The sequence below is a fragment of the Fringilla coelebs genome (assembly GCF_963513975.1).
Source record: "Fringilla coelebs genome assembly, chromosome: 3".
NCBI classification, from domain to species: Eukaryota; Metazoa; Chordata; class Aves; order Passeriformes; family Fringillidae; genus Fringilla; species Fringilla coelebs.
In genome coordinates, this window is record NC_140030.1 from 48,685,824 (window position 1) to 48,747,151 (window position 61,328).

At 37.5% G+C, this 61,328-nt stretch overlaps 1 protein-coding gene across 1 annotated transcript; it reads right to left on the bottom strand.

Moving 5' to 3' along the window:
* Window positions 1-8,356: 8,356 nt before the first annotated feature.
* FRK (fyn related Src family tyrosine kinase) lies at window positions 8,357-55,244 on the bottom strand (the record flags this gene model as incomplete). Its single annotated transcript, XM_084202624.1, has 8 exons — window positions 8,357-8,550; window positions 10,418-10,583; window positions 12,484-12,665; window positions 17,630-17,788; window positions 25,271-25,439; window positions 26,069-26,229; window positions 32,662-32,783; window positions 54,814-55,244. The coding sequence occupies 8 exons, from the start codon at window positions 55,242-55,244 to the stop codon at window positions 8,357-8,359; spliced, it is 1,584 nt and encodes a 527-aa protein (XP_084058750.1).
* Window positions 55,245-61,328: the final 6,084 nt, after the last annotated feature.

Sequence of the window (61,328 nt, forward strand, 5' to 3'; positions counted from 1 at the left end):
AAGCAGAGGAGGTACCAGGGTGAGGGTCAGGCTGGAAAACCCCTACTCTGAAGGAATGAGCTTAGTTGCATTTCCACAAGTATGAGAACTAGAACTATACTGTTATTTTGTAGCTCCCTATTTATTACAGCAGAACCCAAGCAGACGGTGCAAGCTGTTAGATGCTGTGAGATGTGGGTCTGCCCCAGCTCTGCCCTGTGCCAAAGAGCCTGGAGACAGAAGTGACTGTTCTATAACTACACATCTCATTGCTGCACTCACCACAGAGACTGTGCTGAAGGCTTGCTGATCTCATGCACCACACAAAGCTTGAAAAAATCTTTTGTAAATTTTATCCCAGCACTACTACCTCCTATAACAACACAAGGAAACCAGTCAAAATGCCAAAGGAATTTGTGTCTTTGAAAAAACTCGATGGCTTTTTTTTAATAAATTTTTCCTAACCAAAATAAACAAAGGATATCTAAATCCTACTAGACTCAGTGTCATAAGGAGACCCAGCCTTTTAGCCTCATTAGCTTGGAAACACCCAAAGGAGGATCCTGGGTATTTAGCTCTCATGTTTTTGACTGCAGTGCTGGTCTTTAGACAGGAGCATTTTATCCCCATAGGCATTCTCACTCTTTGCTTGTCTTTTAATCCTACCTCCACCCACTTAAGGCAGACAAATTATTTTCAGTAGCTTTCACTGTAAATCAAAAGTAAGCCTGTGTTTTGGACAGGCCATTCTTCACCCATTAACTGAATCCAGTAGCAGCATCTGCAGTACCACAGGATAAAAACAGCATTTTTCTGGACACCTGCAGCGTACTGAGCTCCAAGTCATCTGTGATGGGTAAGAAAGATTTTGAGCTAGCTCTCAAAATGCCACTCGGGAAACTCTTAAACTTTCCTCTTCCACTTTTGAAACCAAAACACTGAGCATGGATGACCAGGTGATAAAGCCTTCACCTAAAGCCTTCATCAGCTTCTCAAAAGTACAGAGAATATATATCCTCATTGCAGTTATTGAAACTTCTGCTAACCTACTTGATATAACTTCACTAGCTAGTGCAGGCTAACAGGGAGGCCAAATCATCACAAAATTCAGAGACTAACTTGGTGATACATTTTTCCAGCTTTCTCAGTAAGGCTGGAAATATGCTCTAATTTTCTACAACTATTTGGTAATGGTACCAAGTTAGCTTGTGATGTAAATCTTTATTATAGCCACAGAGAATGAAGTTACACCTTTGACTGCAGCATGGAAATACCATAGAGAAAAATGTTATTAATTTCAAAAAGCCTCTTTGAAGTGTCAGAAGGTTTCTAAGCTGCTTTCATAGCCACAGAATTGTGTTCAGGTAGATTTTCTAAGTGTGTTCACTGTAAATTTTAATTTTAGAAGGACAGAAGTTTAATTTTGCTAATACAATATAAAAGATAATAAAGTAAGGAGTCAGATGTTTGTAGCCTTAAGAAACAGCACCATTATGATTTAGATATCAGTCATAAGTCAATGCCAGATCAATATTTGACACTTGCACTAAATTTAAATTATATTGCTCTAAAGTACATTAAGAATTCACCATTGAGACTACAATTATTCCACAGATCAGGCTAAAGAAGAACCAATGTAATAAACAACATACAATTATATGTTTCCTGCAATGATGTTCCAAAACCCATCCAAAATAAATCTTTGTAATATCTCATTATAACTCATTATTTAGTTAAATGAAGAACTAAAGAAATAAAAAATGGTTCTTCTCTAATTCTCTGGATGTTTAATCTCTGCCCTTAAGAATCATTTCACATGATAACTGATGGCTGGAGCCACATTTCTTATATTAAGGGTGATTAAGAAAAACAAAATTTTTTAGAGTTTTGGGACCTGTAAGAGGATGTGATAGGCACTTATCAGACCTCCAGAAGCCACAAGTATATGAAACCTCTTATCACTGTATGAGGCAGGGATTAGCAAATACCCTTCATTTATTAGCATAACAACTGATTAGAGGAAATCACAACTACATTGCAGAGGGTAAGTGTTTTTAGGAGACAGACATGCAAAGATAGAATAATGTACCACTGCAGTGCCAGGATGGGGAGAGCTGTTGGATCACCTTGCAGCTGTTTCATCTTACCAGTGACCCCACCCCAGGATCTGTAACAGTACTGGGCCATACAGGGCTAAAGCTACAAGCTGGATGGGAAATGAGTTTGGCATGGGAGTGCCTCCAACTTTTATCTAATTTGGTCAGTTTGACACTAAAAAGTTTCACTTGCCAAAACTAAAATAAAATTAGCTGGAAATTCTGCACAATAGAATGTTTGGTTAGGACTTGCATTTCCTGGGGGGGGGGGGGGGGACCCAAAAAACTTTAAAAACTTCCAAGTTTAAAGGGTAAAATAAATAATCCATACAAACCTGTGCACCTCCATCAATGAATTTCCATCACCCCTTTTTCCTAAAGAAGGAAGCCTGTATATCTCTTTCAGGGAAGGCTGCTGTGAAGTTTGTAAAGTAGCAGATCTCATACCTCATCTCTTCCAAATTTGAGTGCATTATTAATCTGACTATAGTAAAGTTATTCACTCATAGTTGAGGGTTCCCAAAGCTTTGCCTGGAGTAATTTCTCATCAGCTCCAAAGGCAGTCTGTCAGCTGCAATAGGAATCTACGTTATTATTGTAATCCAGTGTTTGTGTGCATGGCAGAAGGACAGTTAAATAAATCAGGGATGACTTCTGGATTTCTTACTCGTTACTGCATGTCTCTCTTTCCATAACTGATCTGGTGTCTGGAAGAGATGATAGCATGGATGAGAGCCAGCTTGCTAAAGAGATAGCCAATGCTGATGGTAGGAGACAGTTATTACCAAACTGTTGTGGTAAGAGTGTGGCTTCAGGTGACACTGCTGACTTTGGAGGACTGGTGTTTATGTTTGGAAGATGAGGTAAAAGGAATGATGAAATGTACATTTTTCCAACCTCTTTATCTCTCAGCATAACTAAAGAGTCTTTACTCAGTGGCAATTCTAATCTTCCTTTAATGATATTGGTAAATAAATGGGGGAAGGAGAAAGAAATTAAGACATTGTATCTGTCTTCTCCATCTGCTTAATTTATGAGAATTTATTTTGTTGAAAATAGTGGTGGGATCCAAAGTACAATTTCTATCACAGTTTTCTAGTGATGCTGAGATCCAGAAATTGGCTAAAATTCACTTCTGGGCTACTGAATGCTTCAAACATACATTTTAATTTTCCCTATACCAAAGTAAGGCCAGACTGACTCCTTCAGCCTAATATAGCCGTGAAGATTAAAATGCCAAAGTACTTTTCAGTGATTTCCCCAGCTTGCTCATACATGCCATTGACTTTTTTTTTTTCTTTCGCATTAGTCTTTCCTGAGAAGCCTGAGACTAAAAAATAAATTACACAGGCCTGCTAATAGTAAGCATGGATAGAATTAAGTCTTTTTTCATAGGCCCCAGTTCAGTATTTTGTTCAAGCCTAGACAGTTCTTCTGAGCAAACTTTTGCAGCAGTGGCTGAGGCACACGCTGGCCCAAATCTTGTTGGAACAGGATGAAAGCCACACAGCTTTCCATAAAAATATACCAGAAACTTATACCCCTTCATGCACAGTGGAGCAGCTCCTACATGCAGCCTTTTTATTTGCTCCAAGATCCATGTACTACAGGTAGCTGACCAGTCACAATGGCTGGGGGGCACTGAGTGGATGTGTTGCTACAGCAATTTTTAAAGTCATGAAACAGAAGCATGTGGGAGAGAGAGCACAAGGAGCAATCACTTGAATAAGTCATGTCCTCCATTTCTCTGTGCTGATAATTTTTTGAATCTAAACCACCACAAAAATAATGTACTCGACTGGTTCAGTTCCTTGTTTGCTGTTAGTTACAAAAATGCACAAAGAAAATTTATGCTCATAGTCAAGTAATTTGGAGAGCAAGTATGGCATAAAATGGACAGTAAAAGAAAGCAGTATAAGAGACACAAGGTTCCCTGCTACCCTATCATGTTTAATACCCCTGCATATGTTGTTGACTGCAGATGAAGTGAAATGAGTTCTCCAATAGAAGTAAAAAATAAACATCAGGGACTCTCTAATACTTGCTTCTCAACTGCATTGTTCCATAACTTTCTGAGGAATGGAGAGTTTAAGAAAAATAGAGGTTCTTTCTTTATGGCTGGACATTTTTGAATTATCATTTGTAAAACCACATAAAATGATTTAGTTGTCAAAGAATAACTGAATTACATAAATAAAACATTACATAAAAGACATCTCAGTACAATTTATGTGAAGTGAATTTCACAAGAACCAGTCTATTGTAGAAAATTCAACTTATCTCTTCCTGATCCTTTTATTCTATCTAAACATAGAAATTTATGTCAGTTCAAAAAAAAAATCTATTACTGTTTCTCATAACTGAATCCATTATTTTCCCTCCATGATCCATCAGGTAAAAACAAGTGCAATAGACAGTTCTAGCAGAGCCTTGAACATAAAAGGCCTCAAGAATAGAATGAGATCTGTTAAACCTATCTTGCTGTGCACTATAACTGGAAATGATAACCTTGAGGTTTAATTTAAAACAAGTCATAGAAAAGACTTCTGACTGTAATTGTTATCTGTCACATAAATAAAATTATTATAAAATGGAAATGGGCTTGAAAAGATACAGTTTTGCTTGTTGCATTGCCTGTAAGCAAATTGAACTCCGTAAAGGTTTATCACTCTCTGCTGCCTTCTTCCTCCAGTCTTTCTTAATAATGGATCCATTCAACTGCAAAAATATGGAAAGAGCTGAAAACCAATTATTAATTTTCCCTATTACTATTTCCAGAGCTTTAGTGATTCTGTTGCATTTAACGATTTTTTCTCCTTTGTTCCCCTGCTAGCCCAAGAAAAAACAAAAGTCCAAAATTAGACCTCATATTAGAGTGGCAGTATTTCCCTCGTATGGCAGCAGTTGCCAGACAGACAAAATGAGGGAGTGAGTACAAGTGCATGGATTAAGCCAGAAAAAGAAACCAGTGGATCTCAGACCAGCACCTGTGCTTCCCACATTTGGCCTCTACTGGATTGTTCATAGTGGCAAAGGAACTCTACCAGGCACCAAATTTAGTGTAATTAGAGGAAGAGAAAAATGAACAGCCTACTTTCCTGCTTTTCCTTGCTTTTCAATTTGTTGTGAAAAGAAAGTGCACTGGTCTCAGGACACATAGCAGTGAGATGGAAACAGAGCTCAGGCTTGGAAGTCAAAGACTCACCACACCTTTTCACCTACAGTACATTCTGGGGAGGCCAGACATGCACAGGCTGCCGCAAAGATGAACGCAAAATTCATTTACTTGTTGTAGTGCCTAAAATGAGACACACCATTGTGAACCTACCTGCTGCTTTCCAGACAGCACTGCAGGTCTCCCACCTTGGGCCAGCACGCAGGAGAGGCAGCTGGCAGAACCAAACTCCTTTAAGCAGCTGTGGCTGTGCGAGTACGCAAAGAGAAAGAGTGGCAGGACGCAAGAGCAAGGAAAGGTGCCTGCCAGCAGCAGCCCAGTGTGCCAGGCTGCATCACCTGGAGGCAATCACATGCAGGTGCCTGCTCCTCACACAGCTCAGCAGGGTGCAGCTCACTTGCAGCTTCTGCTCCTTTCAGCCTAAGGTGGTTCCTGAAGCCGCGCTTGGTAGAGGGAGCTTGAAAGAGCTGACTGCAGTTTGCAGCAGGTGGATTATTACACACCCTCCTCAGTGAAGGCTCTCATCTCTTCCAGGTTCCTTCACGGCAGCAACCACAGAGAGAGAACCCTGCCAAGGGTGCTTCAGAGGAAAAATGAAGTTTTGGGCAATGATTCGTCATCTCAAGGAGCCTCTCTCTCCTTTGACTATAGGAGAAATTAAGGAGGCAAAGAAGTCACTTTAGCTGGACAAATAGACTTTCTACTCCTTTAATGTTGGTTTTGGAATATGTTCATTGTACAGGTGGGATTTCTTCAGAATTACTGATGTCACTTCAGTGGAGTTCTGCAATAACCTGTTAACTTCCACCCAAGGGCACAGGCCAACATAGAGCAGCTTGAAACAAATTAGTGTAATTTGGAATTCTGAAAACTTTCCTTTTTCCCAGCTCAATCATCGTTTTTTTTCTTGGCAGCTTATCTCCTGTGAAATGCACATATCTATGCTGATCTTTTAGCAGCAGTTTTTGGGTTTGGTTTGTTGATTTTTGTTGTTGTTGTTGTTTGTTTGGTGGGGTTTTTTTTGGGGGGGTGAGTTTTGATTGGACAAACTCAACTTTTACTTGCAACATTCTTAATGTCCTAAGTCTGAAAAATCATGTTAGAAATACTGCTTAAACAGGAAGATCACAATTTTGATGCAGAGATCTTTCCACATAACAGCATTCCTATTATTATTACATAAACCCACTCTGTGGGATTGGTTAACCTCATACTGCAACAGTGTTAAACACAGCTCCTAGCTAGACAGAGATGTATGGATTGATGGAAGTTTGATAATCATAATTAACATCTTGTTGAGCCCATGAGCCAGAAGCTAGCACAAGTCTCAAAACAAGCTTGGATGGAAGACAGCAGGAAACTTTGCTTGGGAATCTTCCAGGTCCTTCCATGCCAATTCTTATCAGATGGGTTTGGCAGAGCCATTCAACCTCTTCTTCTTTCAGAGTGGATGATTACTTTCCAAAATCACATGGATGCTACGACAGCTAATTAATTATAGCTGTATTATGCTTTACAAATTTAATTAGTATAAAGGGGGTTGGTAGAGAGAAACACTGCACAGAAAATTAAGTTGAACATAGACACAGTGGTGGAAAGCCACTGTAGTGAGATAGAAAGAGGAGAAAAATGATAAATAAGGAAAGGGGTTTTGAATAATGAGTACTTAAGAGGTGTGTATGAAAGAAATGAGCAGTGTGCTGCCTTCCAAAGGCAGAGGAGGGGGAAAGGAAATTAAAAATTAGAAGCAAGGCAAGCAAACAAGATGAATAGATTTGAAATATAAAGTGAAGATAATTATATGGAAAAGATGTAATAAAAGCCACCCAGATCCAGTAATGGATCTTACTGATATCAGAGGAAAATGGTAGCACACTTGTGTTGACCTCACACTATGTTAACATAATACAGCTCTTAATTCCTGAATTATATTGTTAAATAATTAACTGATGAATCATAAGTAAATAATTAAAACTTGGTTCTGTAAGCCTTACAACTGAGAAAATAAAACTGTCACAGTGATACCAGATTTTAGCAGAACTGATAACATAGTTAGGGAAAGGGCAAAAAAAATTAATATCTATAGTTAGCTATATAGACTGCTAGCAGAAGCATTTGGGCTCCATTTCTCCATGGAACAAAATTAAATGGATCATCTATTACTTAAATCTCCTGTATAAAAGTTGAACCTGAAGAAGGTAGAAGAAAGGATTGCTAGTTACTCTACAAAATACCTAGACCTACCCTGTTGGTGAGGGTTCGTGATCTGGGGAAGCAGGATTGAAAAGACTGTTACTCTAAAACACTGAGACAGTCTTGAGTTTATGTTAAAATATCTTTTCCTCCAATATCACGAAAATTAAGAACCATAAAATAAACCCTCGCAGTTCAATGGACAATAACTCATAGATATTTAACAATCTTAAGAACAAACAGCTTCTAATAAGAATTCAAAATAATAATTTTGTTTATTCTTGTAAAAGGAGTACAGTAGACAAAATACAAAAAGATCAGCTTGTGCATCTAGAAAACAAAATAATTCCTTTTTTCCCATAAATATCTCCCATTATTTTCAGATATAGCAAAAGCACATGTACTTCAATTCTAAGCAAGGCAATTAATTTGGATTCTGACAAATCAGAGCCATCAGTCACAGGATTACTTTTATTATTTTTTACAATGAAAGGACTCTGGGAGCACAGATCCCGCTGTGTAGAGCCATCACATTCCTTCCAGAGAACAAACTGATAGGAATGAAAAGTCTAACAGTAAGTAACTATTCCAATAAAGAAATTTTAAAAAGCTACAAATTACTTAGCTAGACTCATTTCAATTGTTTGTTCTTTCAACATATCATTTTAAAATAAATAGAAGACTATTTTTTAGAAACACCCACCCTCCAGCTTCCTGATGCTTTGTCTTGCAAAACACTTGCCAGCAGCAAAAAATTTAAGATCAGGGAGGGGATGAAGTGTACCAGGATTCTTCAGCACCCCCAAATAACCCCACACTTGGAGTTAAGCTGACTGCACAGCCTCTGTTAGCCATGTTGGCTGGGGCATGTCCTTCAGGAGCATCCTGAGGGGTCATGTCCCATTGCCTGGGGCTAGGCAAAGGAATAGAGCTCGTTGTTGAAGTAGTTCTCCAGCTGGTCACTGAGGGACTCAAAGGTGGGCCGCTCAGCGGGCTCCGCGCTCCAGCACTGCTCCATCATCCTGTAGAGTGGCGCTGGGCACGTCTCCGGCTGAGGGAGTCTGTACCCATTGTCCAGCAGCTGGATCACCTGGTGTCCCGGCATACCTGCAAGCCAAAATGAGTTCATCACCCAGGATCTGCTTCTGGGTGCCATGTGTTCCTCTCTCTTTAACACAGAATCACCACAGAACGGGTTGGGTTGGAAAGGACCCTAAAGATCGCCGGGTTCAAAGCCCCTGCCCTGAGCAGGGACACCTTCCACTAGACCAGGTTGCTCAAAGCCCTTCCAGCCGGGCTTTGAACAATTCCAGGGACAGGGCCTCATCTCTTATTGTTTACCATCAATTAAAAACCACCTCCAACATTTCCCCACCACCTCACCCTGACTGTGCCAGCTGCAAGGAATCGCAAATAGGTTTGTCTCCGTGGAGGCTTTTCTTCCACCATTCGGGGTTTGTCAAAATTTTTCTGACATCAATTTAGCTTAGATAGTTCTTAAACGCCTCTAGTCTCGGTGACTACAAAATCTCCTAAGAAAACCTGACCTGCTGCTGAATTTTCCTCACATTTAGAAACTTTGTCCTAAAGTCAGTCCTCTTTCCTCAAGGGCAGCTGGGCAATGGTATCCGCCCTGCTCCATCACCACCAGTCATGGAGAAGAAACCATTCCCCTATCTTTGCTATACCTTTATATATAAGACTATTGTCCTGTTCTCTTCCAATTTTTTACTCTTTAAATCTTGAATTGTGTTAACTTCTTTTCCCTAGATCTCTGATGGTGCTTCCTCTGCACATTATCCACTGCCACCACAAATCATCATAAACTCTTCTAACTGATTACTGAGAACAAACTCCTGAAAGTAATACCAAGTAAGCAAATAGTAAAATGACATTTTCTACTTTTAAGATACAGATGCCTTTGCAAGGGGGTAATACTGAATGAGTTTTCAGACAATATCCAGAGCCATGGTGTTACGTATTTTTTATACTAAAATGATTTATTTATGTGTGTGTGTCCATATGTACACAACAACAGTTTATATAAGTCTTCAGGATATTTTGCTTTGCTTTTTTTTCTTCAGAACAATTTCACAGAAGGTGAGGGTGGGAATCAAAAAGCAAAATCAATTTTTCCTTTTACAGAAAATATCAGTTTGGGACCCTGTGAAATGTAGTTTATGGCAAACGCACCACCCCTCAGGCCTGTACAGACACAACATAACTTTTTTTTGCTTTACTTCTTCCCTTGTGTTCTACTCACTGGCACAAAATGAGCCTCAGTCAATCATCTCACTGATATCTTGTGTTATTGGAGCCACAGTTCCTTGAGCATTTTTCACAGTACTAGAAATAGTAGCTGCTCTCAGACTACTATATCTACTTTTGAGGTTGGTGACATTTTATTTTTTAATTATTTAATTCTTGTGATCCTTTCCTTTATGAAAACTTTTCACTGCAACAATCATACATGAGGGAGGGGGGTAAAAGCACCCTGATTTGTTTTTCAGATGCCTTCTTTCTGAAGTGCTTGTTCAGCACTTCACACATAATCTATTCTTCCATGAGATATACTAAAAAATAAAATTCAAAAACGGAGAGTTTGGGGAACAAAAAACCCTTCCTTTATTTCTTCCCTTTTTCACATTCCAAGAATTGACATCTTTGATCTGATGATGAAGGAAAATAGCCAGCTGGCTTAGGTGCCTGTGCAGCGCAGATTGACTCAATCAAGAGGAAGCTTGAATGTATGCTTACCACAGCCTTTGCAAAGCTGCCAGGAGGCCTGGGGAAGCCAGAAGGTCTGCCCCACTAAATGGACCTCATCTGAACAACCTTCTTCTTCTCTTTAAAATTTTAACCCTTTAACATGCCCGTAATACAGGAATTCAACTTTCTTCTTTTTTTTTTTTTTTTGTGTTATTCTGAAATCAAGAAAAAAATTAGACATCATTCTTTAGGTAAAAGTACTTACCATGATAAGGCATCTGCCCGTAGGTGATTATTTCAAACAGAAGTATCCCAAAGGACCAGACATCTGATTTAATGCTGAATCTGTTGTAGCGGATTGCCTCTGGGGCTGTCCATTTCACTGGGAGTTTTGTTTCAGTCCTAGCTTCATATATTTTTTCATTTTCTACCTACCATGGGTAAAACAAAAAAAGCCTGGTTTCAGACCTGCTTCAGCAAAGCACTTAAGCATCTGACTAAGCTCAGCATGTGCCTAATTTTATCTTTTAACCAAACTTTTGTTTTTCATACATGTACCCATGTTCTGAAGTCTACCACTGGATTCAGCTTTGCAGTTGAAAAGTGTGGAGGCTTCATCAGAGGCTTTTCTAAAGCATTTATCATTTCAAGCAAGCACACAACACTGTGGTGGCTCCTGATTAATTATGACTTGTTGCTGTGAATTCTGGACCCAGCATGCAAGATTTCAGAAGTCTTTCAGGAGTGGCTGTGTAAGCATCCTGCTAACACTAGAGACGAAATGTCTCCACGTCTGGTCTACAGTAGAGAGAAGGCAAGAGCAAGAGCTAATGAACTTCAGAAGATTTCTTCTGTGATTTATTTTGATGTTGAAGGATCATTGACTTTGATAACAGTGGCTTAAGCAGGTTTTTGGGAAAGAAAGAAAAAACTGACTGATTCAAATTAGTTTCCCATGAGCTGATTCATGTAAAGTGTCCGTGAAAGACACAAAAAAATTGTGGAGTTTATAGAATGATGTCCTTAAAGGTTTATCACAAGGACATCTAAATTTTGTGAACATTTCTTCTCTCTTTAATTCATACACGTAATTTACTGTACACAAGTCATACCTAAGCCCCAGTCAAGTTTTTCACATGCAAATCCAGATGGATGTGTACCAGAGTTTGCTTTTTTGATTGTTTAAATACAGAATGTATATTTCCCAGCTGCAATGCTCAACAGTTTTGAAAATACTGGTTGTTATTGGTTTATATCTCTATACTTACACAGTTGGCATCTTGACCATAACACTAATCTTTAAAAACAAGAAACATATCCATTATGAGCATTGTTCATTTAAAAAGATATATTTTTATGTTAAAGAAGTTTTAATATTAATTTATGCATAATTAGAACAATCAAAATTAAATTTAAAAATTTTTCAAAGTCCCTTGATGACTTTGTTAAGCCATTATTCTGTACTTCAGTATGTAATAAATCCAGTTCTGTTATGAACTTCAAGTTCTGCTGTTTGAATGGAAAAACTAAATGAGAAGCAGAAGACTTTTTTCTCTGTTTTTCCTTCTCAGTGCAAGAACATAAATAAATAATAAAATCCAAGCACAGCCTCAGAAATTATGGATTTCATATTGAAATCCATAAAATATAGCAAAATAAATCTTTCCAACACTGATTAAATAATTTTCAGAGATAGGAAATCTCATTTCTAAACCACAGCTCTTCCAGAGCGATACTTTGGCCAGTGAACCTTGGCATTCTCTGCCTTCAAGGACTAGAGAAAAAAAAACCAAAACCGTGCAGTGGCAAAGAATTTGCATCAGACTTAAAGCTCTGAGAGCTCACTTTAAAAATGTTGCTGTTAGCTGTGGAGAGGAATAAGGTCCTTTTATGATTACTACCTGCGATCACAAGCACCATGGAAGCGGTGGGGAAGTGAACAAGGAGAGGATATATGTCAATACATTTTTATTTGCCTTCCCTTACAGGCCCAGGTGTACAATCTTTCCATCATTCCTCTCCATGTTGCAAACACTGTGGATAAAGCTTGTCCAGCAAAGGGTATTGCTTGCCAGGATCCTTCCTGGGTGGTTGGGTGGGAAGCAGACACCAAGATTCTTCAGACTGACACAAAGGCACAGGACAACTTCTGACCTTGCGTGGGATAATGCAGGTAGAAGGTACAACAAAACATGTTAAGGGTCCTTTTCTCCCTGGGCTTGCCTTTGTCTCAATCCATCAGTTCAGGGCTACAGATCATTCTTTAGCTGGCCTCTTCCACCTTGTTCTCGAGGGTTAAAAGCAGGGACAATTATCCCTCTCACAACCTACCTTAAAAACTCTTGCAAGTCCAAAGTCTGCCACTTTGCAAACATTGTGCTCACCAACAAGAACATTCCTGGCTGCCAGATCCCGATGGATATAGTTCTGAGATTCAAGGTATGCCATCCCAGAAGCCACCTGAGCAGCCATGTCTATTTGATATGTCAGGGAGATTTTAGAGCCTCCATCTTCTGTTTGAAAAGGAGATGACAAGAACAACATAACAAGAAGATGTTGATTTCAGACATAAATAACTGAAAACATGCCTGGTTCAAAAAGCCCACACAAATAAACCAAACCATGCAATAGAATAAAGTAAAAGCCCAGACAAATTACAGGGATTACTGAATGACATTACTTATTTCCCAATAACTGAGTAACAATGCTTGTCCTATCTTCTGTAAAAGAATAGATACTACATGCAGGAGTTAATATAGGCCAGGAAAGAGCTGCTGACACAGTCCAAAGAAAAAATCTTTTATCTACTAATAGTAACATAGTATGCACCTTTCTGACATAAAGGGTTCATAAAACTGTTCCAAACTGTGAGTAAGAGTTAATGTCTGTACCCAGTAGTTGCAGCTAGAGCTGACTAAAGATGGAAAACCACAAAATTATCCTTGTTCCCTGTTCTCCAATGATTCTGACTAGGAAAAGTACCATCTTCTGTCAAGTATAACTCATTTTCACTTTCCAGTCCGCTTGACTGCTTCACGCTGTTATCTCTGTTGTCGCTACTCAAGAGTAGGACTCCTTGAGATGCTTTCAAGCTGCCTCCTTCTCCACTAGAACTTTTTGAAGCAATGTCCCCCACTAAGATAAGCAAATTCCAGAAAGTGAGATTTGGCAATCAAAGATGATTGTTCAAGTAATGCAGTAGAAGAAATTTGAGCTGAGCAACTTGCCTCTACAAATGGAGGAATGTCTCAGGCCATGAAAAAGTGCAGCCAAAAATTGTAAGACAGGTAACCAAAAAATAAAAAATTCATTGGGCTATAACTCATTAGAGTTATATATAACTCATTACAAATTCAGGACCTTTGTGGCATTTTGGGGACAGATAACCAACCTTCTCAATGCGAAGAATTTAAACCAGGAAGTAATTGATTGTAAACCAAATCAGTATTACATTCAAGGACCACTTCACCCAATCCCAAATGCTGCAGCACTGAAGCATGACTTTCTGCTTCTGTAGCCTCTAACACTCAAAACAATTTCAACTTTGTTTCAGAACCTTAATATCAAAAAGCTGAATCCTTGCTGCTAGGTTTACTGGCAGTTCTTTGTCATCAGCTTGGTGACTTTTACTTACTGCCTCTGTGTTAGAGGAATAAAAGTTTTGTAGCTGGCAGTTATCTCTCACTTATTTTTAATTGATTTGCAATGACAGCGTGTCTTAGCATTGTTTTAAATAGCCTCCTCCAGTTCTGGCATTTTATTTGATGCCATTTTTTTTTTATTTTATGTCATCCCACCTTATGAGGAGTGTGAAATGCCATTATTTACTAATGTATTCTGCAATCTCCAGGCCTTGAATTTCCTGCTTATCTGGATGCTCTGAGATAATTGGAAAAAAAAAAATTGGCCTGTATGTGTCTTACTTCACATCCTTTTTGAGGCCAAAAACTCCAACACTGAGATTATTTACTTCTATTGTTGACTCAGAATGTCTTTTCCTCTCCTACACATATGTTTCATACTGCCTAGACTTTTCAAAGAGAGAGGTACAAAAATCGGGCTGTGAAAATCCATTCAGCCCACAGAATAATACAACACTTTGAAGATTTTCAGTTCTGATAACTGTCAGGCATCAACATTTGTTATTCATCTTGTTAGACAAAGATATAAATCCGCAAATTATGCTCATCTTGCGTTTAACTGGAAAATAATTAAATGTTTTCAAGCACCTTGCATTGGTACTTGGGTTTTGGAAGTTAGCCTATGTCAGTCAGCTTTAAATATTCCCTTTCACACGACTTCGTCTGCATGCGTTGTGAACTACCTGCTGATGAGAGCAGACAAGGATGCCAACAAAGCTGAGCACAGGTTTGTCACTGGTCTGCTGATGCTCCAGGACAGCCTGACTTAAGCTTGCTCCAAGAGGCAAAATAAGGCAATGTCACAGGAAAAAGGGGTGACTCATCATCCTTGTGTTTAATGAGCTGCTTCAGTGCAGAATAGGAGTTAGAACTGCTAAATCCCCTTGTTTTATTCCCTGCAGACACTCAGGTGCACCGTGCTAAAGGACAAGGATAAGATACGCCTCTAACACTGGAGTGGCAGCTGAAAGACCATTTCTTTCATTAGGGCCTGTTTGGAATACCAGACTGGGCTGAGGTTCTGCCTTTAGCCTGTGGGCTGAGGGAGGGGAAGAGGCCACAGCTGCCCTCGCTGCTGCAGTTTTTTTTTGATGATCTCTCTGTAAGCTGGTTCTGCACTGCAACTTTTCTGGAGCTAAAGAAGGGAAAGCTTTAATGAAGAGCCTCAGCTAACCAGGAGCTACAACGTGTGCACAGAGGATGAAATCACAAGTCTCTTTGGGATCTGAGGTGTAAATCTCTTATGTATGTCTCATAAAGATTTCTGACTACACCTCCAAAACTCCAGGCTGGGCCAGAGAGAGCACACAAGCACAACTTCTCTGGACAAAGTATCCCAGTACCTCACTACCCTCACAGTGAAGCATTTCTAAGAATTACCTAATATAAACCTACCATCTTTCCATTTAAAACCATTCCCCCTTGCCCTATTGCTACCTGGCCTTGTAAATGGTCCCTCTCCAGTTCTCTTATAGGCTCCCATTAGGTAGTGGAAGGTTACTCTAAGTTTATGTCTAGCTAGCTAGCTATAGATATAGATATGTTTAGATAACTTCCACACTCAAAATCAGGCGCTACTGCTGAATTTATAAATTTATAAATAATCCCATGGATTATTCTTTAACGGATTGATAAAATGCAGCACCTCCATGTCCTTTTTTACTAATATTTTTTGACAAAACCCTCAACCTCATATGAAAAATTTATTAGAGAAAATATTAAAGAAGTCTTGGGGTCTGCACCCTGTTCTAAGCAATCTATCATAATTGCTCATATAGAAAAGACAGGAAAATATTCTCATTGACAGATATCTGACGATAAAAAAAGAGAAAAATAAATAAGCGGCACTTTCTCCAGTGAGGGCATTGCCTCCACAATAATTCACTGAATTTCAAGACTGCACACCTGCCAGAACAAGCCCCAGGCCTATCAGAATTGATAAAAGCACTCATACATTTATGACAATTTCATTCACTTCCAATAACAAAGAAAAGTTTTCAGGTGCATTTTTCTCATACTGGTGGCAGCTCAATAACTCTGCATAGTAGTGCTCATCAAGAACTCTCCCAAAGTACATTTACAGTGTGCACAGGGAATTCCCATGTCCATCATTATTAAGTAGCTGTCATTATGGGAAAATGTGATAGTAACTGTGAATAAAATATTAGGGACTTTTAAAGCTGGAAAAGCATACCATACAGTTCCAGGAAAGGAATAGGAACAAAGGATATCTCTGGACTTTCCTCCACTCTAGTTTGCTTTATTTACCCATAGTGCACGCAGAGACAGAAGCCTTCTGGAAATATCCTGCTTCCTGCAGAAGCTGAATCTCAAGAAAATTTACCAGGAGCTGTGCACTCCAGCTGATATAGATCACTTCCAGTCACAGAGCTCTACACAAGCTTCAAATCTCTTTCCTTATTAGTCTCACTGAGAGCAACAACTTTTCTCTGACCACAATGCCTGTGAAAACCCTTGGATCTCTGCCTCCACCTCTCAGATCTGTGCACCTCCCTGTGCATCGGTCATCAGACAAGGAGGGATACCACTAGACTGGGTTTCAACTGGACATTTTTATGGATATCTTGATGGCTGCCTGGACACCAGCTGACTTTCCACAGCCTCTGATGAAGACCCACAGGAGTGAGCACTTAGGCAAGGAGCAGGGTGCCGTGCATATGCTGGCAATGGATCCACACACTGGCTGCAGCACTGATGTGCTCTGGTCATGTGTACTCTATGCACACTAACAGGCCAGTTTTCACCTCTGCAATAGCTGTGACTCATCCTGGCTTTCTCAGAGCTGTTTCTCCAGTGCAATAAATGTGTCCATGCACAGCAATCATTTCCTGATGTGCCAGGCTCTTTCAACCAGATAAGCTTCAATCTGCACACAAAGGCACCAAAGATGAGAATTTGAAGGAAATTTGTGCTTTGCTACCTCTGGCCAGCAAATGGATGATCTGGCCCAAGGTCATGGCAGACCCAATCTGGGCAGTTCCTGGTAGGGCTGTCTCTGTGTCAGAGATTTCTTTAGCTGTTATTGTGCATGGACAGACCCTCATTTAAAAATGGTTCTGCAGAGAAGATGGGGGAAGGCATGTGTCATGGTAAATGCTATCTGTGGTATTACACAGGGCTTTGTTTTATGGGCTGTAAAGAGAGAAGAAATTCAGCATGACAACCGTGGCAAACACTTTGTCTTCAAGAAATCATTACAGCTTTGAAGACATTTAGCATCTCACAAACATCTGCTAAGCTGAAAATGGGTAGCAACATTAGAATCAAGAATTTCCCAATAACAGGAGTGAACTTAAAAGTGCAATCATTATGCTAGTCTGTTCCAGGCTGTACAATTTTATTTTTAATTATTATTTGCCTTCAAAAGAGCAATTTGAAGTGCTACTGAGATAAAAGCTCAGATGAGATAGGCAGGGGACAAATTTGTAGTGAAAAGCTATCCCTGAGTAGTAATAGTTTTCAAAGCTGTTAAGTATATTTTGTGGAAGTGCTTCTATTTCATGTCAAATATGATGACCTATCCTTCTGGATACTTATATTTTTATTCCTTTGTGTATGTTCCCATCTACTCCTGGAACTGGATGAAAAAATATGAGCCATTATAAGGCAAGAATCAGACTGTGGATGTGATTCTTTCCTAATTTTTAAATATTTTGGTTGTCAAGAATTCGTAAACCTTTCTGCTTTTCTCACCCCCACACATGACAAATAATGCAGCTTTTACATTAAACCAGGGTGTTGTACTTCTATCTTTTAGGTTAGTGTATTTACTAAACTGCAGCACCCTTAAAATGAGTTTAGAGTAATTTGCTTACTTTTAAGGTATTCTAGAAGACTTCCATATCTCATCAGCTCAGTAATAATATAAATTGGGTCCTCCAAAGTGCAGACAGCATAAAGCTGTATAAGCTTTGGATGTCTCAAGTTCTTCATTATTTGTGCTTCCCTCAGAAAGTCTTTTGGATCCATTGAACCTGAAACAACAGCATATAACAAAACCGAGGTTATTAAAGGGCTTTCTACCAGCAATCTTAAGGGAGTAAATGATATTGTTTTCTGTCTTTGAAAGTACATTAACTACTCAAATCTTCACAATTCCCACAGAAAACAGACAGTGCAGCTGAAACAAATGAGTGAAATATGCCAGTTGTGTAGCGACAGAGAACATATGTGTCCCAGCCACCAGAAATATAAAGGCTAAAATCAACCACCCCCAGGACTCCCCCAAACAGGAAAAAAAAAGCATGTTAAAGATACATTTTAAACAAACAACTGATTAATGAAAGGATCAGAAACTGAGGTGAGAGTGTCTAGGTAATGAACATAAAATTTCTGAGAGAAAACTAGTGCTGCAATAAAAATTTGTTGCACTATATTTTCAGCTTCACCAATTAAAGCCTGAAAGCACTGAAATCAGTTTAGCATCTGCAGAGATGATGTGTGCATTTTATATATACAAAAACAAATAGCTATTTATAATGATCATGCAATAGCAACCCTATCAGAAATACCAATGTATGCAGAGATGTAACATTAATTTTACAATCCCTTAAATACCAAAGTGTCTTAACAGCAAATGATGCCAACTTTTTAAGTGTTACATAAGATCATAACACCTCTAGTTCTGTTCATATATATAATGAACCAGTGCAGAAACTATGTCAAAGAAGCAGTCAGAAATAACACAGGAAGCTAAAGTCATGGCAAATGTAGGATTAAAGGTCGTATGTCCTGAATAGGGGATTCATTAGAAAAACATGAACAAATAAAGCTTTCTAGATGAATGATCCAGTAGTGATCAGATATTGTCAGATGTTTGAGGAAGTTGGTGAATAATATCTCCTTCAAAATGTTTGTACATGCAAATGTGAAATTATTTAACTACTCAACGTCTCCTTCCTCCCAAACCAAAATAATTTAATTAAGAAAATATTACAGTTAAGACTGGGGAGGAAAATATCTAGTTATCCAACTTATTCTGCCCTATGCCATGTTTAAAATTAAACTCATCTTACTCAGTAAGCAGAATAAGTAATTTGAAAAGCCAAGGCTGCAAAAGTAAGAGTCTTTATGTTTTGGTTTTTTTTTAATATTAGGTAATCAATAAGGTTCATTTGGGAGTTTGATTGTGTTCCAAACATGGATGTTTAAATTAAGTGAAACTCTTGGAGGATGTTAAATGCTCAGCAAAAAAACTCCAACAGAAAAGCTGTTCTGCAAAAAGGACTAGAAAATCAGCCTGTTCACCCAACATCTACCTTAAATGCCACCTCCTGAAAAATGCTCCAACCTATTTCCCAAAACATAGGAATGATGTTTGATTTCTCGTCCTCGCATCAGTACAAGAGGAATGATTCAGAAATGCCCCCAACATAGACACTGTGAAAAAAGAGCCACTTGACATTGCTGCTTGGGAGAGCAAAGATTGCAGTGCAAGGAACAGGTACTCCTCACTTCCATTTCCTCATACTTCCCTTTGCAATCCCATATTGTCCAATTTGGTGACACTTTATAGGATGTCATTAGGAGGAGTGGTCAAAGTATTTGCATTTCCATCACTAAATGGCAAGCTGCCAATAATACATCTCCTCAACAGGTACAGGCTATACTCATTTTCTTTACTCACTGTCAGAGGAAAATAGGGGCCAAGAGTAAATGATCACACCTGGTCTGGATAAAGCAGAGATTATGACAGGGAGAAAACCCAAAATATCTGTGATGCTTACTGTATATCCTTTTCTTGTTTAGAACAGCACAATCTTTACAGATTTACTCAAACTTTCCACCAATTCTAGATTTAAAAAAAATAAAAGTCTAGGCTTGTCTTTATAGGGTTTGGACTCACTTTGATATTGATTTAAAATTTTGCCCCATTTGCTTACTTGTTTCAAGATATATGTATGCATTGTCTTGAAAATAACCTAAAATCTACAGAGAAGCTGCATGGTGTGAAGCATTCTGCCTCCAAAAGCAAATGCATCAGCGTGACTACTGATTTAGCATCAGTGCCAAAATTTGACAAGTTGATCCTAAAAAGGATGAACTACTTGCTCACTTAGGGTCTACCAAATCATGGACCCTCTATGGGTCATTATACAGGATTTTTTCACACCATAGAATTTGACAGTCTGATTTGTTCCCACCATCAAAGTTTGCCTACAAAGAATTTCTCAGTTTAATCATGCTATAAACTTCTCCCAGTAAACTGAAACCAAGCAACATGTTTTTCAGATATGACAACTTTCAATAAATTGATCAAGAAGGAAGTATTCCATTAACTGAATAGCTGCAAATCTTTTTCAACACTGTAAATGCAAATAGCAATGACAATAATAATAACAAACCAGAAAAAGATCAATAAGTATTTCCTTCATGTTTTACAGAGCATGTGTAACCTTCAGTTTTACTTAATTTATGTCTTTAAATAGTACAAGTAGCAGACAGTGCCCCAATCTCCCACAGCCCTGTAGATCTTATATTGTACTTCATAAGAAGACTGGATGCCAAATTAAAAAAATTAAAAGTGTCTTTATGAGTGTTCTGCCTAATATTATGCTTCAGCAACTGAATAAGCAAATTAAAAACTGCCTCTAAAAGCAACCAAACATGCTTCTTACAAACTAGTAGGATAAAGCCTGTCACAATAGTGGCAAAGAATTTACAGTACATCCCTTTGAGGCAGGAAACACATGCCAAATGGAGTTTCAAACAACTGAAGGGGGTTTAACTTGTAGTTGAACATGTATGTTTTTAATGAAATATACATTTTCACCTGTAAGTGGTAAACACAAGATAAAAAGCAGGTTACTGTAAGTAGAAACAACTTGGTCATTAACAATTAGTTAACATAAGCCTTTATTGAAACAAGTGGAGGTTTCTTTTGTGTAAGATACCAATTTGGGAGTAAATTTATCAGGACCTGAAGAAAATACGGTCTTGATAATCTGTTTTTTGAATGAAAAATGTTTTTCTAAATATCAATCTCATTCTTCAGAATAAAAAGTTGGGATCTCTTTCTTTGAGATGTTCTATGCTGTGCTGCTTTGCCAGGAATCACCTCTAACTTAAGCCTACTTAAAACAAGTATATCAGTTCTGATTAACTTCTCTTTGAAAATATTTTGTTCTAGATCGGAGAAAGCTTCACATTCTAAGGTAAACACTGATAACCTGGAAATGAGTTAGAGAGGAAGGTTAGTTATTTCCCAGATTCTACTGGCCTAAATGTAAATGGCCCTTAAATATTTGATAAACCCATCACAAGACCCTTTGTTTGCAACTTTTCAATGAACCTCCCCAAATTGCTTCAAAGTACCCTTGTACTTCAGAGGAAACTAGCCCTCTAAGTAAAGTTCATAGAAAATTAATTTATGTGGAGACTGCACTAAGCATATAACTATGATCTTCTGAAGAATTTTATGAGTAATAAAGAAATAAAATTTAAAAAACTAAGTATTTGGCAACACAAGAAACTAAAATAGCCTGTTCATATTAACCGATGAATAATATATGTTTCTGAAATGTTCTCAAGGAGCTTTGCCACCATACAGAAGTAAACTTGCATATCAGCGTAAGGCCACATACTGAATTAAATGGAAAAAATCTCCTTTTTTTCAGGGAAACTGGGGCATTCCCTGAGTGCAAAGATTTTTACACTGCATATGTATTAAAGAGATGACAAATCGGAGAAATGAAAATGTTATGAAAAACTCCACTGACAGTACCAACCCAGACACTATTTTGGAAAAGCCTCCTGAAAAAAAAAAATCATGCTTGGACAGTTTCCATGCAGAGAGAAGCTTGGGAGATGCTTTACAACGTGATAATGACAAATGTATGCGTCAGCTTCAACAGGCATAAGGAACTTTATCAGATACAATTAATTGGTGATGATAGATGTCTGCTTCACATGCTGACAGCTGGAGAAGCAAGCTAGCCCAGACAATAGCTTCTAGAAAATCCATCACACTCAACATAGGACAAAGTGCAAATCCCTGCTGCAATGATTTCCACTTAAATAGAAAAATCCAGTGTCTCAGTGAGGAAATAAAAACAGAAATGTGAAATGACATGTTCAGGGACCTGCATCAAGACAGTGATGTGCAGAGCCAAAGCCAGAAATAGCAACTGCTGGTTTCTAGACTGTTTTCCCATCTGTTGATCCCTGCACCTCTTTGAAAACTCTGGGTCAACAGCTCAAAAGTCAGAGATGTTCCTTAAGGCAAAGATCTTCTTATGTTTTGTTTTTTCATCCACACATTTGTGGCTATGGTTGGGGCTGGCAAAATGTCACAGATGTCTCCAAAGCAGAGAAAAGTGAACCAGTGAACAAATAAGAGAATTATCTAAACAAAAGCATCACATTACTGCTGCTTTCCGTTTACAGTCACACTGATCAACAGATTGTGAAAGGAATAAGGAGAGGTAATGGGCAAGACATTGACAATGATGTTTGAGAGCAAAGAGTGGAATGATATCAGGGAATTTCAGTTGTTGTAATTGTGCTGGAGGGACAAGGGGTGGATTGTGTGCAAATTGTTGACTTTGGTTTTGTGATTATGGTGTTTTGCTTTTGTTGTGGAGAATTCTTTTTCTGGACACAGGATTTGAGGTGTAGCCTCACCAGCACTGAGCAGAGAGGGACAATGGTCTCTGCCCTGGTCTCGCTGGCCACACTATTGCTGATACAGAGCAGGATGCCATTGGCATAATTGATTTTAAGCCTTTTAGTAGCAATAGCTAGAGATTAGTTTAAGTCCAGAAAAAAATTGCTTGAGAAATGAGAAGGACATTATATAGCAAGAAACTGCATTTAGCCTTTCTAAAAACAACTGAAAATTGATTAAATCAGAATGGAAAGAAAAATTAATACATTCAAATAGGCTTATATTTTATTACAAGAAGACATAGCAAGGGTTAAGGAGAAGACATCAGGCAAATTCAAATTTGAAATTAGGTGCAGATTCTTACAGTGCCTTCATCTTAGGACTAGAGGACTTCTCATTATTGTGTAGTCAAGAACAAGCTGTGTTTTGATTAAATATAAATGCTAATCATAGCGGAGGGATGATGTGTAACGGCATATAACAGCAAAGTATTCCAACTATATATGGTCTAGAACAGATGTACACTGCAAAATAATCCTCAACAGAAAAACCCAAAGTAACAGAAATTCTTTCTAGCCTTAAGGCTTGTAAATCTATGGCATTCTGATTGCATTATGCTCTTCTCTATTGTTCACCATGTGATTACCTTGATCAACCTGCTCCTGCTTGGTAATAAGAGCATTGTTCCATTTCACAATTTCTCTGGTGGTAAAGCCTTTTTAGCAGAACCCTTTCCATCTCAGCCCCTTATATTTGCCAGATCACTTTAATACGCTCCTGTTTTTCTGATGACTTGCTTGTCCAGAGAGTCTACACTGTAAAACAGCTTAGTGAAAAGTCTGTAGTTTAAAATACACCCCCTCCTGCCCCAGTATAAAGACAAGTGATTTAAATCTTTGAGCCAAACAACATGAGAGGAGTATTTTGCAGTGTGTTACACTTGAAGCCTGAAACATTGCTTATGTGAATATTAGAAGTTTCAGTCATCAATGCAATGTATTTCTTGATTACTCATTAACTATTTTATTTTCCATTCATTTATCAACTTTATGTTTTGGTGAATGAAATTACCAACCCTACCCTTTGCGGAAATTTTATTAGTACCAAGATAAACATTTATTACTCAGATTAGGGTGAGGGTATTGTGGTTTTATCTTTAATTAGTGAAGTGTTATTCCTCATGAGTAACAGTGAGAACAAGCTATGGAAAACCAATGTGCTGATTACTGTAAGGCACTCCAAATGCCTTTCACTATACAGTGAACAACAATGTATAGAAGAGGATAATTCCCTGAAGAAGTGATACTGTAAGGTTAATTGCTTACATTTGTGACTGTTTGAACTGTTTTTGTAGAATGAGATAGTTCACAAAGTACAGTGATAAGAGATCCAACATTAACTACATAATTTATCAAGACAGCTTTGGGAATCAAAGTCTTCATTCTGAGCAACACTGTGTGCAACGCACGACTTCCTTATCACAGTGTTAGGTCACAAACTCCCTGCTATCCAAGCAGTGCATCCAGGTGGGGCTTCTGTCTGCCCTAACTCAATACAACCCAGCATGCAATCAGTGAAACTACTGCTGTTGACCTTAGCAAGAGTCCGACTAGAGTGTAAAAAACTGAGATAGAAAAAGTATTGATTAATCGAGCCCTTTTTCCCAGGTGAACTATGATACTACAGAAAGAATCACAGTTGAAGGAGTTTCTTCCATTATACTGTGCCAGTCTATACATAATAACAAGTTTGCAGTGAGTCTTATGTTTATTCCAGAAAAAGAGATTTCAAGCTGGTTTCTGTTTGCTGAGTCACTAGGGAGATGCACCTATTCACTGAAAAAAGTATTGTCTTTCATATAAATTATAGATGGTCTTTAGTCTGAACAGTTTTCATATTTTCAGTTAAGCAGAGAAAAAAAAATAGGAAGCTTATTTTCTTTCAGTTTGCATGTCACAAAACACAAAAGATATCCTGATACAAGAGAGCTTTGAAACATATGCTCAAATTCTTCCCTGATCGGGAGGCCATTCAAGCAGTGCTCAAGCATATTGATGTTATATTGAATCAAAGGTCTGAATCTGTTCTGCTTCCTGAATCAGGTTCATTAGTGCCCAACACAAGCTTTTTCAATTAACCACAGCTCATGTTGTTATCTCTTTTTAAAAAACATGTATATCATCCAAGCTGCCTCTCTTATCTATGTGGTTCTTGCCATCTGCTGGCAGATATTTTATGTTGTCAATTGCAAATGCACAAATTACTTGAAGTTAATGAAACATAATTAAGAAAAATGCTAAAAGCTGTATTAGTCACAATCTTATATTACATACAAATAGTGGGCACAAATGTTGTGTATCAAAAACTTTTAAAAATTTGATTCAACTGATACTAGGATTAAAGCACTCCTTAAGTACAAACTTAGCATAGTAAATATTCTATATTACCAAAGAAATCACTGCAGTATAGCACCTAATCGCTAGAAAAACCCTACAGATGACAAACTGCTTGTAAATCAATTACTTCACCTATAGATTATTTAATCTACAGTTACTCATTTCCACACAAACAATACTGTAAAAAATAGGTACAACTCTTGTTGTGCTTGCCTTTTTATGTGATACAGATTTTGAATCAATTCCACTCATCTAGAACCAGAAAACTGTATAAAATTCTAATTCAAAATACCAAATACTATCTAGAGCTAGAGCTTTACTAATCTTCATGTCTAGGGGTGTGGATTTTAAGAATGAATGCATATATACAGATAGGCTCTGTTTGCTGCAGGATTTAAAAAGTAAAGGAGCACTCTTGCTAATAGCTCATTAACATTGAAGAATATTTCACATACCTGGTTTTAATGTTTTGATTGCCACGGGGGTGGTATTATTCCACAGTCCTTCCCATACTTCACCAAACTGACCAGATCCTAATTTTTTCACAAATTTCAGAGATCGTCTGTCTATCTCCCACTGATCAACAGTTTTGTAAGACAAATCAAAAGTGGCAGGAGTTTGTATCTTGTAAAAGAAAATAAACTATACAATAATTGAGACTTCAATAACATATACAAATCATTGTTAACTATTTCATGTAAAGCTGGAACAGATATAAATAATGTTTCTTTAGAGTATACACATGCAATAGTGAGCCAAGAACATAAAATACAACCCCCATTCTGGGTGCTCTTTGTTACAAATAAGAAATATGCTAAAGAAAATATCCCCCCATTTTATAGCAAAAATAAGAAGTCATCCCTCTAGCAAGCTTTTTGAACAATGACGTCGTGTTGGTTGCCAGAACCTTGTGGTTTTGTCTCAGTAATTACATATGGACAGCTAGAGTTATGAAGTTGGAGATTTCATCTCCATATGTATTTATAAAAAGGTATTCATAAATCATGATCTGGCATATTCCTCCCCCCCGCCCCCAAACGCTTGATGACTTTTTTCAAAATAGCATGGTACTTTATTATTAATTTGTCAACCTCAAGAATGACACTGTAACACTACCCAGAACTTCCTGAAAACAAGCAGATCATTAACATTCTGAAATGGTAGAAGCAGATATGGGGTCAACACTTTCTGATAGATATCTGATGAGTTAGCTCACAAAAAATAGTCTGCACAGTGTAGCATCCACGCCTTACCTTTAGGCATGGCTGTCCAAGCAAGACGCAGAGGCCATCACGGTTCTTGCTGTAATAGTCCACCAACTTATTCAAAGTTTTAAAAGTTTTCCTTCTGGTTAGGAAAAAGCTTCCATCCATCCTTTTGACCCTGTAGTGCTTCACAGATGTACCATCAAAAACTAAAAAGATTTAAATATATTAAGTGTCCAGGAATTATTGAAGTGGTACAATATCATTTGTACCCAAACCATCATAATGTTCCTAAATATATTTATGAGGACCTTAAAATAAATTATTTTAGTTCCAAATACGACAACTATAAAAAAGCCTCTTTCAAACCAAAGCCCATTGTTCAGATAGCTTAACACATCTTGTCTATCAGTCTTCAGCTATTCAGATTTGGAGATTCTCCACCAAAAGAACTGTTGTAGAAGTACATAAATATATGTTCTGTGAGGCAGCTCATGTTTCCCATGTTTGAAGACACCAAAACCAGACAAATGCATCTAACTGACAGCAATAATTTTGACAGTTTTTAATATTTCCTTTATCTTCCTTTATTTTAGTGTTAACATTCCAAATAGCAGCTGCTGGGCTGGCAGGCATTTTAGAGGAAGCAGATATACCCTCCACATAGCCATGGTTCTCTGAAAAGCACTCACATCTTCCAAGGGATTTTTTAAATTTTGTGCATGTTTGGAATATGTAAAAATCAGGTGAATAATGCTGTGTTTCAGGTAGTTGAATAATTCCTTTTCAGTGGAATGTTTTTTATTCTAATCTGTTGTGTCATAATCAATAAGACTATTCCTCACCTCCTGTAAGATACCTGATTATCATGACAGTCAAAGTGTCCCTCCCTGTGACCAGTGGAGCACTCTTTAGATGTGTCAGAAAAAAGGCTGGGCCACTGTATGCTGGGGCTAGACATGGACCAGCACAAGATCAGAGAGAGACAAAAAATGTATATAAATCACAGACAGACACACATACACACACACACACAAAAGTTTAGAGGCCACTAGTTTAGAGATCTTAACAAATGAATATCAGTAGAAGAAATAGCAGGTTAAGAATCATCAGAGAGGGCAGTTCAGAAGAGCTGAAAAGGTATTTAGTCACTTATGTGGGTGCAATTTCCTAGACCCTCCATTATTTAGACATCACTGTCCACGTTCAATGGGCAGTAGAGAGTTTATATTACATATAGAAGGGTAACTGATTTTGCTCCAAAGAAGTCCACAGCTGTTAGCTCTAACATTAACAGTGTTACACAATAAACCTAGAAGACAGATTCTTTATACTGTACCACTGTGTGCATCTTGGCAATAGCTTTGGTTATAATAACAGAAGAATAGGTGCTTACATATTGTATGTAGAAAGCATATAGGATTGGTTGCATGAAATAAGCAAAGTTGATAGGAAGAATAATTTCCCTCACCATCTAAGTGATGAAATCAAAGAGGAAATCTCTCCTTCCTTAAGTACTATTGTGGATGATCAAATATTTTTGCACTGTACTGTGCGATTGTCATCCAAGACCACCAGAGAGCAGACAGGAGCTTTTCAAAATACTCCACCTCAGGTAGTATTTTTAGGAATCTGGGAACTTACGATTCTTCATGAGGACAGGAATGAGAATATTTGTAAACAAAATCCGTATTACATTGCACTTTTCAATCTATATTTCTTTTTGAATTAACACCCATAATAAATACTTTTTAACTGTAAAATTTATGAATGTTTTTGTGATGTGTCATTTGGAAATGGTGCTGAAGCAAAATGAAGGAAAGAGTAATACAGTAAAAACAGACTGAAAATGTAATGTCTTTTCCAAAGTTCACAGGAAAATTAATCCAGACAAATTAATTAGTCTTTATGATGCATTTGAAAAAAAGGCCAACAGGATGACTGTTAATCCAGTCTCAGTTATATATCACAAGTAATAGTAGTTTGACTACCTGATTTATTTATTAGCAGTGTTATAACTATTATTTGTGAAGTAGCTAACATTAATAATGCAAGAGTTGGTTTGAAGGATGTGCTCTAATTTCTTAAATGAGCCTTTTACAAAGCCTTATGATTGACAGCGTGCAGGTCAGGTGGTGATTTGTGTGGAGAAGCTGGAGAAAATTTCTGCCCTGATACTCTCTCATCCTGTAATAAGTAGCTGAGACTAGTGCAGCTAGTCACTGGGGGGATGGGGAGCTGTTTACTTTTTACAGGGGGGGGCTGTTTACTTTTATTTTAGGGCTGAGTTTGGCTGTACAAGTCCTGCAGCACCCTCTTGGAGCTCTGAAGCACGGCGGGCTCCTTCGCCAAAACTATACAGAGCATATATCACTAAGGAAAGAACTATCCATAACCCCTTCCAGTCATCTCTACATCCATACCAGATTACTAACCAGGACAGGATTGTAATTTCAGTCTCACACAGCTCAACAGTAACTTGGTTTGAAGACTGCAGAGGTTTTCTCCTCAACTTGCCCTTTCCAAAAGAATTACAGCTCCCCATTAGATTTCTACATGGTTTCAGTCTAGCAGAAGGATTATCCTCTCCCAGCTATCCATCTTCACATGATGGGTTAAGCAGAAGTAGATTTTGCCACCTGAAGAATGTGAATAAAATAATTTACTACTTCCTCCCCAGGGCACAAAAATTTATGGTGGTATCAGCAGAGTCCACACCTTCACCAAATGAGTCATGGAGACACTAATGTTCCATTACTGCCAAAAATGACGTGTCCCAGCACAGCTCCTGGGAACAGCCCTCCCCCAGCACTCGCCATGCAGCACTGCCACCAGCACCTCTGCTCTGCCTCCATGCCCAGAGTGGATGTGGGAGGAAGGTGACTCATGAGATCACTCTCACCAGCACAGAACGGGTGCAGAGGCAGATCCAAAAATCATCCTCTTAGTACGGCCATGATTTTGCCAGTTCTGTGAGTCTGCTGCCTTAAACAACTACCTGTTTTTCCTATGCTGGAACCCAAGAGGAAAACAGACAACGTTCTTTTAGGAGCATGAAAAAAATAGCTGAAGAAAACACAAACCATTTACATTGTTATTTAATGCAATAAGTCTTTCAGATACCATTATTCAGTGATGGGCTAAGCACAGAGCCTCCTGCTATCATTGGCAATGACACTCAATTAAGCTGAGCACATCTAAATTATGGCGTTTAATTAAAATGAGGCAACATCTAAGATGGCACCAACATGTTTAAAATTTAATACATTTCACACCAGATGCTGGAGTCATCAACATAAAAATCTGTCGACAACATGTGCATTTTTAAAATGGAAAAACCTATTTTTAAAATGTCAAACACCCTAAATTTATAGTAACACATGTCAGGGGCCTATCTGGCTTGATGAGCTTTCCATTTCACTATCCACAGATGATAAAAACCTTTCTGAACAGGAATTTTTGTTTTTAATTTAAATAATTATTTATTATCCAAAGCTTAAAAATTGAGAGTTTTCCCAACAAGGAAAGTTAGAAGTAAAGAGTGTCATTTTCATGAAAGATGGAATTTTTAATTTTATTTTTCTTATTAAGGAGATCACTTGTCTCCTAATTTAACATTAAATCTCTCATAAATCATATTGTCCATATGAGTATGAAATCAAGCATGAAATTCATAAAATCAGTTTATAGATTCTTGGGTAACAGAAAAAAATAAAATCTTCCTCTTCAACTTCTTTTTTCACCTAAATGGCTTGCTGGATGGAGAATTAAAATATTTCCTTAAAGACCTTAATTCTGAAAGCCAGGTTTTCTCTTCAAGCCATTACGATCTACTCTGCAATGAAACCAAAACATCAATAGAAGCTAGAGCAAAACCAATCCTACAGAAGATGGGACTTTTGAGGTCTAATGTTTCTGGACTGAAAAAAATTGAAACAGAAATTAGGGACATATTCCAAAATATTGGGTTGTGACTTCTCTCTTGTCAGTGTATCAGCTACCACGGAGATAGAAGCCATCCTTCTGCGTAGCTTTAGATGTCTCATAATTCCTGCTGGTGGCACAAACAGGAAAGATGCAGGAAAACTCGTTTCTCCATACAACCTGGTGAACTGAACTACCTTCTTTCCTAATAATACTTCCCACATCACAAACATTGTTTGCTTTAGAATGCATTGGCTTTCCAAGAAGTAGACAGGTAAGTAATGAGACTATGGACATAAAACATAAGACCATGATGTATGCTATCAGGTTGGAAGCAAAATACAAACAGATGTCATTCAACTAAGCTGATTCAGTAAGCAGCAAATAATATTTAGCTCTTTGGGATGAAGTTACATGTTAAGGATAAATTATGTTCAACTCTGGGAAGCTGCTAAAGAATACATCAGCACTGGGAAATGATGCCACCAGTAGGGTCTACAGATTGCTTCAGTTTATGCTTTTTCTTTAACTAAAAGAGCACAAATGTTTAATAAATCTGAGATGATACATTCATGCATACATTTTCAGAGGACAACCCATGTTTGGGCATGAAGGAGAGCTGGCTCTTGCAGCTGGAGCCTTGCCTCTGTGTATATTACATTCTTTAGTGCCACTCTTACCTTCCTTAATCAAACAAACCAGCATGAAACAAACCCATACTGTTGGTTTCATATCTTGCTCTTATCATTCATCATCAAATCTCCTCTTCTCAAATAAGCTTATAAAAACTGTTTAAAAAAAATGTCTACCACAAGTTTTCATAATTGAATCAAATATACTAGATCAGATGGAATAAATCTTCTATCCAAAATTTGTAATGAAAAACCTAAACAGCAGCATCAAAGGGTGATTTTATACCACTACAAATGCTGGCCTAATATTTATTTACATTCTCTTGGATTTTTCTCTAGTTTACCTAAGATACTTTCCTGCTGGAGAAGTGGTTAGGATGCAGGATAAATAATTAATATTTTAAATGATTCCAAAAAGGAGAGAGAATAACAAAAAGAATTTGCATTTTCACACCCAGGTGCACAAACTAAAGATTTTTCACTGATTTTTGGTAATGTGCCATGTATTTACATGCCATCATTAAGAAGGTAATACAGGTTTGTCTTTCCTTCCCTGCATAACACCACCCTGTCACCAGTCCAGCCCAGTTCTTGGATGAAATCAGCTCACTGATGAACTTGAAGGAAGCTGAAACCATGTAACACAGCAACAAGTTGGCACATGTAGAGAAAGCATTTTGAAAGGTCTGTGGCTGTAATACAGTCCTTGGACAAAAGTGTGCACACACAAAGAGGCCAGTTCTGTCTCAGCTCAGGGCAGTCTGATTCCTTGCTAAAGGTAGTTTTCCTTTAAGCACTTAATGGCAAGGACCAACTTCCTTGAGGGCAAACTGAAAAGAATGAACTTCCTTCATGGCAAGCACCCTCATGGAAAGGACACACTTCCTTGAGGACAAAACTGTGGAGTAAACTCTCCCAGTACTGTAAATATCCCATTTATTTCAATTAAACACCCCTGTATTTCACATTTCTTTGTCTTGGCGATAAAAAGCATTCCTCACATTACCACAAGACACTGCAGGTACGTACACTTTAGTTATAACTGGGAAAGTGAAACCAAGAATATGTTTCTTCACAACCTTAAGCTGTGTTTCTGTGTATGTTCAGAAGGTAAATGACACATAATCACCCAGGCAAAAGAAGAGTCAATATGAAAGAATCTGGTTATGGACAAAGTGCCTCTCATTGCACTTATATAATTCTGCATGTGACTACTCATGGTTTTTTCACAAACATCAAAAACCTTTCCTGACTCTGGAATTAATATAGGTAGAACATATTAAGAAGTTTGTGTGTATAGCCCTGTTGTCTCAGGACAACACTATACTCGTGACTCATGGTTGTATTACAAGTTTAATGGAAAATATTAACAGAAAAAAACCAATGAACAATCACATTTACTCTCTAAAATGGCAAATATGTACAGCATGAAAAAAAATTATATACTTAAATGTGAGTAAAATTATTAACAAATAAGTGTCCTAATTTGATAATCATTCAGATTCAAATAAAGGACTTAAATAAATTTCAAAATGCATCATCATCATCAATCTCTTTTTTTGCTGATGTTTATAGTAAAATTTTCAATGAAACATTACTGATTCTAAAGCACAGCTTTGAAGACCTTCCTACGATTTTATCCCTGAAAACAAATAAATATAAACCTAAATGTAAGTTCTAACAGAAACCTCCTTTTCTTAAATTGCAGATATCTGTCAACATGCTTTTATTTTTATTTTTGTTTTGTGTACTAATCAGAGCTGTAGTGTACAATTTTAATGCAATTTTTTATGCTTTGGTCATGAAAATACTATCTATATTAAGGCAGCTAGAACACTGGAAGTACTAAACATAAAAAAGTTAATTTCTGTTCTGAGTATATTGATAAACAAAGTCTATAAAATATAAACTCAAATTGCTTTTGCCAAGTTTTGTTTATGTATCTCCTGGGAAAAAAAAAAAAAAACATTATTGTGAATTTAATTTCATTTTCATGCCCACAGTGTATTGCTCTTGAAGATGAAAAAGCCCAGACCACCTGAAAAATTTTTAAAACATTGCTTCAGACAAAAAACGATAATATACCTGAGAGTGAGTATTCGCCTTTTAGACTTTCGCTTTCTCGGATTAGGAAGGCTCCTTCCTTGTTTACAGGGTACAACAGTTGTCTCTCGGCATCTGCTCGTTTGATTGGGCCAAAGAACCATCTGAACAAATAAAAACCATTAATTTTACCACTCAGTGAAACATACCAGGAAGACAGTTTAGCTTTTATAAACATGCTGCATATTTGCTAAGAGATAATCTGTGCTATGTTAATTAAATGTCAATAGTATGGGGGGAAAAAAGCCAACAAGGACTACAGAATAAATTTATTGCTAGAAAACATCGCTGACGCATTTGAGTGAAATCTGGACTTTACTGCTGAAGAAAAGTCTTACTGCTTTCAAGGCAACAAGCATTCAGAAGTGACAGACTGGCCTTGTCCCAGAAAAAATCACCAAGAAAATTTGCCAAGGCTTCAAGGGCAGAAATTGATGCCAAGTCCATTGATGCCACTTGAACTAGGTAGAGGGGTAGGTATTTGCTAACAACCCAACATCTTGAAAGACAAAAGATCTCTCAAACTGCAGAAGGGCTCTCAGATTCCAAGGTGTAAATCACCCTGCTTCACCATTCTAATACCTCAGACACGTTACTGGCAATTTTCAGCTTTGCTGCTTTTGGTGTTACCCTCAAGTTCACTACAAAAATCTCCGCACCTGTGTTCTGTGAAAATCTACTCCAATCTATGGCTTTTAAAACTTTTTTCCTTACTAAACCCTGTTGTTCACAAAGGCTTGGTCAAGCAATAATTTTAATTTGCTCCTCTGAAGATAAGACTTAGCTCTCTTGCTGCTTTATGCTGAGTTTAAATTAAAGATAAATAAGACAGAGATGAGTCAGCATTTTCAGCTGGGGTGGTGTTCAGCTTTCTTCCAGCAAACATGCAAAGCTCTTTCTAAGATTAACTCCACCTCTTATTTGAAGCAAATGATGATAAATAGATATCAGAAAGATGCCATAAGCTCATGGGAGAATTCCTTTTAAATTAATCATAGCTAAAACTATTATACAAACTTCAAATATAAATTAATGCGCCACAAGTAAGTTGCCTATTTGATTTGTAAATTATTAGTGAAAAGTACAGACGGAGTCATCAACAAACTATTTTAGTATCTGCAAGGCTTGTAGTCATCAAGAGGAATGGAGGAAATAAATGAGAAAACTGGGTGATGCCTTAGCTGTTCAAGCATGATGACTGATAAATGGGTTTGTATTAACAAAGAGGAAATAAAAAGAGGCAAATACAGACAGCACTAATCCATGCTGAATATGCTTTATTAAGAAAAGAAAATTAAAGACAGATTTTTCCAGACCATATTCCTGTCCACTGAGTTGAAGATGATTTGGATAAAATAGGTCTTGATACATATTTGGCAAGCAAAGTGATCTCACTAGAAAGCTGTAATGTGTTAGAAGTAATTTTAATTAGTTAAATGTGTTCATTAATTCAACTAATTAATTTAATTAATTCATTCATTAGACTGCAGAAAACTAAGTAATCAATAAATGTTCAAATCCTTGACTAAGATTCTTGTCAAACGAAGGAGAGTACAAGTTCAACTGTATTCAAGGCACAAAGAAAATCTGTCTGCCCTAAAATCTAAATTAGAATCTTTCTGAAATTTCTAAATACACCTGCTCTGAGATTAACATCTGAAATCTAACAAACTATATGAGCCAAAAAAAATTAATATTTGTCCCCTTGAAGTATTAGCTATCACTCAATCATGTCCAAAGTGACTAATCCTCATTAGAGTGTATAAGAAGGTGTTTAATTTTTTCTCTTCTTTCTTCTTGGGTTACAAGGATAGTACCTTTTCAAAAGAATTTAATTTTGTACCAAACCTAAAAGAGCTTCCAGTGCATTGTTAGCAAGACTGGATTTGATAGCCATAGTCAAAATATAGTCTTTGTGTGACTCAACATTTGAATATACACTGTTAGTAATTCAAACTTCTAAAGCTGAAAACTTGAGCAGTAATACAATCAATGCAACTAAAGGAAACTGTTGGTTTATTTTGAATATAAAAATTAATATACTATTATCCTGTGTATGTAAAACCATGTTTACAATATAAACAATGATTTGGGAAAATAATATGCACATAAGTGCATCACATTTATCATAAGTATCTGCTTCTTTGATTTCAAAACATTTCAGCTTATATGCTTATTTTTATTAGGCTGGAAAAACTTCACTTGAATCAATATGAAATTACCATTAAAGGTTACATAGAGGATAAATAATATGTAGGTTCTGACTCCAGATAAGCCTAGCAGTTAAAAAGATCCTAACTTGCAAAATAATATAATTAGAGCAACAGTATTAGAGGCGGTAAGTGTAACTGAAGCAATTATTATGGAGCATGAAAAGTGGATACATATTGTGTATTACCTCATTTGCCTGACTTTATATGATCTGATTAAAATGTTTCAGAAAAATACAGGGAAAATTACTTTTAATAGCACTTGAATATTTGATTCTTAGTTCAAAGCCATTTGGTTTGCAATAATAATTATACAGTACCAAAAGTAATACTGAATGTGAAAAAAACCCAATATCTTAACTTCAAAGCAAATAATTTAATTTGTTATTCACTGTTTTTTTTTTTAACTAAAGCACATCTGAATTTCAAGTACTATTTTCAGTGTAATGGAAGTTTAAATTCCTTTTATAAAGCGTGAAGAGCTTATTTCGATTTCCAGCAATTGAACTTCTGCTTCAAAAGGCTTAATATTTTACTTCATCCAAAAGTGTGTATCTTAGAGGGAAAAGCGCTCTAAAAAGTAATAATGAATCAAAGTAATTGCTCACCACGAGATATTGCTCTGCAGGATAGGAAGGTCAGACCAAAACAACATCCAATCCTCAGTAAATCTATTCATGTTTTATAGCTCAAAGACAGATGAAAGTTTTAGAACACTTGGAAAACAAGAACTAAACATGAAGCACTATCCACTGAGCTAGTTAAGTAACTTCTCTGACTTCAGTGCAGTGTATTGGCACCAGACAGTCCAGGAGAAGTTTGAATTAGCAATTCTTACACAGTATCAGCCTGAACTTCAGCTCACAGACTTTGGGTCACGACTATCGGCACTGGATCAGTAGATTACCAGGTATGGCGCAAAAGAGTGCATTCAGAATTGAGCACAATTTTCCATTTCTAGCAGGAGCTGTCTGGCTAGCACAGCAATAGTGCTCTTCTGTCAGCAAGACCCAGGAAGATGCTTTCTTGGCCAACACTACATCCAACAACCCAACTCCCTTTTAAGTGTAGGATGCCAGATCTGGTTTTGGGGGATTGTTTCTAGCAGCTTCCTCTAAATCTCTTGCTAACATCATCATTCATCACTATCAGGAATATGTTCATTAAAAATTCCAGGGTACTTCCAGGTCATTTTGGCCACCACATATGTCTCTGTCCCTCTGGGAGCCTCTGGCAGACACCAGGGCAGCAGCCCCGACACAGCCAACTGCGGGGAGACACTCTCTGTGCCCCGAAGGTGCTGAGGGCGGCCAGGCTGGTCACCTTCGCGGCAGGAGAGACACCAGAGACATTGGTGGAAGAAAGGGGCTGACTCTTAGCAGGGGTTAATCCAAGGTTTCATTCAGGAGCCAGGGGAGATCCTGCACCTTAGGGGGCCACCTGCTGAGAGCCCTGGGAGTGATGCCAAGGTTACTTCTGAAGGAGGTGGAAATCAAAAGTACATAACATTTTACTAACCAATAAATGATCCTAAAGGATGGGTACTGGGGGATAGACATTTAGGACAGCATATAGGGCAAGTCTCAGGGGGCTGACCCCTGGCCTCTGGCTAATCCCTCGACATCTTGGACCGAAGCTTCTAGATGGAGGGGATGGGATGCTGAGTGATTGACAGAGAGCCAGGGTGGGGATTTGGGGATGATCTCACCACAGGAGAGGGATTACATAGGTAAAGGGAAGGGGTTACAATCTGGGATAAACTATTTGGGAAAAATACGGGGATACAAAAACCAAACTACTTCAAAGTATTACAAAGTATAAAAACACTACAACACAGATATAGGATGACTATGGAGCCAGAAAACATGACCTTCGTATAGGTCCATAACAAACACGGTCCTCACTTGTTGCAGATGATGCTCAATACTGGAATACCAGTGAGATTTTTTGTGGTTATTGTGAGCACAGTAATCACCTTTGTTTTGGCCATCAGTTCCACTAGCATGTTTATCATCACCATGTCACATCACGGGTCATAGCAGGTTTTGACATGGCATGTTCCCTGTCTGTGACAGTATCACTGCTGAGACCTCTAAAGACTTTCTTCCAGCAAAGGAAATCATCATCTAGCTGAATACTGGTGTTTATACTTGGAGGGCAATTTTTTTAAGAAACAGAGATCACATCACCTTACACTCATTCCTGCCTACCTATTCAGCCCAGTTTGAGTTAAAATGGAGTCATGAGCTCAAGGGAAGTTGCTTGTGCTACCTGACTCCACCACTCCTTTCCTGAGAAGCTTTCTGTCCTCCATGGTGCAATGCACTGCTGATCTCCACCTAAATTTCAAAGCCCCATTTACCTGCCTTTGCTTTCTGTCCCCTTGTGCTTTGCTACATAAAAATCTGCTAAAATAAAAGTAGTCACTCCTACTTCTACACTTCTTATAGAAGGAAAATATGGCAGGAACTTTCAAGCTGGACAGTAGTAGAGAAGAAGAGTAACATGGGCGAAGATGTGAAGCAAAGAAAAATGTGGAGGCAAAGTTGTCCAATGCTATATCACTGGCAAGATTTCCAGTGCCTCGAAACATGCCTAGAAAAGGACAAAAGACCCAGTGGAAAAAAACAAAACCCACAAATATCCCTATAACAAAAATAAAGAGTATGCAAATGAGTTTTCTTCCTTCTCATTAATGCAAATCTGATCAAATCTGTGCAATGCACTTCTCTGAGATAGAGACTAAAGATTTTACAGATCCCAACTAATCTGGGAACTATGGGCTTTTTCTGTCCTGAAACTAACTCTGTCCAATACCCAGAACTAATTCCTTCCCAAAAAAAAGGATTCCCAGTCATGCTCCAGATGCAAATGCTCTCAGGGGAAATATTTTTTTTTGGCAGCCCGCCATTTCTTGGACACCCCTTTCACAGACCCCACACCTCCCTACATTCAACGTCTCTTCTTGGTCTCTCCTGAATCCCTAACATGCTAAATCCTGACTCTAACACAAGATGTGTGCCGAGACTCAGCCAAAGCACTCCACTCATGGGCCAAATAAAATATTTCTTTGGACCTGTCACTCCTTGAGTGACGTGGGTGAGATGCTCACAACCAAACTAAACACTGACCCTGAAATAACATCTGCAATCTTTAACTTTGTTGGAAATCCCAGCATATCCCTCAATGCTCTTTTATTATTCCCACCAAAAACCAGCAGAGAAAATGATGCAGAAGTTTTTCACCCATTTTCTTTAAGGCTCACCAGCTTCCCACTTTTATCCTCTACCATTATTTAGATTTCATATGTACAGGAGAAAAGTCAGAATTAACTCTACAATGTCATATCTGAAGTCACTGAATTTCCTTTAATAAGTAGTTGTAGCTGGGATATGGGCAGATTATTTCAGTTTTTCATTCAAGTTGCAGGACACTGGAGATAAGATAAGGCTAAAAGCAGAGGTCTGTGACACACTCCTAATTTTGTTAATATTCAGTTAAAAGCAAAAACCCTGAGGGTTGAGTCAGCAGTAAGGTACAAACACATATAGAAGCTGTGATCATTACAACAGGAATGAAGAGGGAGGAAAGGGGAAAAAAATGCTGTAAATAGCAAGGAGAAACAACAGAATGAAAACCAGCAAACAAGTCACATAACATTTGTTTTCAAAAATGACTGAAGATGTTAAAATAAATAACACAATCCTATCCTGGATCAGCAATTTGTGGCATAAGGCCATCTTGCTTCTCACTTTTCCTAAGTGCTTACAACTGGGACTTACTTTCTCATGTTGGGGTAAGTTTCTTGAGGCTGCTAAATGTCAACAGCTGAGAGGGTTTGTTGAGATTCCTGTAGTTCTCAACCAGAAGTCTCCATTAGGGAACAAATGGTGCTGACAAAAAGGTTAGCTGGCCCTCCAGAAGATTAATTCAAGTGTGTTAACTGTGCCTGTAGTACTAGGCTGAAGAGAATAGATTTCTTTGACTGAGAAAATCAAAGAATTACTGCATTTAGAGCAAAGTTCTTGGGTGAGGACAAAAAACAACCCAGATACTCTCTGTACTGAAACCACATATATTCCAGTTTCTTCTGGAATGAAGAAAGCTTGTGTAAGAGCTAAAACAAATATAGAAAAGCTTCAACAGCATATGAAGTTTACACTTTAAATGCCTCAAAATCTACTGTCATAGAAAGCTGTAACTGCACACTGAAGTACTTCAAAGTTAGGGGTTGACAATATTAATATTGCTTTCATGACATCCTCTCAGCCATTTTCAGAAGATCCACTGTGATACCATCTTTAATTACATGGTCATATCCAGTGCTCCCTACAGTGTTAATATGAATGCTGCTCACTGAATAGTTACCCTCTGTTTTGTTTTGTCATTGCACAGATAGAGTTCATTTACTGTTTTAAACAATTTACATTGTTTAGCATCTGCTCTCCATGCCAGTTACAAAATTACATGAATGGCTTCTTTCCCAGCAGCCTCTATTACAGTGTTCATTACTGTAATATCCAAATGCCTTACAAACATTCATTAAATTCTTTTTGTGGCTCTTTTCCTTGTAATATACTTTCTGCAGTGCAGAAGCAGCCCAGAAAGGGACTAAGGCAATATGAAAATACTGTATTTTCTACTAATTTTGGATGTCCAACTTGAAAAGTCCAGAGCCTGCCTTTCAGGAATTTAACATTTTGCAGTATTCAGTGCTTTATTTGCAGCAATAGGCACTAACTCCTGTGCCACAGAAGACATGGAGAGGTGCATGGAAAGCTAAAGAGACAGAGAAAGAGACAGAGAGATCCTCCAGGGTCTTATTCAATTACCTTCATCATATGACCACCCTGTGACCACTGGCCTTACTCAGCACATGGAAACCTGAACAGGCTTGTGTGCACCACTCTTCTCTGCTGTCATCCATGCAGGACAAAGAAGGTTGCTGAACCAGCTTTTAATCCATGCCAGGTTTGCAGTCTGCTGTGGGTAAAGAATTGTGCAGAAACAGGGGCAGAAGTTTACCAAGGGAGCCACCAGCAAGTCATCTCTATGCTGACAGGAAGGCTCCAAGCACTTTTGGGTTTTCCCAAAATATCAAAAATAGAGAATGCAACCATCAAATTTTAATAATATGTTCAGTTGCTACATATAAAATGCAATATTATTTTCAAGGCCTTGGTTATTTTGAAGCAAAGGTTTTTCAGATAGCAAAAAAGCACACACTTTTAGTGTACCAATCTTCCCTACTAAATATCAAGCCCTTTCTCCAATGTACATGAACAAAAGATTTCTTGTATTGTTCTGAGCCACATTTTTTGCTTCCAGGCAGAGGAAGATGCCTGGTATCAATCCTGGAAAATTCACACCCAATCAGGTAAACCTGTAAAAGTTAAAAGCAACTAAACGAGCTCTTCTGATAGAAAATATTAGGTTGTTTCAATTATAAGACTAATAAAGTAATAGCATTGCTTCAAGAGCTGATTTTTCAAAAAATTAGGAAAATATTACTGCATAAATGAAAGCCTTCCAGATAAAACAAAATTAAGAAAAAAATGTGCTTTATAAATTATGAGATGTGTACATGAAGAAGAGTATGGGAGATGAGTGCAGCCTGCTTCAATTTTTCCCTGTATAGTCTACAGTGAACCTGATGACAGTTTCCAGGGGAAAAAAAAAAACAAAACAAACAAACAAAACAAAAAAAAAACCAAACAAAAACTCCCACAAAACAACAGCAAAACCAAAAAAACCCAAAACATATGAGATAAAACCAACCAAAACCAGAAAAATCTTTAGTCTGGCTAAACCATAAAGATGAACACTTGCCAGCAAGATTCCTTTCAAGAGCATTTTCAAAAGCACAAACCTTCCCATAAACAGCCTAAGAACCTAAAGAGTGGAAATTCAGGGATTTCTCTAGGGCTTGCAGACTTTAATTGGGCAGATTCCAGAAAACCTAAGATTGGTTTTCAGACAGAGGCCTTCCTCCTTATTTCTTTCTACAAGCATGCCTGGGATCATTTTTAATTCTCTCTGTTCCTCACTGTCATTTACTATCAGATACCAAAGGGTACATGGAAGGACAAAATTTAAGAGGAAGGAATTTAAAGCAAATGGTAAGGGAAGTTATAGGACATTACAGGAGGAAGGGAGAAAACAGGACAGGAGAAATTCAAAGCTGAGAGGACCATAAAATTAGCAAGTAGATGGACTGAGAGAAGAAAGTCAGAGTTAGCAGGCAATGAGAAAAGAAAGACAAAGCTGAGGACTGCTTCAGTGCCCAAGGGCTATAGCCTGCTGCTGAGCTGCTGTACTGTTCAGCAAACGCTGGTTTTCATCTTACCCTGCTCCCACAGGGAGCCTGGCCTTTGGCAGCCATTTCAGTCCTTCTTGGGAAAAGAATTTTACAGAACATCTCTTGAAACAATTTCACAGACTAACTCTCACTGTGACGATTGCTCTACGCAGATCTTTTCTCTGTCACTTCCTTAGTTCATCACACCACTCTTTTTTGTACTTGCCAAAAGAGTAATTTGACATTAGTTTTCATCATGTATTTGTTGTCTAGGAGTCATCGCTTTAAACATCATTCACCAAAGTACCATCAGCAAAAAGTGAGTCAGGAGAGGTTGATAAAAAAGATTAATATAACAGAACCTTTCTCTGTCTACATAAGTAAATCATCTGAGATCTTGACACATTGCAGGGAGTACCTGACTTGGAATTAAAATAAAAACACATTTAAACTGTTTATGTACAGTGACTCAGCACAATTCTGATTACTTATTTACCACAATAAGAATCTAATTCCCTCCAAGTAAAACCAGAAATTCAGGTTTTCAGGTGCAGTTATGTCATGCATCACACCTAACCTTTGGCAACTACAATGAATTTGCTTCATATGGAAAGAACTGAGTCATGCATATTGCTCCTGTTGTTGAATAACTTATCACAAACTAAAATGAAGACTATCTTGTGTGCATTGTGTGTGGGACTTGGAGCTTCTGAGTCTTTTCACAGTGGATGGAATACATTTGTTTTTCTTTCCACACAGAAAAACAGAGAACATGTGAATAGCTGTATATAAAATAGTTGTGTAAAAAAAAAGGCTCATTTGTGCACCACATAAGCAGCAGAGATCTATCAAAGCATCAGAGCAACACAAGTTTATGTTTTTAAAAGTCTGTATGTTTGAAAGTGACTGTCTGTCATAACAGGCTCTAAGTTTTGCTGTATTTTCCACACTTTAAAATCAACATTGCGATTTTTCTTTCAATAACAATTACAGTGTGAAATACAGTTTTGGAAAATAACAGATCCCATTTTGCTCTTGGCTTTTGGATAACATTTTCCTAGTGTTCTTGTCAGCAGATATAGCTGACTGGTTGGTGTTTTTCCAGGAACACTAAATTTATGTTAGACTTGAAAGATTTTTATTGGGGAAATGACAGAATATAAGAGGAGATATGAGAAGAGGTATAGAAGCAAAAAGGAAAAAGAATGAAATTATACTTCTCCATCCATTTTATAAACAAAATATTATAGTTTTGATTTGATTTGATTTGATTTGAAAAAGTACTACATTTGAATAATTTTACAATTTAAAGGTCTTTTGTTTCTAGTTTCAAATAGAAGTTCCAATAAAATATAACCATTTTTTTCCTTTTAATTTTGTTCAGAAGTGATTACATTATCTGTACACAAGACAAAACCAAGCAATACTCTTCACATTATTTCAGGGCATATTTTGATTTCATACAAAGCTAAAATGAAGGATTCTTGAGAAACCTCTCTGCTTCTTTCTTCCAGGCAAAAGGAGACAATTTTTCTTTCTCTTGTCCCATTCATGTTTGAAAATTAATCTGTGCACTAGAACTTTCATATTTGAACGTTCTATTCATATTTGAAAATTAATATGTGCACTGGAACACAAGAGATACCTTCATCCATGTAAAAGGGGACCTTTAGCTAAAACAAGACGAAACCTATGTTTCTAATATATTATAGTCACTATCTTGCTGGGATTTACAATGTGCATAGATGCTTAAATACTGTAATATGGAAAACATAGCACTTTAATAAACAGAGGTACTATTTTGGAGACTGGATGTCTCTGAGCCTACCACCAAAATTAATCATTACTTTTGCTATAATTTCTTTGTAGCAAGATGAAGGTTATTGCCAGAAAAAAAGTCTTTATACTTCTAGACTGAAGGAGCAGATTCACCACACTTTCATTCTGTAGTGTCTTTAAAAACAGATGGTTTCAATTTACTAATCACTGACAACTGGACTGTAACACTGATCAGTAGCTTACTCCACACAGTCCCAATGGCTGCAAATGTAAAACTCTCACCTACCCTGGCAGACTGACCTTATGTGTATCTGAGAATACACAAAAGGAGCCCCAGGCTCCACTAAGAAACTGCAGGAGATTACTTTCTCATATGAAGAGGGTACCAGATGTGTCAAAAAGGACTCAGAGCCCCTAAAATCTGTTTTGGTCCAAGAAATATCTTTGTTTTGTGTTACTCCACTGTTTTCAGCATAATAAATAATGAGCTGTGCCTGAAATAAAGGACCCTAAATAGAGCACCCTAAATAAAGGGCCTGTCAGGGCTTCACAGGCTTTTACAGTAAAGCAGCTGTGTGGGATTGTTTAGATGAGGGAAAATTCAATAGTGAGTAAGTTGGATTAAGCCCATCCCAATGGCAGGCATTTCCTCTTCCAGTCTAAAGCAAATTTACTATCTTTCAAACATAAACACCAAGATTACTTGTGCATTAGTCTAAAAATCTGTGACATTTTTTGTGTAAACCTTTCCCGCAAGGACACAACGGGCCATGACCGTACTGTCACCTGTTGTAAGGGATTATGAATAATACTACATTCATTTTTTAGTAGTTGATAATGTCAGCTGACCATGCTGAAAACATGGAAATTTATTTGCTCTGAGCCTGCTGCAGGATGACAAACCATTGCACCTTTGGCCACTCTTGCACTCGGTAATGACTGGAAGTGACTGTTTCTCCTGTAGGAATAGTATTAAAAGGCCAAGGGCATGAGCTGTGTAATTTAGCATAGCTTACCCAATACTGGGTTCACTACACAACAGGAAACAAATCACAATCTGATAGCATTAATTTTTGGAAATATCCATAAATTCATCTCATTTTCTGAGTCCCTGTTTGACTATTGCATAATTAATTTTAACATTTGTATTCATTCTTCACAATATTAGTCATCTGCATGCTGTATTATTTAATCTGCTCTGAAGTTCTTCTATGTGAGAAAACAAACAGTAGGTGAAAGTGATATCATATTGCTTTTTTTGGTGTTTTAGTTACACAAGTCCCATTTAAGAGATTAAAGTTATTTGTCAATGTTTATTCTCTGTTGTAGTCTTGCACCTGAAAAGGGGGTTCCATTGCATTTAAAGCTTGTTCTGAAACAACAACTTGCATTTGAAGTCAATGAAAAGCTACCACTGTCTTTAACATCCATTGCTTTAGGATTTGGGGTGTTAAATACAGCCATATAATCACCTGTTTAAAAAAACCCCAAACTTAAAATAAATTCTTGAGACCCTATTTCTGCTTCATGGAGTCTTTCAAATAGCATTGTAAAATCTTGCATCAATGTTAGTAGTGCCTGTATACATTTGTACTTCCACACTGATATAATATACTGTAAAAGTAGCAATAACTCTGCTGTTCATAACCGAGGAACAAAGTGGAAATCTTGAGGTAGCCTTAATGTTAACACGGTACAGAGAACACAAATAACATGAATTGATTTAACACCATGGGAAACTCAAATAGACAAGAAAATTTTCAATCATGCATTCACTTAAACCATTACAGCTTCCAAACGCCCTCAATTGATTTTCTTGAGAAAATCCTTCCAGAGAAATTATTTTCTTTTCTCACAGAGAAACTCAGTACAGAAATAATACAGAAACTCTGAGAAACAAATAGCCCCTGTGCCTGCCCCAGACACTGGTGGCAGAGCAGATATCTTCATCTATTTTGTGTAGAGCTCTCTTTTGGACATGCTCTTGGGTTCACACCTCAGACTACTGCCAGAAGCCTGGCGGACTTGTGCCCTCTGCCAGGTCATCTTTCAGTGGAGGACAACCAGGACACTCTGTCCCCAGAGGGACTCACAAAGAAACTGTGCAGTCTGACATCCTCAGGTGACCCTAAGCCAAAGGACAGAATGGTTCTTTCATTGGGGGAAAAATTACTTAAATAAAGGGCCTTCCATCTTTCAGACTAACATTTTCAGGGTGACAGATGGGAAGGGTGACACAGCAAAGATACTTTTGACTTCTAAAAATAAAGCTGGAGCACATCAAACTCCACATCAGTTGTGTATTATCAGACAGATTTCTTTTGCAAGAGATTACAACACCATGTAAGATTTATGTCGGCATCACAGGAAGTTTCTGTGTGATTTTTCAAGCATTTTAGCTCTGTAATAACAAGATCTCATTTTCTCTTTTCTTTCCTTGCACATTTTCAGAAAACTAATAATTATCTTATTATTATAATCAAGTTGTTATTCTGGAATAACATCCTGAACCCCCAGGTTTACATCCTTATCAGTTATCTAGTTGGAGTTTGCCTGTCATTTCTGGGTAACTCATCAGCTTGTGTGACTGAGTTTATTTCTGGTTATTGTCTTTGTTAATATTAACTTGTCAGTTTTGCTGCCTGTGTGTTTGTCTCCCTCCCTTTCCTTGTTGGCAAGGTCCTCAGATAATCCTGAAAAAGAAATGTTCCCACACTCCACATGCCCTTCTCTGTCAGTGCAACTGAGCAGCTCCTCCTCATCACCACCACCCTGCTTGTGTGCCCCTCGGGTTTGTCTGTGGGTTCTTGTGTATGGCTCCCTTCACTACACACCCTTAGAGGAGCAAAGACTCCTTCAATATTCCCTTACAAAAACTTCCACTAACTGAAAAGATCAGTAATTTCAAAAGGAAAACTGGGCCTGGTGAGTTCTCAACATTTTTGGAATTTATGGTGCATATTCATCCCCACATGCAAGTCTTAGATCTCTTTTTTTCTCTTCTTCTGCAGTGAGATTTAAAAAGCTGTGTTGGAAAATTTTTATTCTAAAAATACAGGAATAAAAATTTTAATTAAGCTAGAAATATATCTAATTTATTTAGAGAAAGCTAAGGAAAAATTCTTAGTGACATTATAAATTTATAATGTAAAGTATTATGGAGTACTCTGCACAGAAGTAGTGGAATGTCAATTAGTGCAATCCTTTATGAAGCTATCACTTATCACTTAAATCACTGCTTTGTTTTTCCAGTTTTCATTGATTAAGATTAGTGTACCAACATGAAAAAAATAAAGTACATATTTCTATGTGGTTTAAGTGATAGGGAAAAGGAATACTTTTTCATTATCAATATTTTGATCTTCTAAAAAGCTATTTCCAGATGATTTCTAAGCCTGTCTGGAGAACTGAAAACTGCAAAGTTGTACATTTCCATTCTAATTTCCTATAACACTCATGGTTTTCTTTACACAGATATGAATTAAAAACCTGAATGTCAACATTTAAGAAAATTCTGATGAAGGACAAATTTCTTATGTAAAGAAGTTTAATCTCTTATTTTTAGTTTTAACACAAGAAAGGCCTTCAAATATATCCTATATAGTATTGTTTAAAAATAACTGAAAAATTACTTTTCCTCTTACACAGAGTAGTTAATATGTAACAATTTTTTCAAATATCATTCAAAAAATTATATTCTGTCTCTGCTATGCATACCTTGCTTACATAGCTTGAAAAGGAGCAAAACATTTTACTACAGAAAAGCATCTGAGTCTGATGAATCATATTTTCTCTACTGACCTCTTTTAAAATTAAGGTGCAGATAAATTTTGTGTCATCTAAGCTATGCTGCTGGAAAGTCTCTCAGTATCAAAATCTTTGCAATGTCTGATACAGCCTCATGTTGAAACATAATATCTTTAGGTTAATAACAGGACATACTCTGGGTTTAGCATTGCATCTTTGGTAGGAAGCAAAATAATGGATGGATAAGTCTGTGAGGGTAAAGTCATTGATGGCTGCAGCCTGGGTTGACTTAGAGGCATTAGTGTAGACGGGGAAGATAGGCGAGATCTGTAAAGGACAGTCCTGAATGTCACAGGGACCTGTGCAGTGCTACCATTTCCTTTTGTGCCTATTTATTTTCAGCATGTCTTTTCTTTGTGTCACTCATGACTAAGCAATCAACAATCTAGGAAAAAAAAAAGGCCAAACACTCGTCTTGAAATATAAAACTTTCCTCAGAGATGAGAGGGTTTTTATAGCTTGGTCTTTGCCCACCAACAGAAATAAAGAGTTGTGCAGTGTCAACACCTATGGTTTTGCTAAGCAGACTTGACAATAGGTCTGTAATTAGACGTGGCAGTGATGTACCCTTGACTTTGCTTATACAACAGTTCCAGCCCATGGTGAAGTACAAAGGTAAGAGAGCAAAGAAAATAGATGGGCTTGTGCACTTTTCAGAAAATCCTTTCTGAAAGCAATGGGGCTAGAGAGAGCCATTGGTTTGACCTTGTAGGGTATCTCTTATGTTTTTATGTCTAAATCTCTTCAGTACAGATAGGATCTTACACAAAGAAAGTCTTCTATAACCAACAGTGCTTTTCACATAATAATACATCTTCACAGGGATACCTGACCTAGTTTGTTTAAAATGAGCCTAGCTTTAAGATTTCTTAGCCTGGCTGAACTGTTGGTTACTATTTCTCAGTTCTAAACCTGCTCAGAGATCACTCGGCTCTGCACAGCTCTGTATTGTCCTGGGCAGAGAGCAATCAAAGACAGCTATTGAGGAAACATTGTACAATACCTGGAAAATGTTTTTGCCAACTTTACTCAAACATAACTAATCTATGCTAGCATGCACAATGCTTATTCCTACTGAGTCAGAAAAAAAACCCCCACCAAACAGGACTATCAAGTTGTTATGACCAGTATGTGGCCTTTTGTTTTTCTTTTCTCTCTAAAAGGCACTGTAAAGGCCACCAAGCCTTAGGGAAAGCTAACTACCTGTGTTTGCAGGATGTGTTTAAAGGACATTTTTTTGGTGTTCACATGATTCATTGCCATTTTCTTCATAATAGAGTAATGAAAACTAGTAGCTAATGATTATAATAAAAAAATACACTAATTTTGAATAAAGACAAGGTTTCTTGTCTTCAAGACATTTCTTAGAATTTGAATAGATAAAGACATATATATGTAGAAAACCACATTTCCATAAAATGAGTGACCTTAATTAGACAACTTTTCATGAACTGCTCATGTACAATGCCATAACTCTTTCCACTTTTCTGAGCAGAGACACATTTTCTGAACGTGGATATGCACATGGATGTATAAATAGTACTGGAACTTGAAAAAATGTGTCATTTTACAGTTTGGTAAACCATTTACTTCTGTGTTCAGTATAGTCTTTGAATATTTAAAAAATAAGCAGAAATTAAGTCAAAGTTTGATATGTTCTTGAAGACAGCACTGGAATGCTTAACCGTCATTAAAGAAGTTAAATTATTAATTTAATGGTCTTTTTGCAGTATTTCATTGTTTAAATTCAAAAAAGGCACTCTCTAGTCAAAAACATCAAAACCATGATCTAGCTTAGCAATACACACATCATCTCAGATGGCTGAGTTGCATGATCTTAAAAATATCAGTCTTATAAACTTTCTCTATATTGTGTGTGTGTGTACACATGTATGCACACACACAAAAAAAAAACCCCACATGGATAAAGAATATCAATTGAAAGAAAAGATGGAATTTCACACATAGGCTTTTCAATGTTTTATACTAAATGCATATTTTGGTGATAGACACCTTTTCTACCGAAAAATATGTAAGAATGACTTCTGTACTTGGCAGGTTCCAAGAATGTGCAAACAAACTACTAGAACTTTGTGCAGTCATTTAGCAATGAACAATTTTTACAAGTTCATTTCAGTACAAGGGTTAGTGGTGATTCTGGTGGTGTCCTCAGGAGTTTGTACTGTGACAGAATAAGGAGCTATGAGAGCAAGTGAGAGGGAGCACACAGGAACCACAATGGATTACTTTCAGCTTTCTGAGGCAGTCAGTAGAATCCCAGGTTTCTTTTAAAAAAGCCTCTAGACATTTTGACTGTAAATACCACTTTGAAAAATGACCCACATGAACCAACAAAACCCCAAAAGCCTGACTTTGCAGAAAGTCTAAAACAAGTCAGCCCAGTGAAAGCTTTATTGTTCTCATGTAGTCACTGAAATTCAATGTATGAAATAGTTAAAGCTGAGTCAGGTAATAGAAGGTGAAGGAACTATGGAGATTGGAAAAAATAACCTACTAGACACTTCTGCTTTCAGCTGGTTGTTTAAAAAGCTCACTGTGGAATTGACGGGTGAGGTTTCATTGACTAGGTCTGGGGCTCAGTTTCCACCAGCTAGGAAATACCTACGTAAGATATCAGAGATAAATATTTCTGAAACTGAAAAAAGTTAAAAGTAATTGCTATGATCTTCTTTGGCCCAGTCTACAAGGAATTTGTACAGATTTGCTTCCCTCAGCACAGCACCTTTGTTTCAATAATGCTGGCATGAACACATGGAAGGAATGATGGTCAATGGCACGCTGGCCTGTATCAGCAATGATGTGGCCAGCAGGACCAGGGCAGAGATTATCCCTCTGTGCTCAGCACTGGTGAGTCCTGTGTTCAGTTTCAGACTGTCTCATTACAAGAAGGACACTGAAGTACTGGAGTATGTCCAGAGAAGGGCAATGGAGCTGGGGAAGGGTCTGGAGTACAAAGAGGAGGAGCAGCTGAGGGAGCTGAGGTTGTTTAGTCTAATGAATAAAGGTGTCAGGAGTGATCTCATTGCTCTCTGTAACTACCTGGAAGGAGGTTGTTGTGAGATGGGAGTCAGTCTCCTCCAGATAAATGACAAGAAGAGAGGACAAGTTGTGCCAAGAAAGGGGATTTGTTATTTTAAAAAATTTCTTTATGAAAAGGATTGTCAAGCACTGGAACAAGCTTCCTGAGGAACTGGTGGAATCCCCATCCCTGGAAGTGCTTAAAAAAATGTGGATGTAGCTCTTGGGGCCAGTGGCAAACACTGTGGTGCTGGGTTAATGGTTGGACTCCTAGGGGTCTTTTTCAACCTCAGTGATTCTATGATTTTATGATTGTAAACTGTCTTTCAATAAACAGACAACAGGTCCATCACGATGGCAGGCAAGAGCCCCCTCCAAGAACAATCTGTCTTTCCTCTATCAAAACCAGAATTCACATCACTCCAACAGCGAGGTGTTTTCTTTTATTTTTGTTTCATTAAAATTAACTGTAGAGCTGGGTTGTATTTCTCGTCCAGAACAATTTGCACTATGTCATTTTCTTGTTTAGTTTAAACAACTGGCAGTAATAAAACAAGAGCAGGTGAATATGTTACTATGGTTCCTGTTTGTAGTGCAGAATAACAGACACGGAAAAAGAGCATAGAGACAGGAAGGTCACACTCTTTGCCAAGAAGATCTATCTTTTGATTCAGATTTTGGTATTTGTCAAGTTGTTCTTTCTGATCATCCTTTGTTTGATGTGCATATTAAATTATGTGATTCTATCTCCAATAGCATTTTTTGTTTTCCAAGTGTTATATGTCTAAACACAGAAAGAAGAGCATTCCAAATTCATGGGATGCAGCAGATACAACCTCATTCAAACTACCTTAGAAATGAAAAATCTGTCTGGCTCATGGTTTTGACGGCTACCTGTGACACAGAAAGAAGAAAAGCACCAAGTGCTCTCACAGTTGTTAATTTATCATTAGCATAGTTTGTGTCTGCTTTTGGTCAGATATAAAATAATGTTTTCATGGTACCAGATTTATCTCCTCATGAAGAGAAAGTTCCCTATGTGACTATGGTTTGCCAGATTAATGCTTCCACTCCCCAACTGCCTTATCCCCCCTACCGCAGGTGAGACCAGGAGAACACACCTGTCTCCAGAGACACTAAACACAATTCCTTAATGATCCCTCCACCTGACAGGTTGTTTTTGGTGTAAGAAGTACAGCAGGTGCTAGAAGAACTCAGCAATGAGAAGATGCTTTACTGGTAAATATAAAAATGAAAGGCCTTGTTTCCTCAGTCTGTCCAAAACAGACTTCATTGTAGCAGGTGTGCACTTCTTGGATGCATTTCATCTTGTGCAGCACATATTTGGACTGACATGTTGCAGCAGACAGAAGTCAAGCCATGGATTTACCTTTTTTCCCCCTATTCACACAGATTGTTACTAATTTCATCCAAGTCATCCATCTACAAAGAGATCACTTATGCCAAAGGAAGGAAGAAAAATTACATTTTTTTCTTAGCAAGAAGTTGTGCACAAATAAGAAGTGTTTGACTTTTGATATAATTTAGTTCTATTATATAATATAAATATATTAGCAAAATATAAAAAATGCCTGTTAATTGTAGCATACAACTTCTACCAATAACCTTTGGTCAAAGGAGAGCAACACAATAAAGAAATCTCATTCTTTCTCAGTTCTGATAGACAAGGATATATGAAAATTGCCTTTGTTGGGAATAGTGTTTATTTTTTTATCTTTCCCAGATGAGATATTGCAAATCCTTTCTGCCTTTCCCCCAGACATTGACCCAGCTTATCAGCTCTGCCTCAGTCATATCGGACAGTCAGAGACAACCAGGAAGAAAAAATAAGTTATCCAAAGAAGTTTCTTATGTTCCTTCTTGTTTTACTTCATTCTCTTTCTTACCAAGGGGAAAAAAAAAAAAAAAAAAGACATGCCCTTCTCCCTGATAAAAATTCACAGACACTTCAGCAAGGAGACAAACTGGTCTGCTGCAGCACTTGTTGAGAAGAGGCAATGACCCAGCAGTACTCTCTGCCAGCACTGGCAATACAGTGCCAGATGGACTATCTGATCTCTAACTGTCTCTATAAGACAGACCATGTCAATATGTTGATAAAAGAGGGCCAGATAGATTTGCTTGTTAATACTCTTGAAGGTCACAGGAAAAACTGAAATGATAAGCAAAAGAAATGTGACTACTCTGCAAGCAGATCTCAAGCATTTATTGGCTAAACTTATGGAGTGGCCCTGTCATCTCTCACTGTAGAACCTTTCATGTCCCTCTATTCCTTTGTTCCAGTGACTTTACGGAGTAGCCATGCATGCATATGAATACAATTTTTTAAATAGTTTCTATACAAACAAGCTGAAATCAGCAGCTAAGAAATGTGATCAGTCTGGTTTTCTTCCCAAGCTTCCTAAGAGTCACACCATGAATTAAGTCTGTTACTCAGAACAGAATAGCCAGTGTTTCTTTGTCTAATGAGATGGAGATGCACTCCGGAAATAAAATTCCTGTTGTCTCCACAGATGTACAGAAGCTGGCTGGTGCTACAAAATGTGCATTCAATTAAGTCAAAGACTGTTGATTTACTGTGCCTGGCAAACATTGAAAGCATAAAAACACTGCAAATATATGGTAAATGTTCATTTTTGCAGGTGAATACAAGATTGTGAGTCTTCCATTCTTTGTCAGTTCTGTGCTGGGACCATAAATTATCCTGCCACACAGTCCTATGGACCATTGCATCAGAAACTTTGTGTATTTCCACAAATGTCTATATCATGGCCATGAAAAATTCACAAACAGCAAAGGGAATTAAAGCCAAAATAGAGTGATGAGAGAAGATAAACTCAGGTGGGGTAGAGATAATTATTTAAATTTAATAAAAGAGATACTAGAACAACCTTTTTTCTAATTGCAATCTTTAGGGAAAACAAAGAGTGGATCTTTAAACCATCATTACTTTTGTTCTTACTGTTTCACTAGGATAACTGAGGTGTAAATTACACAGTGTGGGTGAAAGGGAATTCTTGGAGAAAAGTATAGCAAGGGATCTTCCAATTTAATACAAGGAAATAAAAATCCTCTTGAGGATGAACAGCTCAACAACTTGAAATGCCTAACAAAGCAAAGAGGTCTAGCTTTATTTTGGCCATGTTTGAGTTGGGATGACTCCTCAAATGTCCTGCAGAGGTCCCTTCTAACCTCAGTTAGTCTATTGTTATATGTGTGTGAGCTGACAGGCTCGTTCATATGTGAAGATCACTAAAGCCAAGTGACTTAGATAAAAATCTAAGACAACATGTTTAAGCCACATTAATCTTGCTGTGAAATAAAAAGCTCATTTGGGAGAAATTACTTCATCTGAGAGCTGGAAAAACTCTCCATTGTTTCCTCTCCAGTGCTCTAAAAATCTATAGAGAAAAAACTTTTCTTGTAATTTAGTCTTTACTATAAAGGGAGAAAGGTATATTAAAAAAAGTAAACAACAATAAAATTGATTCAGTATCAAGTAAAAAAACAGAGGTTACACAACAATGCACTTTGGCAAACTTAACTTTGTATTTGGAGCTCTAGATATAGAAAGATAAGGACATTAGGAGCTGAGATGTTGTATAACTGAGAAAAATTACTTTCAAAGTATTAACAGCATGAAGAAATCTGATGACTTCTAAGAAAACTAGCTCTTGAAAGAGAGCAAAGGCCAAGCTGAGCTAAATTAGAGCCTAACACCATTTATCTAGTGATTCAGAAAATGCCTTCCCTGCAGATTAATTTCTCCAGCTGGAAAAATTTTTTTGAACATGACCATTGAAAATGTTGTCTGCCTGAATACAGAAATAGAAACAGCTGGTCAAACTCTGAAAATTAAGGTCTTCAGGTTAGAGATTAATCTTAGAGTTGCTCTAAAATGCCTCTAGCAAAAATCCTACAGCTGATAAAAGACTAGTATAATCATATCTGAGCCAATTTTCCTAGCCTGTGGCAGTATAGTGGGCAGATCAGGTCAAAGATGATGTTTCAGGTCCAAATGAGATTTAACTGAAAGGCTGCATCACCATCCCTCTAAAGTCAACATTCATTTTGAGACTAATAATGAATGTCGCTTATGGCATTTCTTTACACAGTGATAATTTTTTCCAAAATGTACCTCTGGAACTGCAGCCAGACCTATTTCAGCAAATGTTGACTGACTTCAACACACAGAAGTAACTGTGCAGCCAAGGCTGATTCAGATCTTACTCATCATTACTTGGGGGCCAAGTAACTGATTCTGTGTGATTCCTGATCTATTTCAGAATATTTAATAAGATCTAGCATGCTTTGAAGGGGCAGAAGAAGATGTCATGGATAATTAAACTCTGTGAAAATTTAATAACTTCATCTGCACTCTGCTGTTACATCCACTTTTGCCCTTTGTAGTACTCGCTGCAATTAATTTTGTCCTGAGAGCAGAGATTTGCCTCCAGAGAAGATGCACATAGTCTAGAAGGAACCATTTGAAACTTATCTGCTAGGGACTCACCCGTCATTTAGAAGATGAAAAGGTGTAAAGGTAGCTTGCTTTAACTGATTAGCTGGTAACTTTGCAGCTAGTTAAGCTGAACACTTATTCCGGGCATGGGTCATATATTTCTACTCTCTGGGTATCATCTGAAACACACTTATTCTTGTACAAATAAAAGTAATGAACCACCACAGCAGTAACCAACTTTATCTTCCCAGGTGATTTTTAAACAACTGATTAGTGTATGTCACAGAAGGAAATTATTTAAAACAAAATAAAACCTCTCCACACTCTGCCTTCAATAATTTATTTTCCTGTGACCACGGTGTCTTTTCCTTGCCCGTGCCAACTAGTGCTACCACCTCTAGGACCACCTGAGGTTGTGTGGCAGGGTAATACCCAGCAAGAGAAAAGGCCATGATCTGTCTCAAACCCATTTAACATAACACAGAAGAGTTTCATTTCACACAACGTGGGTTACTCACGGCTCAGCTTCGATGCTCTGGTCAGCAGCTATGTAGTTGGCAGGGATGTAGCCCGTGAGCTTGCGGCCAGGACAGACTGACCCCTCTGGCAGGAGGAGCTTGGCGTACCACCATCCCTCATGGGATGCATTCAGCACCTCCAGCTTATCCCCAGCTCGGAAGCTCAAGTCATCCTCAGTGCGAGCGTCATAATCAAACAATGCCACAAAGTTGCAAATGTTCGCTAGATCCTGGCCAGGCAGTGGAGGTAAAGGTTTCTCTCTTATCTTGCTCTCTAAGTCCTTCTGTCCTGCTTGTAGGTCAGGTTTTATCACAGCAAGGTTGGCGAAGACCTGGCCTCCTTTGTCTTCCTGCTCACCGTTTGTCCCAAAGAATAAGCAGGGAAGGTAAGGCTCCAAACAGGGACAGTGCTTCCGGAAGAAGTTTCCCATCTTGATTCTTTGTCACTTCTGCTTTTCTTTTGCTTTTCCTGGTTGCAAGACCCTTAGACCAATTTTTGCACTATCCACATCTTAGCTTTTTGCAGACTTCTTGTCCCCCTTCTCCTTTGGCATAAAATGAAACAACTCTTGGCACAGCTGGAAGCTCCTCTCTGGGTCCCACGGAGAGCTCATTACAGACGGCTCCCAGTTAGGGAGTGAAACCTAAGCATTCAAGTGCCAGTACACGTATGAAGGGAATTTTTCACTTCCTCTTCAGAAAAAGGAAAGCAACACAACAGCTGTGCTGGGCTGAGTTCTGGGAACAGCAGCAAAGTGCAAGCCTCTTCTGTTACAGCAAAACAATGAAGCCAGAATAAGTGAGGCTTTTCAATTCCTTCTGCTCGGGATGGGTGTTTTCTTATCTCAGATGTGGTCTGGTCATATGATCAGTGGTGAATGTCTGTCTTGGCAATGATTAACCAAACTGACCTGCCTGCTTCCTCAGCAGTCTGATGTGGACAGCTTGAATGAATATTTCCTTTTGTTTCCTGGTTTGTACTGGTTTCAGTTCGCAGCGGGAAGCCTTTGCTCCCTTGAGACTGGCAGACGCCCTCAGCAGGAGTGCACTTGTGGCTCCTGTCCTCACTCACACCCAGGTGCATTCCCTGCCAAGTACCCGCCCTTCAAACAAACCCTATGGCTTTTTAAAATTTTTTTTATTCAGCTGGGATGGGCACTTTTTACAAGGAAAGCCAAATAGATATGGCTTACAGTAATAAAGCAGGATATTTTACGGCATTCCTTATTCTGCATTTTAAGGAAAACCAAAGCACTAGCCAAAAAGCATTTTTCTAGGTGGCTGGCTGATTAAATCAACCCTATATAAAAATAATGGCTGTTTTCCAGTTAGCTTGTAAACAATGACACTGCATTGACCAGTATATTCCCATTTCTAAAGTATCTCTAACCCAGCATACAGACCAAGCATAGGTGTCTGGATAGTGTGTGGCTGTGGCAAAGCAGGCTGGAGGGTTGGCCATCATATCACAGCAGTGCAACCCAAGCTTTGTAACCCCTGGAAATCACCACAGCCTGGGCGACTGATGGGAACAGGAGCAGGAAGCACAGAAGATACAGCGATAGCCTGTCTGCACACAGTAGTGGCATTTCAGTAAGAGACAAACTTACAGATCAAAGTCTATTTATTGAGATCAATCGAAACTCACACACAGACCTATAACTTCCTGGTGATTAAAAAAACTGAGTCCTATATTCTTCTTTTTTTTTTTTTTTTTTTTATTTTTTGGTCAGGAAGCTGACTTCTGTGGTTTCATTTTACTAGAAAGAAAACACCTAAATATCAGAAACCAAAGTTACTTGCTTTCATCATGTCTCTCATTCATTTGAGTGAGGAGACCAGTGGCAGAGGCAGAAGGCTACTGACAAACTAGAGACTGTGGGATGACTAAAAGATATCTCCATTGAAAGTGATAATGTCAGTATCAGGTGCATCTCCACTGAAGAGGAATGGGGAACTGCTTCACACACTTCTGCAATACTGCAAAAGAAATTAAATAAAGGAGGAAGTACCATACACATCAAGTCACTACTAAACCTCATCATCTTTAGGGTCTGATAACAAAAAAGGTATGCTGATTTGGCAGATTATTATAATCTTATTTAATTTCTGAAGCATCACTGGAAATTATTTTTCATCAGTGGTTATTAACCACATAATAGCAAGAACAAAGATATCCAAGAGATATTTGCTTTTCCTTGGTGTGAATAACACTATCCAAAGGAAAGAAAAGCCTATATTGATAAAGAAATTCTTCATAAGTCTTGTTACAAGAATTGATTACATTTACATAACTACTACTAAGTAATCTCAAAATTTTCAGTTTGTATATTTGATTGACTTTTCCTGTAATGGTTTTTGGTTCTGGCAACTTGGGCATTAATTTGAAAAAGCTTTAAAAACTCATTTACTGCCCAGAATAGTTTCATCAGGACAACAAAGCCATTTGCATTATTCAGAATCAAGCCGCACAATGCACAACCATTTTCAGGACCTAGTCCCACTTTTACACTCAGGAACCAATATACAAACACATTAGAAATCACACTGCATTCATTGAGACCACTCAGGTAAGTATTTATAACTGGAGCTACAACAGGGCTTAATCCTACACATAGTTGTGTGTATGACTACCTTATCTCAAAGAGCTCCAGGCATTAAATTAATCTTTTCCCTCAATCTGTGTCCCTGCTTGGCTTTAGAAGACCAGAAAGACTTTTTTTGGAAGTGATCAATAACTATAAATCAGATTCTTTTCATCCTGATCTTCAGGACCAGTTCTATGTATTAACCAAGTAGACTTTAACAAATAGCCATTAAAATCATTAATCAGATTTAAAAGACTTCTCAAAAAGAGATAAGATTGGAGTTGCTGAGAACCACTGAGCGGATTTCCTATCCCATTTGGGACAGGACAGTAAGTGAGCTGTGGTGGCCACACTGCAGCAGCTTCTGCAAGGGTCTTTGTTCCCATCCTAGTGACTTTATTGAGGATTCACTGAATTTCTGAAAATAAAGAAGTTCTTTTAATGGTTAAGAGACTATATAATTTTATTACAGGCAAGAAAAGAAAATTAGCAAGTAATAAAAATGTTCTTACTGATTTTACAGAAAAAAATAAAATCTGATAAATCCCATAATCCTGATTTTCATATTCACAGTTTGGAACAAATGAGGGTAATAACATATATTCAGGGGCTTTTCAATATAAACTGTTGTCCAAATCCTCCTCATTTGAATTACATATAATTTGACAGAAAAATCTTTGCATTACCTATTCTTTGGCTTATTTCTTTTGTCTTGCATCCCACTATATTTTCCGTTTTTCGCAAATCGAGACCAAAGAGTTCTGCATTGCTTTTTGGCCTTCTCTGTCTTTATTTAATTTGTTTAGAAGTCTGAATATCAGAGCAGAAATTGTTCAAAACCATAAGCCACTGGAGGCAGAGTGACCATAAAAGACTTAATCAGAGATATTGATTAATTTTATTGGCAAAAGTGCTTTAAGAAGAATGCAAGAGTCTCACCTCCTTCATGCAGCCAGCACTAGCTAGCAAAAAAGATGGATTTATTATAACCAGAATGGCACATTTACAGTATGAGTACTGAAATTTAGTATTCTGGTCCCTATACTTAAAAAAACACCGAACATAATATTGTAAGTAATATCCTAAAATATGCAACACCTTGAAACAAAGACTGGTCATTTAAAAGCTGTGTCTGACAGGACTATACAAACTTTGACTTCAGAAAACAGAGCAAATCTATTCAATCAAGCAGTACTTTCCTCCTTCATGTTAGGTAATTTCCCAGTGCTTTTAATGTATATTTCCTTGTTCCATAAAGAAAAGAGTGTACACTGATGCTATAGGTTTGAGGATGACAGATATCTGAAGTTACTTTTTACATCCTATATATTGCCTGTAAAGTTCAGTATAAGTAAAACTCTTGCAAGGAGCCTTGCACCTGCTTAAACAATTAATTTGAAGTCCTCTAAATCCATTAAATCAAATTCTAATTAACTTAGAGTCAATATCCCTTAGGCCTTATTCTACAAAACAATCCTGTTTAAACGTGGTGGTGAAACATATTTTTCTTAGTTGACTGAATGGAGAGAAGAATAATGTGCTAACATTAAATCCTTTAGCAAACTTAGTACGAAACTAATCTGCAACACTGACATTAATTGAAGTGATTTTAGAATCAGGTCCTGCTCTATCTATATCTATCTTAATTCTATCAGAATTAAGGTCTGATACCTTGATTCTGCATGAATTAAGGTATCAGACTAAGTTGTATAAAATAAGCACAGATAAGATTTGAATCCAGAATATTTCAAAACCTTTGTTTTGATAGAAGTTCTATTTGTGTTACCTGCCTTCAAAAATTATTCTGTATGAGTTTTCATTACAGATAGTTCCTACAATTATTGGTTTGTATGTGCTCTGTATGGAAGAATTGGCATGAATACATAAAAATTAGGAGTTTCAGAAAAATGAACCCTCCTTCAACACATAAATATGCTAGTTCATATTTCAGAGACAAGGACTGAACATCACTGAGACTCAGTCTTCACTACTGATGATACATGGTGTTTGAAACCATTCCCCTACGTCATGCAGAGAACTGTAGTCTGAACAGCTCTACTGGGGAAAAAAAGAATATTTCAAGGCAATATCCATCAAGAGTTTTTTTAATGAAATATGAGTCAGTTGAAATTGGAAATTGAAAAAGACAGTGATTTTTCTTAATGAGATCACAATAGAAACAAACATTTTTGTTCATAATGGTGTTGAATTCTGTAAAAGGAAATGAAAAACTCCATGTAAAGAAATTAGAAATTAAGGTATAAAATACAAGAATTGTAATTAAATAATCTATGATGCCTGTAGCATCACTTTCCATACAGTATTATCTTTTTCAAGACAGAAGCTATACTGCTGCATTTAATGTATGCTACTTTAAATATTCGACATTATCACCTTGCTTAGAAAAACTTCCTAATGCATTATGATAAAGCAAGTCAAACCTTTCAGCAAAGTAAAATATTCAAATAATGGGATCTTTAAAGAAGTTAGCAGAAAACTAAAAGCATATTGCTTTAAATCTGTTCTTGGGGAATAATTTAAATGACTAACCATCTTAAAGTTGTAGAGTTTTTTTAAGGTAACAAACTGAAATAAAGCGCAGTGATTTTTTTTATTACAGCTGTCTTTTCAGCTATATTTCTTTCCATTTGCACATTAAAATGGAACATATTACTACCACTTTGTAGCTTTTTTATATTCCTTTTAATCAGCACTTCCATTTTGTTTCTCTAATTTGCAAATTGCCTTTTTTTTTCAGTGAAAATAAATTATGTGCGTAATTTTACTCTTGACAAAATTGTTTACTCTTATAGATTAATCACTTTCCTGGTTTTGTCTATTATCTTAAACCATAAATCCATGAAGACATAGAGTTACATTTGATTCTGCATTTTCCAACTTGAAATCTTTTTGCATCTGTAATGAGAAAACTCTGGCTATTTATTTCCAAAAGGCTGATCCAGTAATCCATCTCTACCCTAGAAAAACATTAAAAGTATACTTTCAAGTGCTTTGGTGATGAGGGTTGCTTATTTATTAGCCAAATTTGGGGCTGCAACACACTACATCTGAAAACAAATTAACGAGAGGAATAAGGCTCTGTCAAGGATTGACAGAATAGAGACTTCCTCTATTTGTTCAAACAAACAGATCCCACTTTGCTCAAATTTAATGTGAGTTTTGCCATTATCTGCAATGGGACCAGACCTCAACCATTATTTTTCATTTCATTGTACATTATTCTAAATGATATACAGCCCACAATGTTAAAAGTTGTAACTTAATTTGCTTTCTATGAAGCAGCCTCTCTGAATAAAACCAAAGAGCTGTAGCTCTCTAAGGCATGAAAAACACTTCTAATCAAATTTATCTCTGTGTGGGAAAAAATATGGCAAGTGGATGACAAAGAATTATCAGCAAGCATGACTCTGCCATTCTTTTAAGAAAATGTATTCCAAAGCTGACCCTGCTATGAATAGTTTTTAAATTTAGAATGTGTATTCATTTATGAAGATTTTGTGATGGGTCAAGATCGTTTCTCACAAAACTCTATCAAAGTCTGCATGCTATAACATAGATGACTTGTGAACATGATTTACCATTTATATCTGAATTGCATCAGAAGAAGCAGAGAAGTCCAAGAGAGATGGATGGAAAGGAGCAGTGTATCAAAGTACTATACTTATTGTTTCACCTGTGAATGAAGGTGCTCGGGGGTTTTTTCCAAAAATAAAACCAGCACTCTCTCCTGACCTTCACTGTACCTCAAAAAGGCAGCACCTCACAGAGAGCTGAAATTTACTATTAGAATATATTGGTATACCATATAAAGGAGCACATCTTATTAATGACTTTAGATTACTGAAATATGACATGCAAAACCACTAGAAAAACTAGCTATTAATTTTAGAATAGAATAGAACAGAG